Source organism: Spinacia oleracea, chromosome 1 (genome assembly GCF_020520425.1).
Source record: "Spinacia oleracea cultivar Varoflay chromosome 1, BTI_SOV_V1, whole genome shotgun sequence".
NCBI lineage: Eukaryota > Viridiplantae > Streptophyta > Magnoliopsida > Caryophyllales > Amaranthaceae > Spinacia > Spinacia oleracea.
The window spans coordinates 44,222,700-44,294,788 of NC_079487.1; the positions used below are offsets into that span (position 1 = coordinate 44,222,700).

The window sequence follows — 72,089 nt, forward strand, 5'->3', positions numbered from 1 at the left end:
GACTCTAGTACAAGCCTTCCAAAGACTAACCAAACAAGGAAAACTAAGGCCTAGAGGCCCCACACCCGACCCTCCATTCAAAAATAAATACTGGGTCGAGGGCGCCCGCTGCGAGTTCCATCAAGGAAATGGGCATGATACTGAAAACTGCTGGAATCTAAAAAACACGATCCAGGATATGATAAAGGATGAAATAATACCCCTCCCTAACGTTGGCCAACCCAACAACAACAAGAGCCCACTCGGCTCTTGTCACATCTCTCTCGATCAACCAGAAAATATGAACTTTGACCCTACAGTGTATATTACGCCCCAAGGTGCACCACTCGCCATGGTCCCTATGGACCAAATCGAGAGAGAAGTGTGCGGTGTGTGGGATGATGATGCTGAAGATATCTACCTGTCCCAAGTATCGGGCCAGGACCTCTTTATTGAAACTTGGCCCGGGCACTCTCCCATTGACACCACCCCTCGAGAGCCCGAAGTTGACAATCTCACTCGGTCCGGAAGGGTATACCAACAGGATATTCGCCCACCACCTATGGACGATATCCCAGTCATACAGACTCCTGAAAACGTGCGGCACACCACCGTCGCTGAAGTCATCAAAAATCCTCTCTTGAAGAAACTAAAAAGAACAAAAGCCGAGATTACCATCTGGGATCTCATGTGCACTTCAAAGGAACATCGTGAAAAACTTATTCGCTCACTTGACCTCATCTCAGTCCCTACGGACATCACACCTGACTCGTTGGTTAGCCACGTCATTAGAGATGTTGAGGAAAAAGCAATAGTTTTTACTGACAAAGACTTACCTAAAGAAGGAGGCGCCCACAATAAGGCTCTCTATCTAGTGGTTGGATGCAAAGGAAAAAACATCCCCCTAGCCCTCGTAGATAACGGTTCAGCGGTAAATGTTTGCCCATTGCGAACCGCCCATTGCTTGGGGCTAGGAAATGATGACTTCCAAACCTCCACGCAAGGGGTGCGAGACTATGATAACTCTCGAAGGCCTGTGTTGGGAAAAATCAACCTCACAATACAAACCGGGCATGTGGCACGCACCACGGAGTATCAGATAATTGACATCAAGCCCACTTTCAACCTCTTCTTAGGGCGCCCTTGGCTCCATGACTTAGGAGGTGTGGCTTCTACCTTGCACCAGATGGTTAAACTTAACCATAACGCGGTAATTCTAGAAATACGCGCCCCTCCTCTCGACGTCAGTTGTACTATGGTCGGAACGACCGATGCTGCAGAAGACCTTTATGATTTTCAAGTGGATGAAGTCATCCAAGTCATTGAGGACTAAAATTTAACATTTCTAGATTCGCGAGCGTCCCGGGTCATCCCTAAGATGTTGGTAGCTCAAGGCTATTTCCCGGGAACTCCATTGGGCATAAGGAAGAAGAACAACATGTTCCATCCCCTACCCAACAAAACTACTCCCTTTGGTCTAGGCTATACACCAACGGAGGAAGATATTGCTGACCACTTGTCTAGGCTACGCCTTAAGCCAGCCAAGACAAAACAAACCACCCTTCTTTCCCCATACCAAAGAACCCTTAACGGTATGTTTGTCCGAGAAGGAGAAGAACACCCATGCTGCGACTTCCCTGAACCCTTTGTTCAGAATGGCCTGCTAAAACCCGGATTTGAAATTTTCCATGACTGTCATACTATCGATGAGGCACCCCACCTCCCCAAGACTAAAACAGCCGAAATATTAGACAACCAAGCTCTGTGGACATTGTTTAACGAATCGAGGCCTATGGAGGATGAGACTGTAATAACCACCCTAGCCCTACAAGATGAAGGTTTCAATCCAACCCGGTTAATCACCCCCATATCAACACCTGAAGAGACCAAGAACGGATGGGTGAAGACATATCAGTGGGTCAATGCAAAGGGAATAGAGTTCAAGATGAGTACAGGCGAAGGACCAAAGTTCTACGAGACTAAACCAAAGGCTTGAGCCATAGAGAGCACTTTAGAAAAACGCCTAGTAGTTCTTTAGATGATAGAAAAAATAAAACTCTAGAGATGGTCCTAAGACCCCTTAGAATATAAGTTAATTTATTTCAGTGTGTTTTCCTTACTTTCCAAATTATTAAAGGCGTAAGATTTCTCCTAAAAAATTTTTGCTCTAACACAACAGGCACTAATCATATTTGCAAAAACAAAATCAAAAAAATAAGGAAGCGGCCCACTTTAGGCCCAATAGCAAGGCCCACTCGGTCTTGAATCGTGACGTCAAAACCAGATTACACATAATCCATAAAATAAACCGTACCTCCAAGACATAAAGGTCAATCCGCGCAATCATAAAAGTCAACACATGCAACCCAAAGAAATCAAAAAGAAAAGAAATCAAACAATGCAAATGTTGCTCAACAAAAAAAAAATTCATAAAACATGAACCCATCATTCCCACCATTAACAACACGCACCTCAACCCACCCAAAAACCCTACACAAAGATCTTCACATCTTTCACACCCTAACTCCATTTTCAAAACCGTTTTGAGTCACGAATAGATAAAATTAATCCGGACGAAAATGCATCTCACGCTAATAGTCCAAAAAGCTTCCGAAATAGTGTCAAAATTGATTTCTGACGAATAAAAAGTAAGAACAAAAAAGAAATAAAAGCAAGAAAACATGTGAAAGAAAAGAAGCAACACGCCCAAAAATCACCCCAGAAATCATTTTCAGTGCCTAGAGCTGGGCGCCGAAATCATTAGCGCCCCAGTCTGGGCGTTGAAACTCTCTGCTTGCCAAAGTTTACCCTGAAGTTCTCGTCATTTTATCAGCACATACACGGAAAAATAACAAACACTTGGGGGGTACAACACGTGTTCACGTATTCAGATATACATACCAAAAAAAAACATGAAAAAAAAACGATGCGCAAAATACATGCACTCAAAAATATAGCCTATTTATGTATGTACTCAAACAATGCGCAAAACACATGTACTCAAAAAAAATCATAAAGCAAATTTCGACTTACGGCAAAGCAGCAGATCAAAATAAACATCGCCTATTCTACCATTTCAAATAATATGTTTCCATCTCAGAACATACTTATCGAATCCGCCATCCTAAAATTCATTCTACCTAGAACTACGCGCAACCTGATTCTAAGTTAAAGTTATTTAACAAGGATACGTAGGAAATCTCATTTATGGATTCGGTCCAATCAAAAAATATATATAATGTGCATAAGTGTTGGAAATGAGCGAATAAAACAAAGAGAAGCAAAGCGAGAACAAGAAGGCAAAGAAACCAGAAAAATAAAATCACGCCTTTATTAATATTTAAAAATAATAAGAAGGAAAACAAAAGTGCTAAGGAATGAAAAACAAACACAACTGAAATAAATAAAGGGCATCTACACCCTAGCAAGAACTACACTACTCGAGTTCTTCCGGATCATCAAATAGAGTGTTGTAGAGGGCAATGTTCGCAGGGTCCACCCCCACAGGCTTCTACGCTACCCCTATGTTGATCTCCATAAGAACAGGCTCCTTGACACTAACTTCCAAGGATGCCAAGGCCTCGGAAACATTTTCAGTTTGAACAGCTATAGCCCGCTCAGCCTCAAGGGCAGAAATAATGGGAGGGGAAGGATTATCAACATCAGTTGGATTAGCCACTAGTTCTACTGGGGACTGAACTTTCCTAACCCATACATTATTCCGGCGACGATCTCCGCGAGAGCTTGCTTTTCTTTTGGGAATAGCAGGCCCCTTCATGTTAGGTACCTTTTTAGGCCTAGAACTGGATCGGGGAGGAATTTCTTTTCGCTTTCGATCAGGACGAGCTTTCACAGTCTTAATGCCATTTTCACGAGAGTTAGCAGGATTACGGTTTTCATACTTAGCCCTACCTCGAGGCATCAAAAGTTCAGCCGGCTCTCCATTTCAAGCCTTAGTTCTCACAGCCTTATCATCGGAACTCATCCACAACTTATAATTCTCGGAAAGACCCACAAAACCATCTGTAGTCACGGTCCAATGCGGGAGGCCACCATAATACTTAGCCCACGCTTGAACCAGTGCTCGTGAAAAAACCGCTACTTTAGGTGGTACCGTATCAGCAAATGGGATAGTCTGCCTTAAGCCGTATTATCGCATGACTCGGTAAGGAAAGATGTAAACAGGCCGAGATAACCCCAACAAAGAAACATGAACTTCCGTCTCGGAACCCCCCGTCATATTAGTCAAACCCCACCACGGTACCACCCACTTAATAGAGCATATGCCATGAGTAAAATAGGAGGCCCATTCGGCCTCGTCCTGGCCTTGGTGCAAATACCTTCGGTTGCCTAAAGCTATAGGGCGATAATGTTTAGGATCAGCAGGAGCTTCTAGAAGCCTAAGTCGTTCCATAAGCCAAGTCTGCAAAAAACGGGTACGATCAGAAAAATAATAAGGCTTGGGACGCATTTTCAACGCCTGGGACCAGGCGCCAGAAATTCCGACGCCCAGCCCTGGGCGCTGAAAATCAGCTCCAGGCAGAGGCAAACGAAAAGAAAAAATAATTATATGCGCGCAAATAAACGATCAATTACCTGCAGCTATAGGGGGCTCCCCTTAAAATTTTCAGACTTGGCATCCTTCTTTAACTCATCCGCACCCAACAAGGTCTCAGCAACAATCAACGGCATAATAGAATAGCAACTCTCCATCTGACTGATTAGGGGAATCAACCTTATGTCACCAAACTCACCATTGTTATTCGACAGTAAATAGTGGTTCAACAAGCAGAATACAAGTGCCCGGATATTCAATTTTTGTTCAGTCATATTTTTACTAGGCCTAAAGTGATGTTTTACAAGTTTCGCCAAATTAACCTTATCACCCACAATGATCTCAACAAGCGTGTCATCATCTAGTCCTAGGAAAGCCCCTATAGTTGTTTTACCCTCTTCAACAGTGCCAGGGGTAGCAGGAGTAGCATTCGTAGGATAACCCAGGATTGCGGCAAATTCATCTGGCAAAGGGCATACCTCATTGCCCCGAAAAACAAAAACATGGTGATCAGAATCCGAAAAGGTTAGGGCGGCATACAGAAAGTTATAATCAATGTTAATTTGTTGTAAGCCTAAAAGTGCCTCTAAGTGGTATCCTTTCAACAAAACCTTTTATGTGGGATTAAGGGCTCTAAGCCAGCGCCTAACAACTCGTTGGAGGGAGAAGGGAGGAATCGACATGGCAAGAGTAAAAAAATAAGTTGGCAGTGGTGGAAAAGAAAAAACGTACTTAACCCCCTATATATACACGAAATCATCCTGATCCCATTCGGAAACACGTCAAGAAATCTCGAAAAATAAAAAAGGGCTGCTAAGGCAGCAATTTCAGCGCACGTGGCTAGGCACCGAAATATCTAACGCCTGGCCCGGGGCGATGAAAATGCAGCCCAAGGCCCAACTCTTCCAAAACGCGAACCAGGAAAATGCCTAAAACCGTGTTAGTAAACACGGGGCCCTGTTGTAATCAAGATCAAGCCCAAAGCACTTTTAGAGCCCAAATAATAAAAGCAAATGTCGAAACTTAGACTCGTCTCAAAAAATATGTGTAAATTTTTCAAAGCATTAAAAAAAACATATAATAATCAAGGTCATTCTCCGAAACAAAAAATCATTAGGTCGTTGGTTTCTCAAATTAAAAGCGTTTATTTGTCAAAAAGATCAATCCGGGCCGAAGTAAGCTCGATGTACTAATCATTGAAAAATGAAGCAAACTTTGTCGCCCGAAAAATGAAGTCGCACTCCACGATTTCATCAAAGTAGCATACCACGAGCAAGGTCGCTCGCACTTACGAGCACGATCCCAAACACGATCAAGGACGTTATAAAATATGCACTTTTCTTGGCAAAGAGAAACCATCAAGTACGAATGCTTGGGGGCTCGAAAGTAAGAAAATACACGATGCAAGTTTGAAACAACGCTTCCAGGCTGCGTCCCGTGCTTGGACAAATTCAAAAACGGACTCGACCTCAAGGCAAAGGTCTCCGTTAACATTCGCATATGGTCCCACCAGTCATTTCGCAAGGACCCAAGTAATGGCACAACTAAGCCAGTTCTAAACGGTGACATACATCTTATGGGACGCAAAGACTTGTTCGAAACCATGAAAGGCAAACGGCCATTAAACGATGGTCCATTTAGACACGTTGCCAACCCACATTAAGGTTGCAACTAAATCCGAGCATTTCTCGAGAGAACTCGCTCTTACAAGAATGAATAAAAAGTTCTCAAAAGAAATCTCAAGGAAATAGATTCTGGCCCACCTCGATCACGCAGGATCGCGTCAGAACCATGCAAGTCCCAAATAAAAAAAAAAAACAAATTTAGGTTCGCCCACCTTCAGCGGGCGGGGTCTGTGTCACTAAACGCTCAGGTCCTCAGTTTTCGAAAACAAAAATAATAATAAAATAAAATCTTCAAAAAATAGGCTCGCCATCTTCAGCTGGCGGGGTCTACGTCATAAACCGCGTAGGTCCTTATTTTCAAAACATCAAAACAGATTCGTCCACTTCAATCAGACGGGGCGTCCACCCTCAGTAGGACAGGCTCGCCCACCTTCAGCGGGCGGGGTCTGCGCCACTAATCGCGCAAGTCCTTAGTTGTTGCAGCAATAAATTTTCCTTGGTTTATCTTTTTCCAAAAATCAAAAGATGGTTTATCTTTTTCCAAAAATCAAAAGATGGTTTATCTTTTTCCAAAAATCAAAAGATGGTTTCCCTTTTCCAAAAATCAAAGGATTGGTTTTCCGCTTTTCCAAAAAAGAGCGATGTGCTGGATTTTCCTTCGTTTTACGTCCTATAAAAACAAAGCGGGTTTTCTCGTTTAGCTAACCCTGAAAATGAGAATCTTTAAAAACATTTTACCTCGTGATCGGGCTTGGCCAGGCCTGGTTACACTTTATAGCTTTGATTTCGAAAACGTCTGTAGATACTTCCAATGACAAAGTGAGGGAGTTTTCTATACATCTGTAGGTACTTCCAATGACAAAGTGAGGGAGTTTCTATACTTAAAAAATTCCAATGACACGTGAGGAATATGTTAACACTTCAAGTGATGAACCTTAAGTCAAATGTTATCACTCGGGGGCTCGTGAGACCCTCGCAAAACAGGTCACATACACCATGGCTTGTATGACGCACTCCGTCTAATACTTTGACCATCGTCTTACTCCAAGACTAAGTCAAAGTGGGGGCTAACTGTAGACACCTACTTTTATCCCCATTCCCGAAAGGGAAGGTTCGATGATGAGAACATAAATCTCCACTTGGCAATGCATCTTCTATAAAATAACGAATCTCGATCACCCTTTTCATTTCAGCCAAACCTGCTATTTATAGAAACCTGCTAAAAATAGTAAACTGCCATAACGGGTAGTTGTTAAAAGTGGCAAGACATAAAAGATAGAAATCTGTCAGAATTAGGTGTTGCACTCCAACATAAGTCCTAAAAGAGATATAATTGGAAAAGGAATTCTATTCCTGCTATAATTCGGAAATAAGAGTTACGTATTAATTAAAATCCTAACGAGCCTAGAGTTCGTAACGGGCCATGACGCATTCCGTCATAAAGTTAATACGCACTAAGCAACTCGGATAAGTCTCAAAAGCTCCGTGATTAAGAGTCCAAATCTGACAAAAAACTCGGCCCAGACCCTATTTTCAACGCCTGGTTCTGGGCGCCGAAATCTTCGGCGCCCAGCCCTGGGCGCTGAAAATACCTGGGGCCGTGTCGTTTCCGAATTATTTTTGGATCCGGATTCTAAAGACCTATCTTTCCACGAACTCTTTCCCTATAAATACAGCCTCAAAACCGACGTGAACAGAACACACAATTCATAATCGGAGTATTGAATCCAACCCTAAGCCTAAGCCTCACGCTGCAAAATTGATCCCGCGTTCTGTCGCAATCGACCCAAAAGTTAAACAGAACGTATCCTATCCCTTGTAGCTGATGAATTAAGCCTAAATACTGGAACACTGCTCAGAAACCCGAGATTCGTTAAATAAAAGGAGAAATAGCAAAGCCAAGTGGTTAGTTTTCTGAGAACCGTGACGCACCTCTCAATGGTGCGTTGTAATGTGTCTCTTCGCATGATTTAATCGCTTTCATCACCCTTTTATAAAATTGTTAAACTATTAATTTGATTGATCTATCACGCCTAATAATATAATACCTTGGAAAATTGAATTATCATGCTAGGTACCTTAAATCAATCTAAATAAGATAATCACGATCAATTTAGTATTATGTGTTGCATATTGCTAAAATCAATTCAGAATAGTTTAATAGTTTAACTCATATCCCTTCAATTATTTATGCTGACCTAGTAAGGATAACCTGCCTCTGGAGTTATCGATGAGCACTCCTCTCGGTAGTTACAGTCCCCCGAACTCTCAATCTCTTCCCTGCGGGTGTACGTTGAGCGATCCCCACACCAGGGATCACAAGGGAACCTATGGCCGTCGTGGTCGAACATAATTGCACTCCCGTTATGTCACGATAACCGGGTTTTGTCAGTTTTTCTCATTGTCGTTAAAAACTAAATGGCGACTCCTATATTACAAGTCGATTGGGTGTAAACTCACAGGAAATCTAACTACACTTGATCTGACGACGTCACGCCCACGAGGGACGAGGTCATGCATTAGCCTCGTGCTTTTTCGACCCCCTCAAAGCGTCCTAACTTGTTCTTGTTCGGTTCCAGATCATCTAGGGAAGGCACACATCACAAAATATGTATACTAAATTATGCTAATTGATCATGTGCAATTAATTTGGATTCTGGCATTTATGGTTTATTTCGCATGACATTGGATTGTTCATAACCTAACAGCTTTCCTAGAATTTGTTGCTCCTATAATTAAGGATGGCAAAATAGTAGCTATGTTTGATAAAAATGAAGTTGACTCTTTATCTGATGTTTAGGCCTCTGTTGTTATCATGTATGTAATGGGTAAAAGTCCCTCTATCGGGGTTATCTTATGATACATTGCTTCTCGATGGAATACTGTAAGTAAACCAAAGGTGTATCTTCATGATGATGGGTACTTTGTGGTGATATTTGTAACTTTTGAGGATAAGAATGGAGTTTTATATGCTAGACCTCATATTTTTAGCAATAGGCCTATGATTGTGAAAAATTGGACACCCAAGTTTGATTTTCATGAAGAATTTTTAAGGGTGATATCTTTATGGATGAGACTTCCCAATCTCCCTTTAAATTAATTGAGTCTTAATTCTTTAAGTCGAATTGGAAGCCTCATAGGGGTTCATTTATTTGTTGATGACTACACTTCAAATCAACAACGAGTGTCTTTTACTAGAATGTAATTGAAGTAGATGTTACCCAACCAACTAGATGTTATCCTAGGGGAGCAATTTTTGAGCAAAAAATTCTCTACGATTGGAGGCCTCACTTTTGTCATAAATTCCTTAAGGTTGGCCATGATTGTGCTTACCCAAGAGGTCTATGCAACTGTAGGGATTTACAGTTAAATACATAACATGATAGCGGAATAACCTCAAATCTAGGAAGAAAGTATAAAGTACAGATCAAGCATTACTTACGTTTGTAGCGTGTTTTCCCTTAGTTCAACGAATCACCAACACGAACAAGAACTCCAAATGTCGTTCCTCTACTTGGTTCACCGACATGTTTAGATCCGTCTTGAGATTGATGGCTTAGACCTCACTCAAGATTGTTTAGCTTTTGGGATGAACACTCTAATGGAGGCACAGAGAGAACTAGGGTTCCTCTTGCCTTAGGTTGGAATATAATATTTGTTACGTTATGATACATATGAATAAACATAAATCATGCGGAAAAACCATCAAGCCAGGAAACATATTATTTACACATAATCATTTAGCATAATTCAGATGCATACACTTTGTAGCGTGCCCTCCCTAGCTGCGCCCGAACCGAACAAGAACAAGTCTTTAGGACTCCAAGTGTCGTCCCTCCATAGATAGTCCACAGCACGTCCGAATCCGCCTTAAGCTTGACCAACTAGAATCGCCCTTAAGGTTACTTAGGATTTTCGGCTATTATGGGTTGCAAGTGTTTGGCTGATTTTTGCTTAAAAATCTTACCTTTGAATACTTCAAAATCATCTATCAAATATGTGACCCTAGGCCCTTATTTATAGAGTTTATGGAAAGGAATTATAATCCTACTAGGATATGGATTTATTAATTAGAATCCTAATAGAACTCTAAATAATAAATTTAATCTTTTAGGATTAGGATTTAATCAATGCACGAATTCCGATAGGATTAGGATTCGTTACGAACACGAGCACACGCACACGCATGCACGCCCGTACGCAGGCCTTGCGGCCCACGCCGAGCGCACAACGCATGCGGCCTCGCAGCCCATGAGCTTCGTGCGCGCCTGCTAGTGCTTGGCTGGGCCTGGCCTTGCGCTGGGCCTGGTCGAGCACTTGGCGTGTGGCTTGCTGGGCGTTGGCCTAGCCTCGTGCTGGGCCTTCGTCTAGCAAGCCTCGTCCGATGCTAATTCGTACGATACGCTTTCCGATTAAATTCCCGATTCCGGAATTCATTTTCGATACGAACAATATTTAATATTTCCGATTCCGGAATTAATTTCCGTTTCGAACAAATATTTAATATTTCCGTTTTCGGATTTATTTTCCGATTCCGATAATATTTCCGATTCTGACAATATTTCCGTTTCCGGCAATATTTCCGATACGATCCATATTTCTGTTTCCGGCAATATCATCATTTCTGGAGTATTCATTTGCTTGCCTTTGACGATCTTAGCTCCCACTGAAACCAAGATTCGACGATTCCGAATATCCATAGATGGAGTATTTAATGCCATTAAATACTTGATCCGTTTACGTACTATTTGTGTGACCCTACGGGTTCAGTCAAGAGTAAGTTGTGGATTAATATTATTAATTCCACTTGAACTGAAGCGGCCTCTAGCTAGGCATTCAGCTCACTTGATCTCACTGAATTATTAACTTGTTAATTAATACTGAACCGCATTTATTAGACTTAACATTATATGCATACTTAGACCAAGAGCATTATTTCCTTCAGTCTCCCACTTGTCCTTAGGGACAAGTGTGCATTTCCTAATTCCCTTGTCACTCGATGCTTGCTCTTGAACATAAGGTAAGAGTTAACATCCTTATTATGTCCAGAGGTGTTTCTCGGTTTCAGAGTTCAACTGATCAAATAAACAGATAATCATATCCTATGATTCATCCGAACACGGCCATGCATTTTACAGTTTCTACCTCTCCGAGTGGCCTTGTACAACTTTTAAGCATCTCATCCCGATTTATGGGAGGACAATCCCAATCTTGAGATTAGACTTCGTTTGATAGGTGATTACCTGAGCGTTTGCCTTTATAGCCTCCTTTTACGGTGCGACGGTTGGTCAACGTCAAAGTAAGCAGTTCTCAAACAAGTAATCCCAAATCACTCAGGTATTGAGGATTTAGTGTCTAATAATTTTAATGAAATTTACTTATGACAGATTTTCATCTCTTACAGTAAAGTTTCATAGGTCTGTCCGATACTAGTCTTCCCAAAGTGAGTATCTATGCAAATGATTACGACATTGCCATGTCCACATAGTTCAAGAAACAGAACTACTAGTCATCTTGCATTCTAGTCGTCTAACGTTTTCTATGCGTCCACCTTTATAGAAAACTCCGACCAGGGACCATTTTCAACTTTTGACATTCAAGTTCACTTGATAGACATTTCTTAGTCACAGGACTGGTCCTGACAGTCTATCTTGAATATATCGTCAAATTGAAGGGACTCATCATTTAATACTAAACCAAGATTAAATGGAATATGAAAATACATTTCATATATGATAAATGTTCAACCCCAATGTTTTACAACCATGGGCCTCGAACCCATCTTTAAAACAACTAGTGGAATTCAAAACTATGCTTTGATTTCCAGTGCCACAATGTGAGTGTTGTTTCTCACTTGTTGCATAGGTTTAGTTATCATGCTTTGCCAATCTTAATATCCTTTTCATCGAATGTTCTTCGAGATAGATGATAAGATCTTTTTGAGTTTGTTTATTTTGTGATCTAGTTTTTCTTGCTACAATAGTGGTTCTACGCATTTTGCAATTAAGAACCATTAAGTCAACAGACATGTGATCTACCCAAGTTCAGTGAAGAACTCTTTAACATAAACAACCCTGTTTTATTGCTTCTTAGGCAATAAGTAATTTTACTTCAACTGTTTAGGTTGCTAGTGATGCTTTGTTTGGATTTACTTATCCAAGCAGTTCACAGATATGTGGAAGACTTTCCAGCTGTATCTTTGGAACATAGAAATTAATATTTTAATTTCCCACACAACAACTCATGGTCTCCAACCCATGTTGCCATTTTCAAAACACGATGCTCTATAGCTCGTCCTTGCCAATGGTTAACTCCAAGGGAATCTTGCTTGATCCTTTGCCAGTGTTTATGCGTGTAGCATAAATATTTAACATATCTTTATTTCCTTGAATCAAGAACTATTCCTATGTACCTTTTCAAGTACCATAAAGTTTTCTTGATCCCACTCTAGTTGATCTTCACTTAGATCAATAGAGACTGGTATATGTTCGTCATGCCTAAAGCCATACGATACGTTTTTGGCGATCCTCATATTATATCATACATTATAAATTCTTTTGCAGAATAATTCCCAATTGAATTCTATTCATGTAACTTTAGCTCATTCAATTTCAGTAGATACTGAATCCGGCTAAATTCTTTGACATATAATATAAGTTAAGAATCTCACTTAGATCCTTTGATGTTTAACTTAGTAAATGCTTATACATAGTTCAAACATTCATTACTTAGATTTATTCACATGGGTCGAATATCTCCAATGGAGTCTTCCGTGTTTGATTTAGTAAATGCCATTACTTAATCTAAAACAATATTATAAGATCTTAAATAGATCTTAATACCCAATATGTACTAAGTTTCTCCATGGTGAATAATTTCAAATCTAAGTCATTAGCATTTGAATGTTATTTAACAATAGAGAGATATGTGTGTGATACACATAGGACCAATTAAGTTTTACGTACTCCCACTAAACTTCTTATATATCTATAAGAATTATGTATATTTTATGAAACTAAAATACTTATTAGCTTCACTAAGATACATTTCCAATTCCCAATTGCGTGCTTAAATCTTTACTTAGATTTTATAAGCTAGCTTTCTATTCAAGCATTTCTTTGGATCCACAAATCCTATGACATACCATGTACATAGTTTCTTCCAACATTTGACTGAGGAAGATGTTTTGTCATCCAATTTCCATCTGTACCAATATGCAATCACTGCTTGAATTATAGACTTGAGCATTACGATTATGCATGAGGTTTCAACGCAATCCATGCCATGAATTTGCTTGTAACCTTTAGCAACTAATCTAGCTTTGTGTGTGAACACAATTTCATGTTTGATGGTTTTTATCCTTAAAACCAATTTGCAACCAATAGATGTTTAATCTATTCTTGCAAATCAACAAAATTTCAATTTTGTCATCAAAACATTGGTTATGTTTTATGGCCTTTAACCATCTAAAACATTTGAGTCTATATATGGCCTTTAACCATTTTAGGGAATCTAGGTTTCGTCATAGCTTTCTTACAAGTCACAAACTCATTGATCTACATGATAATAGTTTGACTGCATGTTGTAGGTTTCTTCACTATCTAATAGAAGAATCGCATAGCTTCAGTGACCTGAACTCCATGATTCTTCACTATCTAATACAAGAATCTCATAGTTTCAGTGACTTGAACTCTATGCCTACTTGGGTATAGAACATCAAACAATAGAATATCAATAGCCACTTGAAAGTCCTTTGAATATTTTGTTCTCCTTGAAGCACTTGTAAAGTCTTCTAAGAGATGTCTATTCTTTAAAGCCACTTCTAAAGTCCTTAAAGAATACATGTTCGGATTTTCTAAAGAACTTCGAAAAGCCTCTAGAATGTCCGTTATGTTTGTTGTTCGCCTCGAAGACTTTCGAGGTCTATTTTCTCCCACTTGTCATTTTGGAAACGAATCTCCAAAAGGACATCATTTCGAGCAAACAAACATTATGTTCTCAAAAATTCGTGGTAGAAACAATACCCTTGTGTCTCATTTGAAGAAATCACAATGAAACATATATCTAGACATGGGCCTTAGTTTGTTGAATAACAAACACTAAGCTCCCACTGAGTTTAGCAACTCTTTAGATATATATTTATGAAAAGATATTCTGCAATTACTTTTCAATAGCTTTGACGAATTTGGTTTAGTTTGGTGGTAGTTGAGCATTTTATTTTAGAAATTATAGGAAAAGTCTTTATGATTCATCATTGATCGAATCAAGTAATAATTGACTTCGATCATTCCAACGTAGATATTTCATATCTTATGGAGCTCGATCGTGAAATTACAACGCACAATCATTGATGATCATATTTGGTCTTAAAGTAATCATCGTCATGATCTAACCTAGATCTTTATGATTTCTTGCCAAGTGGATTTTATACTTCTGAATCTTTGAACTAGCCAAACAGATTCAAATTTATATCACTTTGAGTAAATAATAAAGTCATAAAATCTTTCTTTAGCTTTGAACTCTATTCTCTAGGCGTTCTAACAATAGTTCATGTCTTTTGTTACTTTCAACAAGTAAGACTAGCTTGTCTTGAATGATCTAGAAATCAATCAACTTTCAAAAGTCCATCAAAATAGAGCTTTTGAATGTTAACTTGTTGATATGGTCTAAGAAACAATGCCAAAGATTAGTGCAACTCAAATCAAGGGGTTGATTTGAACCTAGTAAAGTTCTTATTGTTAAAGAGTTGTTTGTTTTAATCAAGCATATTGACTCAACCCGTAATTGACCATTTCATTCAAATAAACAAACAAACAAACATTGTTTTTATTTTTGTTGAATGTGAGTCTTTCTGTGTTTGAAAACAGAAATTTAGGTATGCTGATTATGGAACAAAATAGCCATTAAGTTCCAGCCTTTGAAAGGACTTAAAACAAATTAACTAGATGACCCTACAACTAATGTAGCATTGCCATGCTTTATTTCCCACTTGTAGGTCAATAGTGTAGCCTAGCTTCCATTGTTTGAGTTATTACCGAAGTAAAAACCTCAAGCGGTATATGATACCAAGGAAGTTTGATTGCTAGGTCACTTTTCTTTAAACATAAACTTATAGGTAGAAACGGAATCGTAAATTCCTTTCATTTGTTCCTTGTTTTCCTATTTCTCGTACCCTTACTTATAGTCTTAAGAATTGAATTCTTTAGTGTTGACTTTTATACTTTGTTAGACATGTCCAATGTCACTCCAACAAGGTTCTTACCATTTAATTTATGTTGAATAATTTGTTTCAACTAGATGATCTTACCATAAGCTTCTAAAGTTCTCTAGGCATCGATCTATTCGAATGTCTAGGGACTAGACTTATTCGAGAATTAAATGGACAAAGATATTAGGTTGTTAACCATTGGTAAGGCTGAGCGTTTAAACTCAATGCTTTATGATCTCAAAACTACATTGTATTTTGAATTCACAAGCACCAATCGGTTTTCCATTCGAATTTGATACTCAAAAACCACCATAAAAGTCACTAAAAGAAACGTACATTTTAAATTGCTCACATCTCTCATTTCCGTGAATCGTTCTTGGATTCACTACCAATCGAGGAAATTTACTGTTACCTTTCTAAAAGGATTTATCGCAGTGCAAGATATTTAATTATAAACAATAATTAAAACATACATTGAAGCATGCAAAGTCTAAACATTTATCATGAGTAATAACTTGAAAATTAAAGCAATCATGCAATTTAAACAAGTTATTAGCATTTTATTCGATTTTATTGTTCCGGCAGGTGTGAATAAAATGATTCCAAGACCCTAAAACCATTGAATAATTAAGCACATTATGTATTTAGACTCAATTCTAAAATCTTTTAGGTAAGCAAAAGCCTTTTGCTAATAGTCTAGAAACTACTCTTGGTTGATAGGTACGTCTAAGAACTTATTAGGTAAACCTATCGATTTTGCCACGACATAAAAGGACTCCTTACTTATATCGTTGAGTTTCACCAAAACTAACATGTACTCACAATTATTTGTGTACCTTACCCCTTTAGTATCGATAAGTAACACCTCGCTATGGCGGAAAACTATGACTAAGATCGATGTAAAGGATATCCAAGTAAGTGTTATTTTGGCATGGCACCTTTTAACTCAATTTTTTTTAAGTTTGGAACTTAAGGCTCTTACTATGTTGGTTAGATTTTAAGTGAACTAAAATCCTTAATCATGCAACATAATCAAGCTTCGATCTCATGCATATTTAAGACATATTTAAAAGCAATAAATAACTTAAAGCATGCATAAGATAAATGTGATCTAGTATGGCCCGACTTCATCTTGAAGCTTCAACTTCAAAGTCCGTCTTGAAAATGGATTGGAAACTCCGTCTTGAATTACACCGTGGGAGGCGCCATTTTCTTCAAATAGGATAAGCTATAATTAAACTAATTACAAGTATTTGATGGTACGCAGACCATATTTGAATTGAAAAATAAATTTGGTGCTTTAGACCAATTACATTCAAATTAATGGTACGCAGACCATATTTTCTATCCTATTTGGGCCATACTAGTCACTTCATAACCTGCAAAACATTACATATACAATATATACCATTCATCCATTATCATGAATGGCCCACATAATTGGTTAGTTAAAACACATTGTATGCATCACATAAATATTTGCAGCAATTAATTAAGGGCACCAATAATCTACCAATTATTCAGTCCTTATTAATTCTAATCAAGTTGTTTAACCTTAAAGGATTTGTAGACCTAATCAAGAGTTTATGACTAAAGGCTCCCACTTAAACCAATAACTTTATATGCTTTACTAATTTTAAACATAAAAATGTATTTCTAGTCTAACCGGAAACATACAAGTTTAATTAAAATTTAAAGCTCATATAAAATTATAACTGAATCCATTTATTTAATTTATTTTTCAGTTGAATTAAATGAATTTAAATTAATTCAAGATTTAATTTTAGTAAAATAATTAGTATAAAGTAAAATTTATAATAATTATAATATTCAAAATTAAAATCCGAGAAAACAATTTAAATAATTAATTTTAAAATTAATTAAAATTATTTCCGAACTGAAAATTCCAAATTAAAATTAAGACGAACCAATCGGGTCAAGACAAGGCCATGAGCTTGCTGTAGACACCTACTTTTGTCCCCATTCCCGCAAGGGAAAGGTTCGATGATGAAAGCATAAAAACTCCACTTGACAACGCATCTCCTATAAAATAAACGAATCTCGATTCCCCATTTCATTTTACCCGAAACCTGCTATTTATGGAAACCTGCTAAAAATAGTAACTGCCGTAAAAGGTAGCTTCTAAAAGTGGCAAATCATAAAAGATAGAAACCTGTCAGAATTAGGTGTTGCACTCCAACATAAATCCTAAATGAGATAGAAAACTGCGAGAATCCTATTCCTAAAAGGATTCGGAAATAAAAGTTACGTATTAATTAAAATCCTAACGAGCCTAGAGTTCGTAACGGGCCCAGACGCATTCCGTCATAAAATTGATATGCGCTAAAAGACTCGAATTAATCTCAAACTCTACGGATTTCAGGAATCCGAATCTGACCAAAGAATTCTGCCAGACCTTATTTTCAACGCCCAGCCCTGGGCGCCGAAAATTCCAGCGCCCAGAGCTGGGCGCCGAAAATACCTGGGACGGATTCTTTTCCTAATCCGTTTCGTATTCAAATTCCTGAAAAATTATCTTTTTACGCCACTTTTTCCTATAAATAGACCCCTAAGTTCGACGTGAAAGGACACAACAACACATAATTATATTCTGAGTATTGACTCCAACCCTTAGCCTAAGCCTCTCGCTGCGAAACTGTTCACGCGTCCTGTCGCAATCGATCCATAAATCGAACAGAACGTATCCTGTCCCATAATTGAGATCCGTTAAATAAAAAGGAGAAATAGCAAAGTCAAAGTGGTTAGTTTTCTGAGAACCGTGACGCACCTCTCAAGGGTGCGTCGTAATGTGTCCCCTTTTGATGATTTAACTGCTTTCCTCGCCCTTTTTATGAATTGTTAAACTAACCTAATCTGATTGTTCTATCACGCCTAACAAATATAATATTTTTGGGAAATCGGATTATCATGCTAGGTCCCTTAATGCTATTTAAATCAGATAATCACGATCGAATTAGTATTATATGTTGCATATTACTAAAATCAATTCAGATTAGTTTAATAGTTAACGCATGTCCCTTCAATTATTTATGCTGAGCTAGTAAGGATATCCTGCCTCTGGAGTAATCGACGAGCGAATCACTCCTCTCGGTAGTTACAGTCCCCCGAACCCTCAATCTCTACCTTGCGGGTGTATATTGAGAGATCCCCACACCAGGGATCACAAGGGAACCTACGGCCGTCGTGGTCAAACATAATTGCACTCCCTTTATGTCACGATAACCGGGTTTTGTCAGTTTTTCTCATTGTCGTTAAAAACTGAATGGCGACTCCTATATTACTAGTCAATTGGGTGTATACTCATAGGAAATTCAATTACACTTGATTGAATAAAAAGAATCGTCACACCCACGAGGGACAAGGTCACGCATTAGCCTCGCGCTTTTTCGACCCCCTCACAGTGGCAACTCCACTGGGGATAGTGAAGGAAATACTCGTGCTTGTAGGTAATCAAAATAGCCGAAGGGTGAAACGATCCTACCCCACGTTTATTTCCCCATCAAGTTGGGACGACCTGAAAATCACCATATTAATGTGAACGGGCAGAACATCATAACGAATCTCGGCCCCCTCGGGAGTTGGGACTAAGGATACCTTTTTTCGCCAACAGGGGGGTGCATACGCCGCGCATGTTTCCCACTCGGTACTTGCGCAGGTAGTACACCTATCCCGAACCCAATCGCTCGCTCATTAGGTCCCTCTCGCCTGCATGCCCCCTTGGCTTGCCCTTGCGGGTTGGCCTCTTGAGCGAAATTCGTCTGTTGAAGACACTACCTCGACCGGGGCATGTGTTGGATCTACGATAGAAGCGGTACCAAGCCAGGCGCAAATAAACTACCCATAGAAGCCTATCATAAACTACGTGGCATATTTAATTTTCAAATCCATGTTTGGAATGTAGTTATGTGTAGCGAAATATGTGATTGTGTGTGACAAACAATGTTAGAAAACCAACGACCTTAAAAATTACCCAAACACTCATAAACCAATTGGCCAAAGAGTTATACCAAAATACGTGTTCCACAAACCCGAACGATCGCCACAAAAATAAGCGACGCTCGAGATGGCCTGTAACGAATCCCACAAACGCTGCACAACGCGTAAGGACGTTATTAGGCAAGCACGTAAAATCGAAGTCGCATAAACAAAAGTAGACGCAAACAGAAAACGAGAACCAGCCAGGGACGCACTTTCAACGCCCCTGGCTGGGCGCCAAAATTTCTCACGCCCACTTCTGGGCGCCGAAGTTGCTGCATGGCCTTTTGGTCAGGCACAGCAGCCTCGGTGCCCGCGCATGAGAAAATATACGTAGCAAAAAAAGACTTTTCGTAAAAATTGCTACGAGGGCGTAAGAAAAGCACTCGATCTCAAAAGCGACTCGTAAAAAAAAATTAATAACTCTTTGCGTCGTTGATAGGCCTCCTACGACGACAACGCTCGGCATTAAAAACCGAACATGCTAATAATTATGAATGTCACATGGGCGAAGTATTCAAAAAAATAAATGTTCGAATAAAGTCTTCAAAAAAAAATGTTCAAATAAATCCGAGTCTAGACTAGGCTATGCCAAAATACAATCCAAATCCTAAGTCTTAGTTGTCTTATCCATAGAATCGGTCCTAATGTTTGGTGTCGTTCTGCAAGTTAAAAGGTTAAACCATATTGAGTCTCCCTTCCTAACATTTAAATCAATAAGCACCCATATGTAATTGTCATCCCTCGTTAGGAATCCACGGCCTCAATACTCTCTCACCAATAAAAAGAATATATTATAGTATTTGCAAAATGGAAACAGTCACATTCTGAAAATCATTCCCCCATAGTCGCACAACTCCCAAAGTGAACCTAAGGTATCAATACCATTGGCAAGAAAAATTAATGGCCTCAAGGCTTATAATCACATTGGGTCACGACTATCATAGTCCTCTCGAGTCACTCACTCCTTGAAATACTACTAAGTACGGACTAAAAGATTTTCCACGAATGCAACATGACCAACTATTAAAATACCCAAATCGGCATACCATGAGGCTACCATTGGGGTAAAGCAATACACACTAAGAGAGAAGCCGCACTAATGATTCTAGTCTTACAAAATTAAAAATTCGATCTCCCCAATTAACTACCTTGCCAACATTAAGGAAAATGGCGCATGACAAATGAACACCCAAGGGTTAAAATCTAAAGTGTCAACCAAACGAAAGTTATGGTCCAATTAGCCTAAGTCTGAGAGTCGCTTGGTCAAGTATTATAGGCTTACGCCACGTCATTATTTTGAGTCTAGGCCACCTCCTTGTATTCATACACGTGTTATAATCAGAAAGATTAATGAAAGTTTGAGTCTAAATCACAACTTCCAATTAAATCCCAGAAACTGGAATCTGAAAAGAAACAAAAAAATTACTTTCGATGTAATTCTTTCGTTAAAATTCAATAAGGTAAAAACAACATTTAGAATCTACGCTATTTGCATATTTTAAGAAACGACTAAATACGCTTGCAAAGTAAGAAAATTTAAAGGTCCACCCTAGGCCTACTAAAATTAAAGGTCCACTATAGGCCTACCAAATGAGGCTCACTCAGTCTCGCCTCGTGACTCAAAGATCACAACCCTCAACCTTTTAGCCCAAATTAAAAATTGAAGGATTTATGTTGGGGAGAAATCCCAAGCAAAAAGAAAAAGAAAAAGAGAAAAGGGAGAGCGAAAAAGAGCCATGAAATACTTAGCCCGTACCTCCCAAAGTGCGAAACCTACCCAAGTAAACGAAGGAAAAGAATTGAGTCAACCAATCCAAATCATAAAATTCTTCGATGCCTACCCTTTCCAATCCTTATGCCCTCACAACGCCTTCGCTCTGGGGTCCTTGTTCAGCCCATTTAACCCATCCATGCTCTCATTGCCATAACCCAAGAAACCACTACCTCGACTCTTGTTTTTGAACTTGTTATCAACCGCAAACCACGCACGGCCATTGACACGTGCGTCATGCCCATCATTTCCAAAGTCCAAACCTGCTCTTACACCACCATTAGCATAATGACCATATAACTTGTTTGGATACGTCCTGTTGATATACCCTTGAGCCGTCCCCGTGCTACTCATTGGCCTTGGTTGATGAAATCCTCATGCTCGACTAATACCTATACAACTTATCCTATCTCATTCAACCCATCTTTCAAGCCGTCTTGAGTCACAAATAAAAAAGAGACAAATGAAGAGTACATTCTACGCTCAACGTAAAAATAAAAAAAATGTGAATAATAAAAAAGAAACTTTGCAAAGCGCCTCTAAAGTTAGTCTAAAAAGAAAAGAAGCATTTAGAGCACCAAAAAGATCCGCCCAGAAATAATTTTCAGCGCCCACAGCTTGGCGCCAAAATCTTTAACGCCCCAGCCTGGGCGCTGATTCTCTCTGCTCGCCAAATTTTGTCCAGAAGTGCTCGTCATTTTATCCGCACATGCACGGAAAAATAACGAACACTTAGAGGGGTACGACACGTATTCAGACATACGTACCACCAAAAAAATACATGTACTCAAAAAATATATAAAATTAATTTTTGGCTTACGGCAAAGCAGTAGATTAAAATAATAATAAACTTCACTCATTCTACCGTTTCAAATAATATGTTTCCACCTTAGAACATACTTGTTTAAAATCGGCATTCTAAGAAACCATTTTCTAGGCTAAGAACTACGCAAGACCTGATTCCAAATTAAATCTATTTAAGGCGGATACGTAGGCAATCCATGATTCGGTCCAACCAATTTGCAAAAATATTAAAGCCTGTAGAATAACAAGAATAAAAAATAGAAGTCCCTTATTGAAATTTAATTACTTGCAACCCAAGTCGAAAGAAAGATTTAAGTCAAAAGAAGAATCCAAGTCATAAAGATGCCAAAATTAATGAGCACACATCGAAAAATAATAAGGGCACGTACCCTTGCCAGAAGAAGCACTCACACTCCTAGGCACTTAGCCAAGACTCAAAAGATCGCTTTACCTCAATTGAATGGGGGCTAGCGCAAGCGTCCATGATCTCTAAAGTACTCGACTTGACCCTCCCTAAAGCGAACTAACTCACTTAAAGACTTTCTTTCACCACTAGACATAGTAGTTCTCTTAAAGACCTTCTTTCACCACTAGACACAGTCATGATCGCCAACAAGTAGTAAAGGCAGTAAAGCTTGCAATGAAGAGGATTATTCTACGGCATCGCCCCATCATTCCTTCGAACTTAGGGCACCCGTTCACGGTAATTCAAATGCTTGCGAATCCCCTTTGAAAAAAATAAACAGACATTGTCAATAGGACTTGGCACTTAACCAAGGCTCACCCTACTCAGACATATGACACGGGCATCTAAAATCGAAATCTGAAAACATTATTAATGGGAAGACATAACAGTAACTGGGGGCTAAAAATTGAAATGAAAGAGATAGGGAAGAAACTAAGTATACCTCGACCTTTTATACAGACATACACCAAGTAAATCTAAGTCGATTTGAAAACGGTTTATATTCCCGCAATTTTGGAAAAGATGGCCCTAAAGCCTAAAGCATATGCCAAACGGGCACAAGTATGTCTAGACGCCTGCACCCTGGCTTCCAGCAAATCCTTAGACAGCATTCCAAAAATTGTAACAGTTTTTTGGTTCACTCATGTGATCCAGTACGAACCCTTCTATAAGTCAACCTACTTAGGACACCTCGCATTGTACATAATAGGACTCGGATTTTAAATAATTTCCAAATAATTTTTAAAGACTTCTTCGAACATAATAAAGAGTCGTTGGTTTAAGCTAAGTATGTGTTTATCTCGATGTTACAAAGTGAGTCAAAAGATTTCTAAATATGATTATAGGTAAAGAAAGGCACCTAACTTTTGGTCAAGGCACACTTCCACATGTTGGAGAATACATAGAACTTCCAAGTGAAATAAACGAATGAACAAGAGGCCAACTGTGTCATCAAAAGACCAGCCCAAACAACGTTTTCAACGCCCCACCTGGGCGTGAATTATTTCAACGCCCAGGCCTGGGCGCCGAAAATGAATCCAGGCTCAAAAGGCCCTAACTTCTATTGGGCCCTGCCATATTCATTCGGCTTGAAAATTGCCGACTTCTTCATTGAAAGTCGCACCTCACGGCTTTGTTAAAAATAGCACACTACTATAGGAGGTCGCTTGCACATACGAGCGTGACCCCAAACATGATTACAAGATGCAAAAACAACCGACGAGCCCCAACGCTAGGGGGCTCGCAAAAAAGGGGACTCCAACAAGGAGTGCGCAATCAAAATCACATTCTCATACTGCACCACACACCATATCATGTTTGGATATCTCAAAAAAAATATACAAAATATACACAGTGTGGACCCACTTATAGGACACATCTAATTAGGAAAAACTACGACCCACCAACAGGTTGTAATCACAAAAGCCCTTCTACATAGGCAAAATAAGAAATGGGCTCGCCCACCCTCAGCGGGCGGGGTCTGCGTCACTAGCCGCGCAGGTCCTCAGTTTTCAAAAAATAAAATCTTCAAATTTAAAATAGGCTCGCCACCTTCAGTGGGCGGGGTCTACGGGGCAAACCACGTAGGTCCTTATTTTCAAAAAAAACAAAACAAAATAAAATTTCAAAACAGATTCGTCCACTTCAGCGGACGGGGTGTCCACCCTCAGCGGACAAGGTTCGCCACCTTCAGCGGGGGGGGTCTACGTCACAAACCGCGTAGGTCCTTATTTTCAAAAAAATTCAAACAGATTCGTCCACTTCAGCGGACGGGGTGTCCACCCTCAGCGGACAAGGTTCGCCACCTTCAGTGGGCGGGGTCTACGTCACAAACCGCGTAGGTCCTTATTTTCAAAAGATTTTAAACAGATTCGTCCACTTCAGCGGACGGGGTGTCCACCCTCAGCGGACAAGGTTCGCCACCTTCAGTGGACGGGGTCTACGTCACAAACCGCGTAGGTCCTTATTTTCAAAAACATCAAACAGATTCGTCCACTTCTATCGGACGGAGGGTCCCCCTCAGAGGACAGGCTCGCCCACCTTCAGCGGGCGGGGTCTGCGTCACTAACAGCGCAGGTCTTTAGTCGCTGCAGCGATAACTTTTACTGGATTTTCCTTCGTTTTACTTCCTATAAAAACAAGAGGGTTTTCTCGTTTAGCTAACCCTGAAAATGAGAATCTTTAAAAACGTTTTACCTCGTGATTGGGCTTGGCCAGGCCCAGTTACACTTTACAGCTTTAATTCGAAAACATCTGTAGTTACTCCGAATGACAAAGTGAGGGAGTTTCTACGCACCTTTAGATCCTTCCAATGACAAAGTGAGGAAGTTTCTATACTATCAGTTGACAAATCCCAATGACACGTGAGGGATATGTCGACACTTCAAGTGATAACCCTTAAGTCAAATGTTATCGCTCGGGGGCTCGTGAGACCCTCGCAAAACAGGTCACATACACCATGGCTTGTGTGACGCACTCCGTCTAATACTTTGACCATCGTCTTACTCCAAGACTCAGTCAAAGTGGGGGCTAACTGTAGACACCTACTTTTGTCCCCATTCCCGCAAGGGAAAGGTTCAATGATGAAAGCATAAAAACTCCACTTGACAACGCATCTCCTATAAAATAAACGAATCTCGATTCCCCATTTCATTTTACCCGAAACCTGCTATTTATGGAAACCTGCTAAAAATAGTAACTGCCGTAAAAGGTAGCTTCTAAAAGTGGCAAATCATAAAAGATAGAAACCTGTCAGAATTAGGTATTTCTCTCCAACATAAATCCTAAATGAGATAGAAAACTGCGAGAATCCTATTCCTAAAAGGATTCGGAAATAAGAGTTACGTATTAATTAAAATCCTAACGAGCCTAGAGTTCGTAACGGGCCCAGACGCATTCTGTCATAAAATTGATATGCGCTAAAAGACTCGAATTAATCTCAAACTCTACGGATTTCAGGAATCCGAATCTGACCAAAGAATTCTGCCAGACCTTATTTTCAACGCCCAGCCCTGGGCGCCGAAAATTCTAGCGCCCAGAGCTGGGCGCCGAAAATACCTGGGACGGATTCTTTTCCTAATTCGTTTCGTATTCAAATTCCTGAAAAATTATCTTTTTACGCCACTTTTTCCTATAAATAGACCCCAAAGTTCGACGTGAAAGGACACAACAACACATAATTATATTCTGAGTATTGACTCCAACCCTTAGCCTAAGCCTCTCGCTGCGAAACTGTTCACGCGTTGTGTCGCAATCGATCCATAAATCGAACAGAACGTATCCTGTCCCATAATTGAGATCCGTTAAATAAAAAGGAGAAATAGCAAAGTCAAAGTGGTTAGTTTTCTGAGAACCGTGACGCACCTCTCAAGGGTGCGTCGTAATGTGTCCCCTTTTGATGATTTAACTGCTTTCCTCGCCCTTTTTATGAACTGTTAAACTAACCTAATCTGATTGTTCTATCACGCCTAACAAATAAAATATTTTTGGGAAATCGGATTATCATGCTAGGTCCCTTAATGCTATTTAAATCAGATAATCACGATCGAATTAGTATTATATGTTGCGTATTACTAAAATCAATTCAGATTAGTTTAATAGTTAACGCATGTCCCTTCAATTATTTATGCTGCGCTAGTAAGGATATCCTGCCTCTGGAGTTATCGACGAGCGAATCACTCCTCTCGGTAGTTATAGTCCCCCGAACCCTCAATCTCTACCTTGCGGGTGTATATTGAGAGATCCCCACACCAGGGATCACAAGGGAACCTACGGCCGTCGTGGTCAAACATAATTGCACTCCCTTTATGTCACGATAACCGGGTTTTGTTAGTTTTTCTCATTGTCGTTAAAAACTGAATGGCGATTCCTATATTACTAGTCAATTGGGTGTATACTCACAGGAAATCCAATTACACTTGATTGAATAAAAAGAATCGTCACACCCGCGAGGGACAAGGTCACGCATTAGCCTCGCGCTTTTTCGACCCCCTCACACTTGCGCCCATACCTCGTCAAGTCCAACAAGAAACAAACCCCTTGTCACTCGATTGATCGTACCGCAAAGCCCAAGCAACAACGCACCAATGCGTTAGGCCCAGCGAGCCACGCTTGCGCGCAGCCCACTCGCCCATCGCCTTGGCGCGCTGCTGGGCATGGCTTGCTGGACAGCTCGTCGCTGCCTTGGCCCATGCCTTGGCGTGTTGCTGGGCGAGGCAACGCATGTGTGGTGCAGCATCCATCGCTGCCCACGCGTGCTTGCCTTGCTCGCTGCACTTGCTCGCCCGTTGCCCCATCGCCCACACGCGTAGCACACACCCCTTAGGCACATTGCCTTGTGCATGCCACGCTCGTTGCTCGCTGCATTCCTACCGCACGGGCGACGAGCTCCCTTGCTCGTCGTCACGTGCCCGCACTATACAACACCCCTTAAGGGTAACACGTAGCGTCCATTGCTTTGTGCGTGCAAGATTTATGGGCGTGTTATATAAAAATTTAAAATTTTTAATTCAAAATTAATGACAAATTAATAAATCATATTAATTTCATAATTTTATGGCGAAAGATCGAAAATTTATTAATCAATTAATTTCCGATTAACATGGATTCAAATATAGGTCATAAAAATTAAAAATTTAACATACATTAACAATTTTTATGGTGGATTTTAATCATGGATACCTAATTAAATTATTAATTAATTATGAAAAACAAATCAATTCTAAATTATTCGAATTTCAACAAATTAATCATAATTACAAATTAGGTTGTATAATTAACAAGTCTAGGCATTCAAAGTTGTTAAACATATACTTTAGGTCAATAAAAAACTCAAGATTTATCAACAAGAATCGCAAATATTCAATTTAGCATCTTAAATTTACAAACTTTTGCGTTCGAAAAACTAAAACCTCCGAAAAGTCATAGTTAGGCTTCGAATTTGGAAATTCTGGGTTCGGCCGAAAAATACTAATTGTGTCAAAATTTTAGAATGCCTTTTACATGCGAAATTGACACAAAAATCACTTGATTTGGATGAGTAACGAAGAAATTGCCGAAAAGCTGCATACATATAATTAAATAAACGCAATTTGCAATTAATTAACAATTACAAAAATTAATCACCCCTTTTAATTCTTTGCAAATTTGTAAAATTTAACCATGTTCATGCAATTTAGATTATGAAAATAATAACAGGCTCGTGATACCACTGTTAGGTTATGATACATAACATAAATCATGCGGAAAAACCATAAAGCCAGGAAACATATTATTTACACATAATCATTTAGCATAATTCAGATGCATACACTTTCTAGCGTGCCCTCCCTAGCTGCGCCCGAACCGAACAAGAACAAGTCTTTAGGACTCCAAGTGTCGTCCCTCCGTAGATAGTCCACAGCACGTCCGGATCCGCCTTAAGGTTGACCAACTAGAATCTCCCTTAAGGTTACTTAGGATTTTCGGCTATTTTGGGTTGCAAGTGCTTGGCTGATTTTTGCTTAAAAATCTTACCTTTGAATACTTCAAAATCATCTATCAAATATGTGACCCTAGGCCCTTATTTATAGAGTTTATGGAAAGGAATTATAATCCTACTAGGATATGGATTTATTAATTAGAATCTTAATAGAACTCTAAATAATAAATTTAATCTTTTAGGATTAGGATTTAATCAATGCACGAATTTCGATAGGATTCGGATTCGTTACAAACACGAGCACACGCACACGCATGCACGCCCGTACGCAGGCCTTGCGGCCCACGCCGAGCGCACAACGCATGCGGCCTCGCAGCCCATGAGCTTCGTGCGCGCCTGCTAGTGCTTGGCTGGGCCTGGCCTTGCGCTGGGCCTGGTCGAGCACTTGGCGTCTGGCTTGCTGGGCGTTGGCCTAGCCTTGTGTTGGGCCTTCGTCTAGCAAGCCTCGTCCGATGCTAATTCGTACGATACGCTTTCCGATTAAATTCCCGATTCCGGAATTCATTTCCGTTACGAACAATATTTATTATTTCCGATTCCGGAATTAATTTCCGTTTCGAACAAATATTTAATATTTCCGTTTCTGGATTTATTTTCCGATTTCGATAATATTTCTGATTCTAACAATATTTCCGTTTGCGGCAATATTTCCGATACGATCCATATTTCCGTTTCCGGCAATATCATCGTTTCCGGAGTATTCATTTGCTTGCCTTTGACGATCTTAGCTCCCACTGAAACCAAGATCCGTCGATTCCGAATATCCATAGATGGAGTATTTAATGCCATTAAATACTTGATCCGTTTACGTACTATTTGTGTGACCCTATGGGTTCAGTCAAGAGTAAGTTGTGGATTAATATTATTAATTCCACTTGAACTGAAGCGGCCTCTAGCTAGGCATTCAGCTCACTTGATCTCACTGAATCATTAACTTGTTAATTAATACTGAACCGCATTTATTAGACTTAACATTATATGCATACTTGGACCAAGGCATTATTTCCTTCAATATTTGCATTAAATTAGGAAAAACATGTAGACTAGGTTATTATAATAACCTATCTAATGAGCCAAGCTAACCGGCCAAGCAAGGAGCTCGACCGGCTAGCAAGTCCCACGTCCACGCTGTACTCATACGCGCAAAGCACAGCACGCAGTGGGCCTTGGGTCGATGATGCTGCTGCTGTTGTGGCTTCCTCGTGCGCGCCCACCCAAGGCAGCAAGGCCATGGGCTTGGCGCCTTTGTGTGCCCTTCTCGTGGGCTTGCCCTCGTGTTTGCTTTATTAAATTATCACTTGACAATTTATTTATCGTTTCGTACTTTAAGATCCATTGTCGTACGATACAATTATTCGTTTCGCCTAGCTTACGAATATCCGCAACACGATATACGATTTCACGATCCAATGTTAAATCGTATAATTATGTTTTCCGAACTAATTTCCCAAAAATATATTAAATGAATTTCTGATTCAATTAATCCCATGATCTGTTACATGCCAATTGTGTGACCTTATAGGTTAAGTCAAGAGTAAGTTGTGAGCCTAATTAGGATTAGAAATCACTGGTCGTAAGCATTGCTCCAGCCACCTGTTCCAATCACTTGATCTCACTGAATTAATTGTTCTTAATTAATTTGAACCTTTGGTATTAGACTAATGCACATTGGGTGAAGGACATATTTCCTTCAGTCTCCCACTTGTCATTCAGACAAGTGTGCATTCACATTCCTTTGTCGCTTAGTGTTACTTGCTGAACATAAGGTAAGATCCAAGCCATCCTTATTAGGTCCAGAAGTATTTCTCGGATTACTGAGTTCAACTGTTAAACTTTTACAGAAGGTTAAGCCTTAACCATTATTAGCACGCCCATGCATTTTCACAGTATCTAACTCTCCGAGAGGCCTTGTTACACAACAACACCATATCCCATCAAAGATAGGAGGACAATCCATTCTTATAATCTATGAATACTCACTTTGATTCATAGTACGCCCAATAACTGCTTTTATAGTTTCCTTTTACGGTGCGATGTTTAGCGAGCATCAAAGCGAACTAATCTTTAAACGAGCAATCATAATTACTCATGTTTTGAAGAATGGTTTAAATCACCATTGAAGAGAACTACTTATGACATGACTTTAATCTCTTAAAGTGTTCTCATGGTCAATCCAATACAAGATCCAATAAGCAGCTATGCAAAACATTTCTGACATAACATGTCCATCTAGTTCAAGAAACTGAACTAAAATCTACTTGCAATCTAATCTTCATTAGTCATTGATAGTCCAACCTTTCAATGACCTGGATTAGGGATCTTTTGTGACTTCAATATTCAAGTTCACTTATCGGTGTTTCTTTGTCAAAGAATCCATCTGGACATCCCATTTGAATGTTTCGAATCACTTGGACTTTCTCATTTAATACTAAACCACAATTAAATGAATATGAAATAAATAATTTCATAAATATGAAATGGTTAAACCAATTTTTTTAAACACAGATCCAACAAATTTTCTAAAACAAAACTTAGAAAATCAAAGCCATTCTCCAACATGCTTGATTCCCATGGTTGCTACATGTGCGTTGTGCTTCACTTGTGGCAACGGTTTAGTCAATGGATCCGTGACATTGTTGTCAGTTCCAACCTTTCGAATCTAGATTTCTTTCCGTTCAACGATTTCTTGAAGTTTGTGAAATCGCCGCAGTACGTGCTTGGACTTCTGGTGGCTCCTAGGCTCCTTTGCCTAGGCAATGAGTCCACTATTGTCGCAATACAAAGCCACTGGTCCTTTTATTGAGGGGACAACCCCAAGTTCTTCAATGAACTTTCGGATCCAAATAGCTTCCTTTGATGCTTCTGAGGCAGCAATATACTCGGCTTCAGTTGTAGAATCCGCAATAGTGCTTTGATTAGCACTTTTCCATCTTACTGCTCCGTCATTAAGGCATAACACAAAACTAGACTGTGATCTGAAATCATCTCTGTCAGTTTGAAAGCTTGTGTCCGTATAGCCTTTAATAATCAACTCATATGTACCACCATGGAACAGAAATTGATCCTTTGGCCTTTTTAGGTACTTTAGGATATTCTTGGCAACAGTCCAATGCGCCTCTCTTGGGTCTGACCGGTACCTGCTCGTTGCACTGAGTGCAAACGAAACATCCGGCCTTGTACAAATCATAGCATACATGCTAGATCTAATAGCCGAAGCATATGGAATTCCACTCATCTTCCTACACTCATCAGGTGTCTTGGGACACTGAGTCTTTCTTAGATATACACTATGTGACATGGGTAGGTGGCCTCTCTTGGATTCCATCATACTGAACCTAGCTAGCACTTTGTCAATGTAAGTTCTTTGGCTTAGTCCAATAATTCTATTAGATCTATCCCTATAGAACTTGATGCCCAATATGTACTGTGACTCTCCTAAGTCTTTCATTGAGAAACACTTTCCAAGACAAGTCTTTACAGACTCTAGCATAGGAATGTCGTTTCCGATAAGCAATATGTCGTCTACATACAATACTAGGAATGCAATTTTACTCCCACTAACTTTCTTGTATACACAAGATTCGACCTGATTGATGAAGCCAAATTCATTGACTGCTTCATCAAAACGTATACTCCAGCTCCTTGATGCTTGCTTCAATCCATAAATGGATTTCTTACGCTTGCATACCTTTCCTTGATTCTCTGGATCGACAAAACCCACTAGCTGTGTCATAAACACAGTCTCTTCAAGAACACCATTCAAGAAGGCATTTTTGACATCCATTTTCCATATTTCATAGTCATGAAACACGGCAATCGCAAGGATTATCCGAATATACTTAAGCATAGCCAATTTTTAACCTTTTGCTACCATTCTAGCTTTGTATATGTATACAATTCCATCTTTTTCTTTCTTCAATTTGAAGCCCCATTTGCTTCTGATGGGTGTAAACCCATCCGGAAAATCAACAAGATCCCAAACATGATTTTCAGACATGGAGTCTATTTCAGATTTCATGGCCTCTAACCATTTTCTGGAGCTTGGGCTCTAGAAGTAATACCCCTTAGTTTCTTTTGGATACCCAAGAAAGAAACATTTGTCAGATTTTGGTGCAAGCTTGTCAGTTTGACATATGCTTCGTAACCCCAAATCTTTAGAAAAGACAACTTTGGAAGTTCCCAGTCCATAATTCATAGGGAGTGTTTTCAACAGCTTTTGACGGAGCACGATTCAGTGTGGGTACTGTTGTTTCCAACGCATTTCCCCAAAATTGTAAAGGAAGTTCGGCTTGACCCATCATTGACCTGACCATATCTCGCAAGGTCTCGTTTCTCCGTTCCGACACTCCATTCCATTGAGGTGTCCCCAGAGCAGTCAATTCAGAAAGAATACCGCATTCTTTTAGATGGTCATTAAACTCGTGGCTAAGATATTCAACTCCTCGATCTGATCTTAGAGCTTTGATTTTCTTGCCATGTTGATTCTCTACTTCATTTTGAAATTCTCAGCATTTCTCAAACGATCCAGACTTGTGTTTCATTAAGTAAATATAGCCATATCTACTGAAATCGTCCGTTAACGTTAATAAATAGCTGAAATCACCTCTAGATTTCGTACTCATAGGCCCACATACGTCTGTATGTATTAGCCCTAGTAGTTCGCTTGCTATTTCTCCTACTTTTGAGAAAGGTTGCTTTGTCATTTTGCCAAGTAAACAAGATTCGCATTGATCATTCTTCTCTAAATTGAATAAGTCTAGAATGCCCTTCTTTTGAAGTCTTTCCACGCGTTTTGTGTTTATATGGCCTAATCGACAATGCCACAGATATGTGAGATCTGAATCACCAGCTTTAGCCTTTTTGGTATTTATGTTATATATTTGTTTGCTTGTATCTAGCACATACAGACCATTTTCTTGTTGTGCTAAACCATAAAACATTCCATTTAAAGAAAAAGAACAACTATTGTCTTTAAATTGAAACGTAAAACCTTTAGAATCCAAACTTGAAATGGAAATGATGTTTCTGGTGATATTAGGAACATAGTAACAGTTTTCTAGTTTCAAAACAAAACCACTATGCAAAGATATAAAATAAGATCCTACGGCTAATGCAGCAATCTGTGCTCCATTTCCCACGCATAGATCCATCTCACCTTTATCAAGCTTTCTACTTCTCCTTAGTCCCTGTGAATTGAAACATAAGTGTGAGCCACAACCGGTATTTAATACCCAAGAAGTAGAATTTTCAAGATTACAATGTATGACATACAAACCTGAAGGAGAAGCAACGTTTCCGTCCTTCTCATCTTCCTTTATCTTAGGGCAATTTCTTTTGTAATGAGCAATTTCACTACAACAGAAGCATTGCGCCGTAGAAGGATAAGTGTTTTCCTTCATCTTTCTCTTAGAAGGCGCCTCTTGCCCTCCTAGAGTGGATGAAGATGCAGCCTTGCTTTTCTTCCCCTTGCTTATTTTCTTGAACTTTGTGCACTTCACATTCAATGGGTCTTGTTTGAACTTTAGGAATTTCTCGAATTTCTCAAGCATTTCCATAAGTTCACTAAATGTGTTCTCTTTCTGATTAAAGAGATAGTGCATCTTAAATCTCTCATAATCCCTATGAAGAGAGTTTAGCACAAGGGCTATATCTATTAGCTCTTTGACGAAACCACCAAGTCTCTCACTTGTGAAGAACAATCCAATCATCATATTCATATGAGACCGAATTGGTGTATTAAATGCGCTTTTGTGCCTCTAGAAGCTCAACTTCCAGACACGATTCATGTGGGGTAATGAGTTTGAGATTGCTCATTGAATTAGTCAATTCATCAACCCCGTTGCCAACAATTTGGCCTTTGGGTTGATACCTCACACGACATCTATCCCTTAGATGGCTTAGGAGTGCATGAGGCTCATAGGTAATGAACCTCCCTCTCTAATTTTCAGGGATAGATTTTAGGATAAGTTCCAAGACAAGGTACTTGTGAAGTGCCCAACTTCTGTACCTTTCTGGAGTCATACCCCTCGCATAATAGCCAGGGAAAGGTTGCTTGACAACATAGTAGCATTTAAAACCTCGATAAGTTTCCTTTCCCATTCAAGAAAGTTAGTCAAGTTCAACTCGACATCCAGAATTTCTAATGCTTTGATTATTGTTTTAGACATTCTACAATTGAAAAGAATTTGAAATAAATAACCATTCATAATCCTTTAATAACTTTGAAATAAAAGCAATCATGCAATCATTAAAGCTGTTAAACATTTCATTCATGCAAAATAAAACATGGTCCATAATGAATGAAACGATTCTAAGAGCCTAAAAGTCCTAAATTCTTAAGCATGTTTTGGCTTGTCTTCAGTCTTTTAAGATTCTAGGTAAGCAAAAACCAATTTCTAGTAATTTCCAAACTACTCTTGGTTAATAAATTAATACCATAATTTATTCTCATTGCCACAACATATGCCAATATTGTTTGAGTTAAAACCAAAATCAACGTGTTCCTTTGGAATACCTTACCATCTAAGTATACTAAAATAGCACCTCGCTTTGGCGGAAACCTACTATCTTAGGTCCTTAGATTTTTGTAAGTGCTTGATTTGGAAGGCAATTATAAACTCAATATTACTTTGGACCTAGTTGTTTCTATGTTGGTTTGATTATTTAGTCAACTAAAACTTAATCAGACATACAAACAACGTCGCATTCATGCATAATATACATTCAACAATATAAAAGCATAAATAATTTGGTGAACTAGTATGGCCCAAAAACTTGGTCTTAAAGCATCCAATCTTCTCTTCACCTTGTTATCTTGGCATCGTCTTGAACTTCATTCAAAAGCTAACTTAAAATTTTAAATAATCTAGAAGAACTTGAAACTAAATAATCGTCAATGGTACGCAGACCATATTTAAAACTTTACATTCAAAGATAAAACGGTACGCAAACCGTATTTAATTATCCTATATTGGCCATACTAGTCACCTTCAATACCTGCAATACATAAAGTAATATCTATGCATTCATCCACTCGTGTCCTAAAATGAATGGCCCAAGTAAAATATGCAAGTATTTACATGATTTATTAAAATCATGTTCATGTAAACGCGTCCTAAAAGATTAATCAATTCCAAATTATTAATCCTTAGAATTATTCTAATCAAAATTTAATTTAATTAAAATAAAGGTGCCCTATGAAACATAATTAAAAATAATTATTTTAAATAATTTAATTTAAACGGCTCCCACTTAAACCAATATTTAATATGTACCTTATAATTTTAAATATTTAAACTTGCGGCCCAGCCCAAGTCAAATAAAATAAAATAATCAAAAATTCCACCGTTAGCCCCTTCGTGCAAAATTAAGCCCAAAGCCCAAAAATTGGGCCTTGAAATAAAACAAAGCAAAATTTGCACAATCGGATGCATCGTGGGCTAGGCAAGCACCCAACCCATCGACGCGCAGTGCAATGTACCAACGCACCCACGCAAAGTCACGAAGGCCCAACGCGCAGGCACGAAGGCCTCGCGGCGCATAAGCACCCGCGCCCATGTTGCTGCTGCTGCTCTCGTTGCTGCTCGCTCGGCCAACGCGCACTCCCTTGCGAGATCCATCATTGGAGCAGTGTTGGTCGCTGCTTGTGGCGTGCCACGAGCTCGCCCGAAGGCTTCGCCCAGCTCTATGCACATGCCACGCCCCTGCTCACACCAAGCAGGCACCACACACAAGACCAACGCCCATTGCTGCCTTCGTGTGCGTGCCTTCCCTTTTCGTCTCGCACGGACATCAGCCCTTACCTCGTGCAAACGGCTTGCTCGTCCGATTATTATTAAAAAAAAAATCAATTTTTAATATTCGAAACGAAATTGCACGAAATATATTTTTCATAATATTAACAAAACCAATAGTTTTAATTACGAATTAAAGTGGGTGATTTAATAAAATTTCAACCAATCCAATTTATGAAATTTATAAATCTTGGCTAACTCATATTCAAATTTAACGAACGATGAAAATCAACAAAAACTTGAATAAGTTTGATAATCAAATCCAAAACTTTAAATCGTTCTAAACATTTAAAAATCAGATTTATATCAAATTTAGTTTAGGTGATCGATTAAAATTAACAAATCCAATTAAAATTTTAATCCATGAATTTTTAAATATGTCATTTAAACATGAAATCATATATTACCTTTCTCACCTAAATAAATTTTCAGATCTAACTAATTAATAAAATTAATTTTCGATCTAAAATCCATTAATTTAGGTAAAATTAAGATTAGGGTTTTTAGTCAATATTCATGAACCAAAAAATTACCATATGTTCATAATATACCCAAAAAAAGTAGGACAAAATTTCAATTAATTCCGAGTTCATTAAGTCGAGCAATTAATTGAATTTTTTTCCAAAATTAATGTTTTAATTCATTAATTAACAAAAACGCCCAAAAAATCATACTTTGGGGGCCTGTTTTTGAGATTATGTTCTCATGAGTTGATCATAAAACGCCATTTTCAATCAGATTAGGGTCAGAAAAGTCGAATTTCTGACACTTTATGAATTCAGAGTCACTTTCTACGACTTATCCAATAATCCAGAAACAATTCGAAAATTCACTAGAAATTCAGAAAAATTCAACAATAATCACAAACATATAAAAATGCTAATAAGTACTTTGAATACATGTAGCTCATGATACCACTATAGGGGTTTACAGTTAAATACATAACATGATAGCGGAATAACCCTAAAGCCAGGAAGCGTGTATAAAGTGCAGATCAAGCATTACTTACGTTTGTAGCGTGTTTTCCCTTAGTTCAACAAATCACGAAAACGGATAAGATTCCAAATGTCGTTCCTCTACTTGGTTCACCAACACGTTCAAATCCGTCTTGAGATTGATGGCTTAGACCTCACTCAAGATTGTTTAGCTTTTGGGATGAACACTCTAATGGAGGCACATAGAGAATTTGGGTTTCTCTTGCCTTAATTAGGTTAGAATATAATATTTTCACTAGATTAGAAAACCATGTAGACTAGGTTATTATAATAACCTATTTAATGAGCCAAGCTAACCGGCCAAGCAAGGAGCCCGACTGCCCAGCAAGGCCCACGTCCACGTTGCACTCATACGTGCATAGCACAGCACGCAGTGGGCCTTGGGCCGACGTTGTTGCTGCTGCTGTGGCTTCTCGCGCGTGCGGACCCAAGGCAGCAAGGCCATGGGATTGACGCCTTTGTGTGCCTTTCTCGTGGGCTTGGTCTCGTGTTTGCTTTATTAAATTATCACTTGATAATTTATTTATCGTTTCGTACTTGACGATCCATTGTCATACAATACGATTATTCGTTTCACCTAGCTTACGAATATCCGCAACACGATATACGATTTCACGATCCAATGTTAAATCGTATAATTATGTTTTCTGAACTAATTTCCCGTAAAGCTATTAAATGAATTTCCAATTCATTTAATCCGATGATCTGTTAAATGCCAATGGTGTGACCTTATAGGTTTAGTCAAGAGTAATGAGCCTAATTAGGATTAGAACTCACTGATCGGAAGCATTGCTCCAGCCAGCTGTTCCGATTACTTGATCTCACTAAATTAATTATCCGTGATTAATCTGAACCTTTGGTATTAGACTAATGCACATTGGGTGAAGGACATATTTCCTTCAGCAACAACCTGTCAAGCATCTTGCAAAAGCGAGACAAAAATTGATTCCAAAGACTACGCAACCACCCACAAAACTAACTAAGGAAATTGTTGAACCTGTTGTTTCTGTTATGATTGATCACCCTGTAAATCAAATTTCAGTTTCAGGTTCAGGGGGTAACATCGATCACGATATTGCTGAATCTGAGGAAGGATGGAATCTCTACATATGAAAGAAGGGTGGAAATGCTACTAAGTCTTCTCGGCTTGGTACGCCTAATTTACCTCCTATTTTGGAAAATTAGGGAGCTGCTGAGGGGATGGGGTTGATGGTACAAGTCCTGTTACTTGATGATAATAAGTTCTTGTAACATAAAAGGGCTTAATGAGCCTCAAAAGGTGGGGGTATGTCAAGAAATTTATAGCTTATTATAAAATTAATGTCATGTTTTTACTTGAAACTAGAGTCATGCATCATAGTAAAAATAAGATAGTAAGGAAATTTGGAACTACATGGATTTGGGTTCACAATTATGAGTTTTCTCCTAAAGGGATAATTTTGTTTGTATGGAAGCACCAAGAATTTTGTGTTAGCTCTGATATGCATGTTTTATATAGTATTTTTACCCCCATCCCTTAGTACTTTTATGTGTCAAACGTGCTCTTAGGAGCCATTTCTAGTACTAATGTGTGTTGTTGAGTGTGCCTTGAGTTTCAGGTTTGATTATGAGAAATTGGTCTTTTTAGACCATTTCATGTTGATCTAGGCCACTATATGAGCCCGGGGAAGTTTGGGACCTCCATCGTCGACTATCGGGAGCCTTGGATGCTTATGGTTGAGCCCCGAGAGTTAGACTCAGTGATATGGGCGAGCTACATTGAAGATTGCAAATCGCCCTGGAAGCTGAGGGCGAAATGCAACCATCGGGCGGAATTGAGGCAATTTGGATTGATCAACGCGCGCCCGATTGGGCGCAGCTCGCCCGATACGGATCGGGCGGTCATCCTGGAGCCTATGTGGAGAGTTCACAAACCGCCCGATCGGGCGGATTTTGGCCCGATCGGGCCGACTATCGAGTGGATCGACCGATCGGGCGAAGCGACGCCCGATCGGGCGACGCCAACCTCCTGCACTTATGCGCGAGTTTTCTTTTCGGTTTTTGGCTTGTATTTTGGGCAAACTATAAATACTAGCCCTTTATATTTATGAGACATCTTATTTTCTAGTATGGAACCTTAGTATTATTTTCCGTAGCCTAGTTTTCTCTCTGGTTTATGCAAAAACATTTAGTTTAATTCTCAATAAAAATTCAAGCTTTCATTTCCCTTTGTTCTTCAAATAGGTATTATTTCTTATTTCAATTCATTGTCTTGCTTTAATAATGATTTCAATTATGATTATTTCTTTGTTTATTACCAACATGCTTGAGTAGTTTAATTTCTAGGGTTGGGGATCCATGAATAATATGAAGGGATGATTGAATGATTATGATTGTTGGCATTGTAATTGATTCCTATTGATTGGTTTATTTCACTATACAATTAGATTTGCGCAGGTTTAATTGTGGTAGTTATGCAATATCAAATTAAGATTCGAGAGATGCAATTTGATGTTTAGGCTTGTGTCAATAGGTGGAATTAGAGTTAATACGTAGCGAGAGCCCGTTAATTCTAAGTCTATGATTAGTATCGACTTGAGAGAGCATGCTAGTCTAATTAATTATTTTGTTGATTATCGTGATTGTTCAATGTCCTGGATTATTATTCATTGGCGAACCTATACCCTAGATTCCTTAATATATTGATTCATTCGTGTTTAATTATCGTTCGTAGTCTTAGTATACAAACCACCAACCAACTCTTGTTCACAATAGTCTAGATTAATTAATTGATAGTAGAAAGAACGTCTGTTTCCCTGTGGATTCGATCCTGACTTCCCTTGCTACCTAGCTAGTGGACCTTAGGTTATTTTTGATTAGGTGATACGACTTTAGCCTGTCAAAATTTGGCGCCGTTGCCGGGGAAACGTTTTATTTTCTGTTATTAATTGTTTTTCTAGATTATTGTTTGTTACTTCTCAAGGGACTCCCGTTCCTTGAGACCGGATCTCACGACTGTTTTCTTGTTTTTTGCTTGTTTATGCCCAGGACTGTCCATACCAGCGATCTGACTTCGTTCGATCCTGAACCTGAACGGACCTTTCGTAGACGGCGTAGATTCGTTGAACAGTTGAGAGACTATTCTGACTCTGAATCCGACTATCTGATTAGCAATCTATTCCATACAGATTCAAAGATGGGTGACCAAGCACCACCACCGCCACCCCCAGTTGTGCCAAGGCTTACAGACTATTCTAAACCAAGTTTGTCTATGCTTCCCAAAGCAATCATGCCTTCCATTGCGGTCGAGAATTTCAAGGTTGAACCTCAGCTGATAAACATGATCGAAAGAAGGGGAAAGGGTGAAGATCCCAATCTCCATATTCAGTCTTTCATCCAGTATTGTGCCACCATTAAGCAGAAGAATTTAACACCGGAGCAGATCATGGAGATACTCTTTCCATTTTCATTGAGTGGGAAGGCAAAGCTATGGATTAACAGTCTCAACCGCGCAGCTATGAAAATCACCGATTGGAATTCCTTGGCCCTTGCGTTCTATGTTAAATGTTTCCCACATGAGAAGACAGCGCGTCTAAGGGGACAGATATTAGGTATCTCTCAACAAGCAGATGAGAGTTTGTTCGAGGTTTGGGAAAGATTCAAGGACTTGCAAAGAGAGTGCCCACACCATGGTTTGGAGGATTGGTTCCTGGTTCAGCAGTTCTATAATGGTCTGGGTAATGAGTCTAGGTGTCTTTTGGATTCAGCTGCCAGTGGGAGATTTATGTAACTGGAGGTGCCCAGAGCTTTAGAGGTGATTGAGGAGATAGCCATCCATAGTGCCCAATATGGGAATTCTAGAGGTTTTGCCGATTGTGGTGTTAAGCATGAGATGAACTCTATTGAACAACTTACTGCTCAGCTAACTGCCCTACATCACAAGCTGGATAACATGCAAAACACATCTTCCCAAGTCACCCAACAAGCTAGTGTCGCTGCAATGAGTGCTCAGTTGGCCAATGTCTGTAATAGTTGTGGGATGCAAGGTCACTATGCACCGGAATGTAGGAGCTCTATTGAACAATGCAATGCATTCCAGGCCTACAAGCTGAACAATCCGTACTCCAACTCATACAATGAGGGGTATAAAAAGAACCCCCTATTATCATATAGGAGTACTAATGTTCATAACCCCCACCAGATTCAACACCCTCCACCACCACAACAACCTTACCAACCACCACCACAGCAGCCCTACCAACCGCGAAGTAACTACAACCCGCAGCCTAGTGGACCACCTGGCTTTCCTCCACAGCCTCAACCCACACAGCCTGATCCCATGCTTGTTGAGATGCGGAATATGATGTTAGAATTGCAAAAGTCTCTGAGCGAAAAGGATGCCAAAATCGATGCCCTCACTTCTCATAACAAGATCATGGATAAACAGTTGGCACAAATGGCTACTACTCTTGCAGAGAGACCCAAGGGTCAACTCCCTTCACAGCTTGTGACCAGAGAGTCTGTAAATGTTGTCACTTTGCGGAGTGGATATGAGAATGATGGGCCGCCTATGACTATAGAGGAAGAGGTTGAAATTTCGGTCAGTGGTGTTGTGCCAAGAGAAAGTGAGAAGGTGGTCAAGGAGAAGGAAGCTAACACAAGGGTTCAGAAGAAAGTTGAGATACAAGTTCCACCTATCAAACTTCCCTTCCCTCATCGTCAGCTAAAGAACAAGCTAGAAAAGCAATTTGGTAAGTTCTTAGAAGTGGTGAAGAATCTGCAGGTAACAGTCCCTTTCACTGAATTAATTACTCAAGTACCTGCATATGCTAAATACATGAAAGACATCTTGACTAGGAAGAGATCATTTAGTGAGGTGGAGACTGTTGCATTTACTGAAGAGTGCAGTGCCTTACTACAAAATAAGTCTCCACCCAAATTGAAGGACCCCGGGAGTTTCTCTATCCCGTGTAATATTGGCAACCTTTTTATTGACAAAGCCTTATGTGATTTAGGTGCCAGTGTTAGTGTCATGCCCCTGTCTGTATGTACTAAGTTGAACATGGGTGATTTAAAAGTTACCAACATAACTCTGCAAATGGCTGATAGATCTGTAAAATACCCCCTAGGTGTTTTAGAAGATGTGCCAGTTAGAGTAGGTAAATTTTTATTCCTGTTGATTTTGTTGTGTTGGACATGGAAGAGGACAGGCAGATTCCTATTATTTTAGGTCGGCCTTTCCTACAAACTGCGGGGGCAATCATAGATGTCAAGAATGGCAAGCTGACCTTAAATGTGGGGGATGATAAGGTTACTTTCAATTTAACCCATGTTGCTAAGAGCCCTATGGTAGAGGAGTCATGTTTTGGAGTCAATGTTTCTAATGATAATTTTAATACTGAATTGACTCATACTAACTCTAATAACTCCTCGGAAAAAGCACATGTTTCAAATTGTTTTGCAGGTGGAGGTGATCGGAGTATGAACTCTTCGGCATGGGTTCGAAAGAAGGCACGGGTTGATGATGCCGCGACCCAAAAGGCCGAAAGTTCTGTAAACGGTGGACACCGTATTCATGATCGGGGTCGTGGTCTGTCACTTCCCGCACCACATAGCTCATCCAAGGCAATCGATGTGACACCAGATGGCACCATCTTTGGTGCCCCCATTCGATGAGCTGTCGTGGCTCTCATCCCTTTCCTGTCGATTGTCTGCGCATAAACGGAGATTGTGTAATGGGGACATTGCATCAATCTAATAGGGGATGAGTATTTCATTATCCATTTATTGCTTTAGTAGTATAAGTTTGATTTTTGATTCTATTTTTTTTTGTGTTTAGTTAGTATTTCCCATACCTACGTGTGTTTAAGTATTGTTTTTGGTGTTAGTGAGGCAAGAAGAGGGCATTACGCTGTTTGGGTGTTTAATAATGTGCAGGCCTAAAGCTCCAAGTTCAAGAAAGTGAAATTACGTACAAGGCCAAGCACGCTGCGAACCGCCCGATCCGAATCGGGCGAGGAGCGCCCGATCGGGCGCGCATAGATGAAATTATTGCAGCTTATTTTTGCCCGATCGGGCGCAGCATGCCCGATCGGGCGGTCTGACGAGTGGAATGCCCGAGTCGGGCAATTGTCTGCCCGATCGGGCGCAGAAGGCGAGTGGTATGCCCGATCGGGCGAAATTATTTTGCCCGATCGGGCGGTTGAGGAAAAGTTCGTGGAAAAGTCAAGGAGGAATTCTGAGCAGAAAAAGTCAAGAAAAATAGCATTCGCAAATCGCCCGATCCGGATCGGGCGAGGTGCGCCCGATCGGGCGCGCACGTATGAGAAGAAAAGGATCGCAAACCGCCCGATCGGGCGGAATGTCGCCTGATCGGGCGAGACGCGCTTTCAGCGACAAATACACGGATTCTCTTTTCTTTCTTCACTTCCTCTTCATCTTCAACCTAACTTTCTCTCACTTCCTCCATTAAACCCCAACCTCCAAAAACTTCCAACCACCATATCTCCCTCAAATCTCCACCAAATTCACCAATCTTTTCACCAAAATCATCCTCACACCATCCTCTACAACCTACACCTAACCGATTTGAGTTTTCTCCAATCTCCACAAAATCCCCAATTTCACCCAAAAAGCTCAAAAACCTCAAAAAATCAGATTTTCATCAATGGCAAATCGACCACAAAGGAAATGCACAAGGGTACCAAGAAATCAACATGAAGCTTCCACGAGCCGAGCTCGGGAACCGACACCACCACCTCCGCCGCCGCAATTCGAGCCCGACACGGATTTTTCGGATGTCATCTTTGTTACGGAGGAGCAACGAGCACGATTCATCCACCTCAAATTGAGGGAGGTAATCCCTACTCGCTTTATATGCCAAAAATCTTTACATGAAATGGGTATTGAGCGTGATGTCAAGCGTGTCTTTGTTGGTGTTGGTATGAGTAACATGTATAGTATGCTCCGTCTCACATTTAGACGGTTAACTCTGGAATTCTTGAGTAGTTTCAATGTGCGTAGAGATGGTTATCGAACCGTGTCGTCAGTTCAATTTCGTGTGATGAACCGAACTTACACCATGAGTTTAGCTGATTTTGGTAGGATTTTTGGATTGTCTACCACCTATAGTAGGAAACCTAAGGAAACCCATAATAACTCCACCATGTGGGGAAAGCTTACGGGTAATGCTAATCCCGGGAGTATGCAACATTTGCATGCTTCCAAGATACAACACCCGGTACCCATTGTCTTTTACAGGTTTCTAGGATTTACGATCTTTGGTAGGGATGAGACCAAAAATATTAGGAGTACGGAGCTAGAAATTCTAGGTGGCTACGTTTTAGAAGGGGAGGATGGTTACAAAATGAACCTTGCACATCATATGGCCTCTCAATTCTATTCTATAGCCACTTCCAAACATACTACCAAAATTACCATTGGTGGGTTGATCACCCACATAGCCATGGCCACGGCCAACTTTACTGAGGCTAACCAGACTCCAGTTCTGGGTAGCAACTTGCTTGATTTGGCTTACTTTGCTGGACTCCGTCGGCTACAGGGGGAGCATGGGTTGTTTAGGCCGGGAGCCATGTATTGGATGTTAGAGGGAAACAGGCTTTTCACCTTGCCTGACCCTCAGGGCCGCACTAGTTTCAGACCCGGTCAGGCTCATTACTTATTTGTTGGATTTGGGCAAGAGCCTCAGCCTGACCCCCAGCCTCAGCCTGACCCACAGCCAGAGCCCCACCAGTACCAGCCAGAGCCTCACACCTACTTTAGGAGGGGGCGTCGAGACGCGGGGAGGCCCCAGGGTGGCCCGGTAGTAGATGAGGAGCAGGGGTCCATTCATGAGCGGTTGAGCAGACTTGAGCTCGGTTTCCAGGAGTTCGCAGCTGATCACCAGAGGACCATGTTCCCATTCTATGATCAGTATGCCAGGCAGGGCTACATTGCCCCAGATTATGAGCACCCTACCTGGTATACCTATCCCGCGGAGGGATATGGAGCTCCGGGTTTTATGGGTACCTTCACACCTACCAAGTACGGAGGGTGGGGAGCGGGTCCTAGCGGGCATGGTGGCAGAGATGATGGTGATGATGATGATGATGGCAATGGAGATGAGGATCAAGTTGGTTCGATACCCTTGAGCCAATGAGGACATTGTCTGATTTGGTTTGGGGGGGTTTCACATTACTTGTACATTGTAGGTATGTTTTTGTTTTCTTTTCGCATTTCTTTATTTTGGTGTGTTTCTTTGGTGTGTTTAATGCTTTCTAGATTAGTTCATTGCTTTGAAAAAATATACAAAAAATACGTTCCGATGAATACAATATCATTGGGCAATGTAGATGTGTCAGCCATGATTTGATATTCGATTGCTTTGATGCCTAAACATGAGTCAACTCCGACTAACTACTTGTGGACTTGGTGCTTGACTAGTTGACTTGGTTAGGATGTGTGATAGCTTCCTGGTGTGTCATTGATTTTGAGTATTGGTTTGCAACTATTAGTAGTGTTTTATGACTCATATACAAGCACATTGTGGAGGACGAAGGCATTTTTCTATTTAGGTAGCCTTCAGATGAAATTAGATACATTTGTTCCCTCTTTTTCTACCCATGTTGTGCTTGTTCCCTTTATTCGGTGACTAACCACATTACAAGCCCGTAAATTCCCCATTGGTTACTAGTCCCAAGCCTAGCTTGGGGGAGCTAATAGTAGTGAGGTGAGGGAGTTGTAGTGTGGTACATTTTGAGCATATTGAGTATTGAAAAGGGAAGTTCTTCTTATCATGATTGTTGTTGAAAAAATGAGCTGAAAAATGAATGAGATGAGGAGAATATAAAAAATGTGAAGGTTCCAAAAGAAAAAAAAAGAGATTGAGCAAGAAAAAAAAAATAGAGGAAAAAATCGTTATTCTCAAAATAGTTCAAGCTTTTGTCACTCCGGTATTACGATTTCTTATATTCATGAGTGATTGGTTATAATTGTGAAATCAAGGCAAGGAAGTATAGTGTGGTTTGTTTGTTGTTTTGTCATGTGTTGAGTGGGAGATTATGGTCATTATGTTGATTGGTCACGATTGTTTGCTAGGATTTATGCTCCCCAAAGCCAAGGCTTTAAGCTCACATTTTACCCAAATTTACCACACCCTTACCTAAGCCTAACATTACAAGCTTGAAAGACCTTCCGACCTTTGTGCATAGAGTTGTATTTATGTGAAAGTAGTTGTTTATCAATGCAAGTTATGACATGACGCATTCCGAGTCGACTACTAGGTTGAGTGCATGTTTTTCTAGACACACGAGTGTTGTGAGTTTGGGAGGGCATTGTACACATATATGTTGGGAGGGGAGCGAACGGGTACATTTTTTATCCGCCACATAAATGAGTGACGAGTGTGTGAGCACTAGTCTTGAATTCCATTGTACACTTGTGGTTCGCTTTGCGTGACGATTGTTAAGGTGGATTGGCAATTGAATGAATTTGATTGGTTGACATTGATGCATGCTTGTTGGATTTTGCCTCGAATTATGTCTTTCATTTTGAATTTTGTTGGGGGTAAAGTTGGTTTTGTGTTCAACGATGATTTCCTTGCTTAGGGACAAGCAAGGATCTAGTTTGGGGAGGTTTGATATGCATGTTTTATATAGTATTTTTACCCCCGTCCCTTAGTACTTTTATGTGTCAAACGTGCTCTTAGGAGCCGTTTCTAGTACTAATGTGTGTTACTGAGTGTGCCTTGAGTTTCAGGTTTGATTATGAGAAATTGGTCTTTTTAGACCCGTTTCATGTTGATCTAGGCCACTATATGAGCCCGGGGAAGTTCGGGACCTCCATCGTCGACTATCGGGAGCCTTGGATGCTTATGGTTGAGCCCCGAGAGTTAGACTCAGTGATATGGGCGAGCTACATTGAAGATTGCAAATCGCCCTGGAAGCTGAGGGCGAAATGCAACCATCGGGCGGAATTGAGGCAATTTGGATTGATCAACGCGCGCCCGATTGGGCGCAGCTCGCCCGATACGGATCGGGCGGTCATCCTAGAGCCTATGTGGAGAGTTCACAAACCGCCCGATCGGGCGGATTTTGGCCCGATCGGGCCGACTATCGAGTGGATCGACCGATCGGGCGAAGCGACGCCCGATCGGGCGACGCCAACCTCCTGCACTTATGCGCGAGTTTTCTTTTCGGTTTTTGGCTTGTATTTTGGGCAAACTATAAATACTAGCCCTTTATATTTATGAGACATCTTATTTTCTAGTATGGAACCTTAGTATTATTTTCCGTAGCCTAGTTTTCTCTCTGGTTTATGCAAAAACATTTAGTTTAATTCTCAATAAAAATTCAAGCTTTCATTTCCCTTTGTTCTTCAAATAGGTATTATTCCTTATTTCAATTCATTGTCTTGCTTTAATAATGATTTCAATTATGATTATTGCTTTGTTTATTGTCAACATGCTTGAGTAGTTTAATTTCTAGGGTTGGGGATCCATGAATAATATGAAGGGATGATTGAATGATTATGATTGTTGGCATTGTAATTGATTCCTATTGATTGGTTTATTTCACTATACAATTAGATTTGTGCAGGTTTAATTGTGGTAGTTATGCAATATCAAATTAAGATTCGAGAGATGCAATTTGATGTTTAGGCTTGTGTCAATAGGTGGAATTAGAGTTAATACGTAGCGAGAGCCCGTTAATTCTAAGTCTATGATTAGTATCGACTTGAGAGAGAATGCTAGTCTAACTAATTATTTTGTTGATTATCGTGATTGTTCAATGTCCTGGATTATTATTTGTTGGCGAACCTATACCCTAGATTCCTTAATATATTGATTCATTCATGTTTAATTATCGTTCGTAGTCTTAGTATACAAACCACCAACCAACTCTTGTTCACAATAGTCTAGATTAATTAATTGATAGTAGAAAGAACGCCTGTTTCCCTGTGGATTCGATCCTGACTTCCCTTGCTACCTAGCTAGTGGACCTTAGGTTATTTTTTATTAGCTGATACGACTTTAGCCTGTCAAGCTCTTTGTTAATTTAGTGAGCAACTCATTCATTGTTTAGTCACTGATAAGGCTGGAAAGTTGTAGACACCTACTTTTGTCCCCATTCCCAAAAGGGAAAGGTTCGATGATGAAAGCATAAATCTCCACTTGACAACGCATCTCCTATAAAATAACGAATCTCAATTCCCCTTTTCATTTCACCCGAAACCTGCTATTTATAGAAACCTGCTATTTATGGAAACCTGCTAAAAATAGTAACTGCCGTAATGGGCAGCTGTTAAAAGTGGCCAGTCATAAAAGATAGAAACCTGTCAGAATTAGGTGTTGCACTCCAACATAAATCCTAAATGAGATAGAAAACTGCGAGAATCCTATGATTCGGAAATAAGAGTTACGTATTAATTAAAATCCTAACGAGCCTAGAGTTCGTAACGGGCCCAGACGCATTCCGTCATGAAATTGATACGCACTAAAAGACTCGATTAAGTCTCAAACACTACGGATTTCAGGAATCCGAATCTGACCAAGAAAACAGCCCAGACCCTATTTTCAACGCCTGGCTCTGGGCGCCGAAATCTTCGGCGCCCAGGCCTGGGCGCTGGAATTACCTGGGTACGTGTTTTTTCCTAATTCTTTGTGGATTAGAACTCTACAATTCTATCTTTCCACGAACTCTTCCCTATAAATACAACCCCAAATTCGACGTGAAAAGAACACACACAATTCATATTCTGAGTATTGACTCCAACCCTTAGCCTAAGCCTCTCGCTGCGAAATTGTTCACGCATTCTGTCGCAATCGATCCATAAATCGAACAGAACGTATCCTGTCCCATAATTTGAGATTCGTTAAATAAAAAGGAGAAATAGCAAAGTCAAAGTGGTTAGTTTTCTGAGAACCGTGACGCACCTCTCAAGGGTGCGTCGTAATGTGTCCCTTTTCGATGATTTAATTGCTTTCCTCGCCCTTTTTGTGAACTGTTAAACTAACTAAATCTGATTGTTCTACCACGCCTAACAAATATAATATTTTTGGGAAATTGGATTATCATGCTAGGTCCCTTAATGCTATTTAAATCAGATAATCGCGATCGATCTAGTATTATATGTTGCATATTGCTAAAATCAACTCAGATTAGTTTAATAGTTAACGCATGTCCCTTCAATTATTTATGTTGAGCTAGTAAGGATATCCTGCCTCTGGAGTTATCGACGAGCGAGTACTCCTCTCGGTAGTTACAGTCCCCCTAACCCTCAATCTCTACCTTGCGGGTGTATGTTGAGAGATCCCCACACCAGGGATCACAAGGGAACCTACGGCCGTCGTGGTCAAACATAATTGCACTCCCTTTATGTCACGATAACCGGGTTTTGTCAGTTTTTCTCATTGTCGTTAAAAACTGAATGGCGACTCCTATATTACTAGTCAATTGGGTGTATACTCAGAGGAAATCCAATTACACTTGATTGAATAAAAATAATCGCCACACCCACGAGGGACAAGGTCACGCATTAGCCTCGCGCTTTTTCGACCCCCTCACAGTGGCGACTCCACTGGGGATAGTGAAGGAAATACTCGTGCTTGTAGGTAATCAAAATAGCCGAAGGGTGAAACGATCCTACCCCGCGTTTATTTCCCCATCAAGTTGGGACGACCTGAAAATCAGCATATTAATGTGAACGGGCAGAACCGCATAACGAATCTCGGCTCCCTCGGGAGTTGGGACTAAGGATACCTTTTTTCGCCAATAGGGGGGTGCATACGCCACGCATGTTGCCCACTAGGTACTTGTGCAGGTAGTACACCTATCCCAAACCCAATCGCTCGCTCATTAGGTCCCTCTCGCCTGCATGCCCCCTTGGCTTGCACTTGCGGGTTGGCCTCTTGAGCGAAATTCGTCTGTTGAAGACACTACATCGACTGGGGCATGTGTTGGATCTACTATAGAAGCGGTACCAAGCCAGGCGCAAATAACTACCCATAGAAGCCTATCATAAACTACATGACATGTTATTATCGCCTCATGATGAATGTTAGTTATGTGTAGCGAAATATGTGATTGTGTGTGACAAACTATCCTAGAAAACCAACGACCTTAAAAATTGCCCAAACATTCATAGACTAATTTGCCAAAGAGTTATACCGAAATACGTGTTCCGCAAACCCGAATGATCGCCACAAAAATAAGCGACGCTCGGGATGGCCTGTAACGAATCCCACAAACGCTGCAACGCGTAAAGGACGTTATTAGGCAAGCACGCAAATCGAAGTCGCATAAACAGAAGTAGACGCAAACAGAAAACGAGAACCGGCCAGGGACGCATTTTCAACGCCCCTGGCTGGGCGCCAGAATTTCTCACGCCCCTCGCTGGGCGCTGAAGTTGCTGCTTGGCCTTCTAGTCAGGCGCAGCAGCCTCGGCGCCCGCGCAAAAGGAAAATACGTAGCACAAAAAAATGTTCGTAAAAAGAATTGCTACGAGGGCGTAAGAAAAGCACTCGATTTCAAAAGCGACTCGTAAAAAATTAATAACTCTTTGCGTCATTGTTAGGCCTCCTACGACGACAATGCTCGGCACTAAAAAACCGAACATGCTAACAATTATGAATGTTACACGGGCAAGTGTTTCGAAAATTCAAAGAATGACCAAAAGAAACCAAAAAGTGTACCAATAAAAGAAAGAGCAAAAAAAACCAATAGAGAGAGTCGAAGTCTAGACTAAGTAATGTTTTAAACTTTGGGAACCTAAACTTTAGCTTATCTTATGCCTAGGACTGGCCCTGCCACTTGGTGCCGATCAGGGAATCAACGGTTAGTGCGTCTCGAAGATTCATCGCCAACATCAGGTTTAGTGACTCCAAGCTCCGTCCGTCGTCCCTCATTTCAAGGATCTCCGCTTCCCCAACCTCGATGCGCACCTTCAAACATGTCCATCGAAGATTTGCGAGACCAGATGGTCCAAATGACCCAACTTATGGGCCAATTGAAAATGGAAAATGAAGCTTTAGCGGCTGCGCAAGCCAAAAATGACCTCGATAACGAGAAGAGGATTGAAAAAATGGTCCTACAGCAAACCATGGGGAGCAAATACTTCTCCCTCGATCCTGAACCTTTTCCTGACAAACTACCAGAAAAGTTCAGTTCATCTGACTTACCAAAGTTCAAGGCCACGAACAATCCCCGTGATCATCTACTGAGCTTTGTGAATGCCATGAACTTGAAAGGCGTGGACAAGTCCATGTATTTACCTGCCTTTCCTTTGTCCTTGGAACCTGTGCCGCTCAAATGGTACTATCACCAGGACCCTAAGCTCTTCCCAACTTGGGAAGACTTTGTCAATGTCTTCATCAAGCAATACTCATCGAACATGGATTTCCAAGTCACCATGCGCGAGCTGGAAGTTCTCTTCCAAAAGAAAAATGAGGGTTTCACAACCTACTTTGCTAGATGGAGGGACCAGGCGGCCCAGCTAATCAATAGGCCTCCCGAAACAGAATTGGTCCAAAAATTCATTGACAACCTGGACCCGGCTTACAGACAACACCTTAGGTACCTGGGACTTGACACTTTCAAAAGAGTTTATGATGTGGGAATAAAGATCGAGGACGACCTCGCCAAAATCATACAAAGCAAACCCACATATAAAAACAACACCTATAATCGGGGTAACACATCCCAAGCCCAAGAAGTCCATGATGTAGAAGAGACTCCCGCCCGAAGAAGCCCTGGAAGATGGGTCCGAGACCGAAAGTTTGCCCCACTCGGGTCAACTTTGGTACAAGCCTTTGAAAGATTAACCAATCAACGAAAGCTGAGACCTATAGGCCCCACCCGTGACCCTCCTGTCAAAAGCAAATATTGGGTCGAAGGTACTTACTGCAAATTCCATCAAGGAAATGGGCATGACACTGAAAACTGCTGGAACCTAAAGAATACCATCCAGGACATGATAGAGGATGAAGTGATACCTCTCCCTAATGTTGGCAAACCCAAAAACAACAAGAGCCCACTCGGCTCTTGTCACATCTCTCTCGACCAACCAGAAAATGAGAACTTCGACCCTACGGTGTAAATTACACCTCAAGGTGCACCACTCATTGTGGCCCTATGGACCGAATCGAGAGAGAAGTGTGTGGTGTGTGGGATGATGATGCTGAAGATATTTACCTATCTCAAGTGTCGGGCCAGGACCTCTTTACTGAAACTTGGCCCGGGTATGCTCTCATCAACACCACCACTCAAGAACCCGAAGTCGACAACCTCACCAGATCAGGAAGAATATACCAGCCTGACATTCGCCCACCTCCTATGGACGATATCCCAGTCAGGCAAGCTCCTGAGAATGGACGGCACACCACCGTCGTAGAAGTCATTGAAAATCCTCTTTTGAAACAATTGAAAAGAACCAAGGCCGAAATTACCATCTGGGATCTCATGTGTACCTCAAAAGAACATCGCGAAAAGCTTATTCGCTCACTCGACCTCATCTCAGTGCCTACAGATATCACACCTGACTCATTGGTTAACCACGTCACGAGAGATGCCGGAGAAAAGGCCACAGTTTTCACTGACAAAGACTTGCCCAAAGAGGGGGGTGCTCACAACAAAGCCCTTTATCTAGTGGTTGGATGCAAAGGACAAAACATCCCCCTAGCGCTCGTAGATAACGGTTCGGCGGTCAATGTTTGCCCATTGCGAACCGCCCATTGCTTGGGGCTAGGAAATGATGACTTCCAAACCTCCACGCAAGGGGTACGAGCTTATGATAACTCCCGAAGGCCTGTGTTGGGAAAAATCAACCTCACCATTGTAGACACCTACTTTTGTCCCCATTCCCGCAAGGGAAAGGTTCGATGATGAAAGCATAAAAACTCCACTTGACAACGCATCTCCTATAAAATAAACGAATCTCGATTCCCTATTTCATTTCACCCGAAACCTGCTATTTATGGAAACCTGCTAAAAATAGTAACTGCCGTAAAAGGTAGCATCTGAAAGTGGCAAATCATAAAAGATAGAAACCTGTCAGAATTAGGTGTTGTACTCCAACATAAATCCTAAATGAGATAGAAAACCGCGAGAATCCTATTCCTAATAGGATTCGGAAATAAGAGTTACGTATTAATCAAAATCCTAACGAGCCTAGAGTTCGTAACGGGCCCAGACGCATTCCGTCATGAAATTGATACGCGCTAAAAGCTGCCCAGACCCTATTTTCAACGCCTGGCTCTGGGCGCCGAAATCTTCGGCGCCCAGGCCTGGGCGCTGAAAGTACCTGGGTACGTCTCTTTTCCTAATTCTTTGCGGATTAGAACTCTGCAATTCTATCTTTCCACGAACTCTTCCCTATAAATAGGCCCCTAGTTTCGACGTGAAACAACACACAACAACACATAATATATTCTGAGTATTGACTCTAAACCCCTTAGCCTAAGCCTCTCGCTGCGAAACTGTTCACGCGTTCTGTCGCAACCGATCCATAAATCGAACAGAACGTATCCTGTCCCATAATCGAGATTCGTTAAATAAAAAGGAGAAATAGCAAAGTCAAAGTGGTTAGTTTTCTGAGAACCGTGACGTACCTCTCAAGGGTGCGTCGTAATGTGTCCCTTTTTTATGATTTAACTGCTTTCCTCGCCCTTTTTATGAACTGTTAAACTAACCTAATATGATTGTTCTATCACGCCTAACAAATATAATATTTTTGGGAAATCGGATTATCATGCTAGGTCCCTTAATGTTATTTAAATCAGATAATCACGATCGAATTAGTATTATATGTTGCATATTGCTAAAATCAACTCAGATTAGTTTAATAGTTAACGCATGTCCCTTCAATTATTTATGCTGAGCTAGTAAGGATATCCTGCCTCTGGAGTTATCGACGAGCGAATTACTCCTCTCGGTAGTTACAGTCCCCCGAACCCTCAATCTCTATCTTGCGGGTGTATATTGAGAGATCCCCACACCAGGGATCACAAGGGAACCTACGGCCGTCGTGGTCAAACATAATTGCACTCCCTTTATGTCACGATAACCGGGTTTTGTCAGTTTTTCTCATTGTCGTTAAAAACTGAATGGCGACTCCTATATTACTAGTCAATTGGGTGTATACTCACAGGAAATCCAATTACACTTGATTGAATAAAAATAATCGTCACACCCACGAGGGACAAGGTCACGCATTAGCCTCGCGCTTTTTCGACCCCCTCACAGTGGCGTCTCCACTGGGGATAGTGAAGGAAATACTCGTGCTTGTAGGTAATCAAAATAGCCGAAGGGTGAAACGATCCTACCCCGCGTTTATTTCCCCATCAAGTTGGGACGACCTGAAAATCAGCATATTAATGTGAACGGGCAGAACCGCATAACGAATCTCGGCTCCCTCGGGAGTTGGGACTAAGGATACCTTTTTTCGCCAATAGGGGGGTGCATACGCCGCGCATGTTGCCCACTAGGTACTTGTGCAGGTAGTACACCTATCCCAAACCCAATCGCTCGCTCATTAGGTCCCTCTCGTCTTCATGCCCCCTTGGCTTGCACTTGCGGGTTGGCCTCTTGAGCGAAATTCGTCTGTTGAAGACACTACCTCGACCGGGGCATGTGTTGGATCTACTATAGAAGCGGTACCAAGCCAGGCGCAAATAACTACCCATAAAAGCCTATCATAAACTACATGACATGTTATTATCGCCTCATGATGAATGTTAGTTATGTGTAGCGAAATATGTGATTGTGTGTGATAAACTATCCTAGAAAACCAACGACCTTAAAAATTGCCCAAACATTCATAGACTAATTTGCCAAAGAGTTATACCGAAATACGTGTTCCGCAAACCCGAATGATCGCCACAAAAATAAGCGACGCTCGGGATGGCCTGTAACGAATCCCACAAATGCTGCAACGCGTAAAGGACGTTATTAGGCAAGCACGCAAATCGAAGTCGCATAAACAGAAGTAGACGCAAACAGAAAACGAGAACCGGCCAGGGACGCATTTTCAACGCCCCTGGCTGGGCGCCAGAATTTCTCACGCCCCTCGCTGGGCGCTGAAGTTACTGCTTGGCCTTCTAGTCAGGCGCAGCAGCCTCGGCGCCCGCGCAAAAGGAAAATACGTAGCACAAAAAATGTTCGTAAAAAGAATTGCTACGAGGGCGTAATAAAAGCACTCGATTTCAAAAGCGACTCGTAAAAAATTAATCACTCTTTGCGTCGTTGTTAGGCCTCCTACGACGACAATGCTCGGCACTAAAAAACCGAACATGCTAACAATTATGAATGTCACACGGGCAAGTTAGTTACGTGTAGCGAAATATGTGATTGTGTGTGACAAACTATCCTAGAAAACCAACGACCTTAAAAACTGCCCAAACATTCATAGACTAATTTGCCAAAGAATCATACTGAAACACGTGTTCCGCAAACGCGAATGATCGCCACAAAATAAGCGACGCTCGGGATGGCCTGTAACGAATCCCACAAACGTTGTTACGCGTAAAGGACGTTATTAGGCAAGCACGCAAATCGAAGTCGCATAAACAGAAAACAGAAAACGAGAACCAGCCAGGGACGCATTTTCAACGCCCCTGGCTGGGCGCCAGAATTTCTCACGCCCCTAGCTGGGCGCTGAAGTTGCTGCTTGGCCTTCTGGTCAGGCACAACAGCTTCGGTACCCGCACGAAAGGAAAATACGTAGCAAAAAATGTTCATGAAAAGAATTTCCACGAGGGCGTAAGGAAAGCATTCGATTTCAAAAGCGACTCTCGAAAAATAAATAACTCTTTGCGTCGTTGTTAGGCCTCCTACGACGGCAATGCTCGACACTAAAAGTCGACCATGCAAATAATCATGAATGTCACACGGGCAGAGATTTTCAAAAAATATAAAGAGTTCAAAAGTGCACACATAACAGTCCAAATATACTAGTCCGACTTGGGGGTTGTCATGGAATGCCTAAAAAACCGACTCACGAAATAAACTAATGTGTCTCCTACTCCACAACAATAATGCAGGGCCCCTGAGTACTTGCCCGTGATAGCCATCAAGAAACGTGATGGAAGAAGCATATCCCGAACATCTGTACCTAGAGGTCGCGCAAACCCAAGAGATGCATACTCTGGGACACGACCCTTTATGTTCTCAAAGGCCACTCGCCCCAAAGAACCATGCTATGCCAAAAACGCTCTCCAACTCACATGCTTTCGGGCTATTGTTTGGGTTAGAAAAGAAAAGAGCGAAGAAAGAAACAGAAATTATGGCATTAGCTCTCCAAGATGAAGTGTTCGATCCTACTAAATTGATCGCTCCATCACCCTCAAAAGATGACCAAGTCCAACGAGGGTGGCGCAAGACTTTCAAATGGACTAATGCTCGTGGGATGAAGTTCAAGATATCTGCGGGAGAGGGTCCGATGTACGAAGAATTAGAGTCTGAATCCGAGTCTGACTCCGAGTCCGAACCTAGCAAAATTGTAACCCCTCCCAAAAATAGTTTAGACCCGGAAATCTCTACTCCGGGAGATCTTTTTGATGTAATGCTTCATGACTTTAATAAGATAAACAAAACTTTTGAGTATGTGCCGCTTAAAAATCAGAGTAATAATGCAGAATGTCTCGCCACTAATGAGCACGAAAAAGAGCCAGAAGAGGAATATACCGAACTAATAAAAGCTGTAAATGAACAAGAACTCAAAACTCCTATAATTGAGGACACAGAATCGGTAAATATTGGAACAAAAGAAAATCCTAAAATTATTAAAATTGGCCTCACCTTAACTCCCACTGAAAAGGCAGATCTAATCTCCACTTTGCGGGAATTCGAGGGTGTCTTTGCTTGGTCCTACAAAGACATGCCAGGAATAGATCGAGAAATCGCTGAGCATAAAATTCCGCTAGATCCCAAAATGACGCCAGTAAAACAAAAGCTACGGCGGCTCAAACCAGAGATAGCCTTGAAAATAAAAGAAGAAGTCACTAAACAATTAGACGCCGGCTTTATAAAAGTCTCTAACTACCCAGAATGGGTGGCCAATATTGTCCCCGTAGCTAAAAAAGATGGACGAGTGCGAATGTGCGTAGACTTTCGAGACCTCAACAAAGCCAGTCCTAAAGACGACTTCCCCCTACCTCACATTGACATACTAGTAGACAACACCGCAGAACACGCGCTCCTCTCCTTTATGGACGGGTACGCCGGATATAACCAAATACTAATGGCAGAAGAAGACATGGAAAAAACAACTTTCATTACCCCTTGGGGAACATATTGTTACATTGTAATGCCTTTTGGTTTGAAAAACGCGGGGGCCACCTATCAAAGAACAGCCACCACGTTACTCCATGACATTATACATAAAGAAATTGAAGCCTACGTGGACGACATGATCGTCAAATCTAAAGACCGGCGCAGTCACCTCCCGGCACTTAAAAAATTCTTCACTCGAATCTTGAAATATAACATGAGACTAAATCCACAAAAATGTGTGTTCGGGGTAACCTCGGGAAAATTGCTAGGATATGTTGTTAGTACGCGAGGAATCGAGATTGACCCATCTAAGATCAAAGCCATTACCGAAATGCCCCCACCAAAAACTGAAAAACAGATAAGGGGCTTCCTAGGAAAGCTGCAATACATTAGTAGGTTCATTTCCAAGCTTACTATGACTTGTGAGCCAATATTCAAAAAATTAAGAAAAGAGGAAAAGGCCGAACGGGATGAACAATGCCAAACTGCCTTCGATAAAATCAAAGAATACCTATGCAAGCCACCCGTCCTTTCCCCACCTTTGCCTGGAATCCCTTTACGCCTATACCTAACTGTCACGGATACTGCAGCAGGAGCTATGCTCTCACAGTGTGTACATGGATCCGAGCGAGCCATTTACTACCTGAGCAAGAAGTTCATACAGTACGAGACGAGATACACAGAGCTTGAGAAAACCTGTCTCGCCCTCGTCTGGGCATCCAAAAAACTCAGACATTACCTATTGGCCCACACTGTTCATATAGTGTCACAACTAGATCCCTTAAAATACGTGTTCAAAAAGCCCGCCCTGAGTGGTCGTCTGTCCAGGTGGCTAGTCATGCTCTCAGAATTCGACCTAAATTCATGCCGGAAAAACAATCAAAGGAAGAGCGGTAGCCGAATTCCTGGCCGAGCATGCCACGAATGAGGAAACCCCGGAAGCTTACCTCCTCCCTGACGAGGAACTTCTGATGATACAAGACGACTATTGGACACTATACTTCGATGGCGCGTCCAACCAAAAAGGATGCGGCGTCGGAGTTCTCCTAGTCAGTCCCGAAGGAGCCCATATACCAATTTCCGTCAAACTTGACTTCGAGGCCACAAACAATGCCGCCGAATACGAGGCCTGCATAGTCGGGCTAGAGGCCGCAGTTAGCCTCGGAGTCAAATACCTACAAGTCTTCGGGGATTCTTCCCTAATAATCAACCATATATCCAAAAGATGGAAGGTCCGAAGCACTAGTCTCTCAAAATATCAAGCTCACTTGGACCAAATAGTCGAGCAATTTGAAAAAATCGAGTATGCGTACTTACCAAGAGACGACAACCAATTCGCGGATGCACTAGCGAAGCTAGCTTCCATGCTCAACATCCCGAATGAATGGGACGGAATGACCCTTCGGGTCGAGCGAAGGAAAGAGCCGGCTTATTGTTGTGCCATAGACTCCGAACCTGAAAACACCGAGGAAGAACCATGGTACACGGACATCCTTCGTTACAAAACAAGTGGGGAATTCCCCGCGAGCACAAAAGGCCCTGCGCCTCCTCGCTTCACAATATAGCATAATTCTGGGAGAACTGTACAAATACACGCCGAATAAAATCAAGTTACTTTGTGTCCATCAAAACCAAGCCCAAAGACTAATGGAAGAATACCATAACGGCGTGTGCGGACCCCATATGAACGGAAAAATGCTATCCCGAAAAATATCCCGCTCAGGGTACTATTGGACCACTATGGAAACCGATTGCCATCACTTTGTAAAAACTTGCCCAAAATGCCAAATCTTCAGTAACCTTAACCATTTACCTCCCTCAGAACTATACACCTTCACTTCCCCATGGCCCTTTTCCACCTGGGGTATAGATATAATCGGCAAGGTAACACCAACAGGCGTAGGTGGACACGAGTACGTTTTAGTTGTAATTGATTACTTCACTAAATGGGTAGAGGCAGTCTCCTATGCAAAGTTAACAGCCAAACATGTCGCCCGATTCCTAGAAAAGAACATATTCTGTCGATATAGGGTTCCACATGAAATCATAAGCGACCAAGGTTCCCACTTCAGGGCCGAAGTCCAAGACCTGCTCAAAAAATATCATGTCAAACACCATTAATCCTCTCCCTACAGGCCGCAAATGAACGGCGCGGTAGAGGCGGCCAACAAAAATATTAAAGCCATAATCAAAAAAATGGCCGAAAATTATAAGGATTGGCCCAATAAATTACACTTCGCACTATGGGGCTATCGAACCTCAATCCGCACCTCCATTGGAGTAACACCCTACTCCTTGGTATACGGAATGGAAGCAGTCCAACCGGTCGAGTTGGAGATTCCCTCCCTCCGGATCGTCCTAGAAAGCAAGCTACCCGAAGCTGATTGGGTTCAAGCTAGGTACGACGAACTCGTCCTTTTAGACGAACGGAGGTTGAGAGCTCTACATCACGTGCAAGTGTATCAAAAGCGCATCGCAAGGCAATTCAACAAAAGAGTCAAACCTCGAAACATCAAAGAAGGTGATTTTGTATTAAAATAAGTCCGCGCACCTACTACGGACCCTCGAGGGAAATTCCGGCCTAACTGGACAGGACCATATTTTGTAAAGACCATCCTACCTGGCGGAGCAGTCCAACTAGCCGACATAGATGGAGCGGAATTCGCTAACCTCACGAACTTAGACCAATTGAAAAAGTACTATATTTAATAAAATTCAGTCCGGAGTTAAGGCATCTAATAAAACATATTAAGACTCATAAGCAAACATTCTGCGCATTACTCTAAACAAACGGCATAAAACTCGATAAAGTAGAAAAAATGAAGGACAAAACTTCAACGCCCAGGACTGGGCGCTGTTATTTCTCACGCCCAGGCCTGGGCGCCGATATTTCCTTCGCCCTAAATCGGGCGTCGTTCTCTCTTGCCACCTACCCTCCCGCTTCTACAAAGTGTTCGTACTCCTTTTTCTAACCCTCAAAAGAACCACGAACACTTGGGGGGGAAGCAGATGAGTAATGAACACCCTTTCAAAAAGTTTTTTTTTTCAAAAAAGCTAGAACTACGCGCGACCTGATTCTGACAAGATACGTAGGCAATTCTTCTCAAGGATTCGGTCCAATAAAAAAATTAAAAAAATAATAAAGTCATGCAACGCATCAAGAAGAAAAGATATTGCAAAGGGCACTCTACCCTAACCCATGCACGGGCAAGACCAAATAAAATGAAAAAGCCACAAGAGTTTCCGGGAACAAGCCCAACAAAAGAGTATGACACGAGTCGGCAAAAAAAACAAAAAATAGTGAACATGCATATGTAATACCCCAAGTAGTCGGTTAGTCTAAAAATATATGTGCACTCTTATATGAACTCATTATTTTTACGAAAGTCTTTTCCTTTTCAAAATTCGTCGTTGGTTTAGGAAGCTAGTATTGCTATAATATGTTAAAACAAAGCCCACGGAAGGCTCAAAACATTCTTGCACCAAAAATCGCAAAAAATATATATATACATGCGGAACACAAGAATGAATATGTATAAAACAGGAGGTAAGCCTAAGACTCGTCATTGGCTCCATGTCTCCAAGCCTCGCCGGTCCATCCACTCCACTCCCCGTGGTATGAGGGACCCCAGCCAGAGTCACCCCAAAAATGAGGTTGCGACTGCAACTCGGGGCTAGGCTCTCGGGCCACCGACTCGGAACGCCGCCTACGCTCCGGCTCGGACCTCTCCCCGGAAGAACTCACCCCCGCGTCAGAACGGCGATGCCGTAGGGGCGAGTGTTGTGCTCTCTCTCTCTCGCGACGACCGTGTCCCCCGCCCGAGGGACCCGCGCCGTCGGCCCCAGCACGCCCAGTAGCCGTCTGCAAAAAGGGACAAAAAAGAGAGTGAATAACCGAAAGCCAAACCAAAGGTACAGATCAAAAGAAAAAAAAGAAAGGGCACATTACCCGAGTAGAGTGCGGGCTCCTGCAAGAAAGTGCAGACCGAGCTCGAACCAACGCGGACTTCAACCGGTTGATCACCCCCATCATCGCATTGGCCGTACGGGCCGGAACCTAAAACAAGAATGTCAGTAAAAAAGAAAGAAAAAATATAAAGAAGAGTACACAAATAAAAGGTGCATACCGCCTCTACTCCCTCAGGGAGCGGAGCATGGAAAACCCGGTCTTCTGGGAAAGTCTCCACAATCTCGGATCCACTCTCTCCGGTATACGAGATCCGAGCATCGGGAAGCACCCATCCCCCCAACAAAGGGTCAGGACCCTCCTGCACAAAACACAGTAGGCATAAACACATGGGCACGAACATGAAAACACTAAAATCAATACAAAGAGAGGAGGCAACTTACAGCGCCAGGCTCCGGGAGACGAAGAGAATCCTGGATAAACTGGTAATAGCTAGCTCCCTCTATCACCAACTCTGTCGCCGGCACACCAGTCCTCGAGTGGACCCTCCACGACTCGCCTATCGAGCGAGTACACAGCATGGTCGCAGGCGGAGGCCTGGGCACCGAAAAAACCCCGACCGTCTGCATACGTACCCGCTCTCCCAAGTACCAGACAGGGTCCCGGCGGCCAACGAATAAGACCCGCATCTGGCTCAGGGCATAACTATCCCTGACCGAAGCATGGGTACCCCTAAAAGAGAGCCATGGGGTCCAAACCACCTGTTTTTGTACAAACACAGTCAGAACTCGCACATAAAAAAAAAAAAAAAAAAAAAAAAAAAAAGAATACGAGATAGAGGATAAGATTCTGTACATGCTCAGGGTTCCCGTCCCGGATAAGATCCCACACGGTATCGGGCGGTGGACGCACTGTCAGCTTCTTCTTCCAACCCCAACGACGACCGGCAGGGAACTCCAAAGGCCTCTGCCCCTTTCGGGGAGCTAGCCAAGGTAAGTGCTCAAAGGCCCACAGCTGCAAAAAGAAAAGGGCAATAAAACGTTAAAAAAAAAGAGGCCAGGTAAAAGCGAGAAAAATAAAAGAAAGTCTAGGCACATACCTCGATCAAACGCGGCACTCCCGCTAATGTAATCACAAAGTGACATCTACTCGGGTCCGAGTCGCGCACCGACAAACTCATCTGGCCGACGAGCGTCGCATAGCCCAAATCGCCCCAGCGATAGTCACCCAGTGTAGACACGTCCTCCACTATCCACCTCGGGTCAAAGGTGTCAGTCGGACCCGATAGAAAAGTGGAAGTAATAAAATGGAGGTAGAACAGCCGAGCCTGTCTCGAAGGCGACTCCTCTACCCCGTGCTCCAAAGCCCACATCAGATCAGCGAAAGGTATCCCACGGGGCTGGTACGAAGGTAACCTACTACCCATCCACGAGCCCAGGAGCCTGGTACCCTCAGCAACAGTCGGCGATGGGCCGTCCGACCTCAGACGAACAGGGTTCCCTGTAAAGGTCAAACCCGTCAAAGCTGTGTAGCCCTCAGGAGTGATCGTCATCTCGCCCCAAGGAAAATGGAAGGTGTTGGGGGTATCCCACCACCGCCTCATGAACGACCGCAGAAAGGACAGGGAGATGTTGAGCCGCAGTATCTCCCAGAAGGTCTCAACCACCGGAAACAGTGAGCTCGCCCCCACCAAGGCCTGGGCGTCCGAGCTCAGATAGCTAAAAACGGTCTCACTCGTCGCGGCGCCATAGCCGCGAACCGTAGTCTCTCTCCTCGCGTGAAGGCGGGAAGTCACATGGTGCTCTAGGTCGTAGTGCAGATCACGACCATCGTAAAGCTCAGGGCCCACCCATAGGGGACCCGGGCCAGTCGACTGACGCGTCATGCCACGCACCTCGTGGCCACCAGGAGGGGGTAACGAGTCGTCAGACATGCTGATCAACAATACAACAAGGCATTATACCTTTGACAAAATCGGCACTCATACCGATCCCTAAAAAGAGTGCATTTCACTCATGAAATGGAGTCATACAACTTTTGTTCCCTAAAAACATGATACTAAGTTCATACTTAGCAAAATTCCCTAAGTAAAATTTAACTCCAGCAAAATCAAAATTCCCCCATGATTTGTCACCCATGAATTATGAGGAACGCAAGCAACATACCAAGAATACCTACATTATGAAAAATACTAGGGTCGTAGGTATACTTGGGGGCTAGCATGAAAATGCCCAAATTCAACAAAAATCAACATACTTGCAAAAATTAACATGCACAAACTAATTAACATGTTATGTGGAGCATTTCCAACTATCCAATTGAAGGAAAGGGGCACAAAATCAAAAACCCCCAAATCAATTTCATGCACAAAAATACGTGACAAAATACTGAAATTGACAAAAAAAAAGCTCGAAATTATTGAAAATTACTTACATTGGGAAGATTAGGAAGTGATTTGGAGTAGAATTCGTGAAGGAAAGTGAAGAAAACGAGCAAAAGTCAGTAGAGAGAAGTGAAGAAGTTTGAGCGAAAATGGTGGAAATGGGAAAGGAAGGAGACGGTCCGCGAATTTAAAGACCAGCCCCCCTTCGCATTTTCAACAGCTCTGGGCGTTAGAAATTCTCGCGCCCAATGGTACGTGGGCGCTGAAAATGCTTCCTAGACAGCGAATATTCGCTGTCGGGCACGCGTACTCCCCCATTTTGTGTAAGATATCCGTTATCTTGATATTTCTATCCAAAAGAGAAAAATATAGAAACAAAAATATATTGTTAAACAAAAATATACACAGTGTGTACCCACTTATAGGACACATCTAATCAGGAAATATTACGACCCACCAACAGGTTGTAATCACTAAAAGCTCTTCTACATAGGCAAAATAAGAAATTCAAAATGGGCTCGCCCACCCTCAGCGGGCGGGGTCTGCGTCACTAGCCGCGCAGGTCCTCAGTTTTTCGAAGAATAAAGTTTTCAAATTTAAAATTGGCTCGCCATCTTCAGCCGGGGGGTCTACGGTGCAAACCACGTAGGTCCTTATTTTCAAAAAAAAAAAACAAAAATTTCAAAACAGATTCGTCCACTTCTATCAGACGGGGCGTTCACCCTCAGCGGACAGGTTCGCCATCTTCAGCCGGCGGGGTCTACGTCACAAACCGCGTAGGTCCTCATTTTCAAAAACATCAAACAGATTCGTCCACTTCTATCGGACGGGGGGTCCACCCTCAGCGAACAGGCTCGCCCACCTTCAGCGGGCGGGGTCTGCGTCACTAACAGCGCAGGTCCTTAGTCGCTGCAGCGATAACTTTTATTGGTTTTTCGTTTTTCCAAAAAAGAGCGATGTGTTGGATTTTCCTTCGTTTTACGTCCTATAAAAACAAGGGGGTTTTCTCGTTTAGCTAGCCCTGAAAATGAGAATCTTTAAAAACGTTTTACCTCGTGATTGGGCTTGGCCAGGCCCAATTACACTTTACAGCTTTAATTTCGAAAACATCTGTAGTTACTCCCAATGACAAAGTGAGGGAGTTTCTACGCATCTTTAGATCCTTCCAATGACAAAGTGAGGAAGTTTCTATACTATCAGTTGACAAATCCCAATGACACGTGAGGGATATGTCGACACTTCAAGTGATGACCCTTAAGTCAAATGTTATCACTCGGGGGCTCGTGAGACCCTCGCAAAACAGGTCACATACACCATGGCTTGTGTGACGCACTCCGTCTAATACTTTGATCATCGTCTTACTCCAAGACTCAGTCAAAGTGGGGGCTAACTGTAGACACCTACTTTTGTCCCCATTCCCGCAAGGGAAAGGTTCGATGATGAAAGCATAAAAACTCCACTTGACAACGCATCTCCTATAAAATAAACGAATCTCGATTCCCTATTTCATTTCACCCGAAACCTGCTATTTATGGAAACATGCTAAAAATAGTAACTGTCGTAAAAGGTAGCATCTAAAAGTGGCAAATCATAAAAGATAGAAACCTGTCAGAATTAGGTGTTGCACTCCAACATAAATCCTAAATGAGATAGAAAACCGCGAGAATCCTATTCCTAATAGGATTCGGAAATAAGAGTTACGTATTAATCAAAATCCTAACGAGCCTAGAGTTCGTAACGGGCCCAGACGCATTCCGTCATGAAATTGATACGCGCTAAAAGACTCGAATTAATCTCAAACTCTACGGATTTTAGGAATCCAAATCTGACTAAACAAAGTTGCCCAGACCCTATTTTCAACGCCTGGCTCTGGGCGCCGAAATCTTTGGCGCCCAGGACTGGGCCCTGAAAGTACCTGGGTACGTCTCTTTTCCTAATTCTTTGCGGATTAGAACTCTGCAATTCTATCTTTCCACGAACTCTTCCCTATAAATAGGCCCCTAGTTTCGACGTGAAACAACACACAACAACACATAATATATTCTGAGTATTGACTCTAAACCCCTTAGCCTAAGCCTCTCGCTGCGAAACTGTTCACGCGTTCTGTCGCAATCGATCCATAAATCGAACAGAACGTATCCTGTCCCATAATCGAGATTCGTTAAATAAAAAGGAGAAATAGCAAAGTCAAAGTGGTTAGTTTTCTGAGAACCGTGACGCACCTCTCAAGGGTGCGTCGTAATGTGTCCCTTTTTGATGATTTAACTGCTTTCCTCGCCCTTTTTATGAACTGTTAAACTAACCTAATATGATTGTTCTATCACGCCTAATAAATATAATATTTTTGGGAAATCGGATTATCATGCTAGGTCCCTTAATGTTATTTAAATCAGATAATCACGATCGAATTAGTATTATATGTTGCATATTGCTAAAATAAACTCAGATTAGTTTAATAGTTAACGCATGTCCCTTCAATTATTTATGCTGAGCTAGTAAGGATATCCTGCCTCTGGAGTTATCGACGAGCGAATTACTCCTCTCGGTAGTTACAGTCCCCCGAACCCTCAATCTCTACCTTGCGGGTGTATATTGTGAGATCCCCACACCAGGGATCACAAGGGAACCTACGGTCGTCGTGGTCAAACATAATTGCACTCCCTTTATGTCACGATAACCAGGTTTTGTCAGTTTTTCTCATTGTCGTTAAAAACTGAATGGCGACTCCTATATTACTAGTCAATTGGGTGTATACTCACAGGAAATCCAATTACACTTGATTGAATAAAAATAATCGTCACACCCACGAGGGACAAGGTCACGCATTAGCCTCGCGCTTTTTCGACCCCCTCACAACCATACAAACCGGGCATGTGGCACGCACCACGGAGTTTCAAATAATCGACATCAAGCCCACTTTCAACCTCCTATTGGGGCGACTTGGGCTCCATGACTTAGGAGGTGTGGCTTATACCCTGCACCAAATGGTTAAACTTAACCATAACGGGGTAATACTAGAAATCCGCGCCCCTCCTCTCGACATCAGTTGTACTATGGTTGGAACGGCCGAAACTGCAGACGACCTTTATGGGTTTCAAATGGAAGAAACAATCCGGTTCATTGAAGACTATGATCCAGCATTCCTAGACCCGCATGCATCCCGGGTCATCCCTAGAATGCTGCTAGCTCAAGGTTATTTCCCAGGAACCCCATTGGGCATAAGGAAGAAGGAATACACATTCCATCCTTTACCCAACAAATCTACTCCCTTTGGCTTAGGCTATGAACCAACGGAGGAAGATATTGCTGACCACCTGTCTGGGCTACGCCTTGACAAAGCCAAACAAACCACCCTCCTTCCCCCGTATCAAAGAACCCTTAACGGGATGTTCGTTCGGGAAGGAGAAGAACACCCATGCTGCGATTTCCCTGAACCCTTCGTTCAGGATGGCTTGCTAAAACCCGGATTTGAAATTTTCCATGACTGCCACACCTTGGATGAGGCACCCCACCTCACCAAGACTAAAACAGCTGAAATATTGGACAACCAGGCTCTATGGACATTGTTTAACGAATCGAGGCCTATGGAGAACGAGACTGCGATGACTACCCTAGCTTTACAAGATGAAGGTTTCCATCCAACCCGGTTAATCTCTCCTGCATCAACACTAGAAGAGATCGAGAACGGATGGGTGAAGACATATCAGTGGGTCAATGCAAAAGGAATAGAATTCAAGATGAGTACCGGTGAAGGACCGAAATTTTATGAGACTAAACCCCAGGATTGAGCCACATAGAGCACCATTAGTAAAAAGCGCCTAGTAGTTCTTTAGATTGGTAGAAAAAATAATAGAGACTTTAGATGGTCCTAAGGCCCCTTAGAATATAGGTCAGTTTTATTTCAGTGTGTTTCCTTACTTTCCGAATCAATAAAGGCGTAATATTTCTCCTAAAATTTTTATTCTAACACTAAATAAGCACCAAATGTACTTGCAAAATACAAAAATAAAGAGGCGGCCCACTCTAGGCCCAACAAACAAAGCCCACTCAGTTTTGAAATAGTGCCATGGGAACCAATTCCCGAAACCCACAAAATAAACCGCACCATCCCATTCATATCCCCAAAACATAAAAGTTAACCAGTGTAACCATAAAAATCAACCCATACAACCCAAAGAAGTCAAAGGAAATCAAAATCCAAAACGAAAGCAAATGTTCCTTAAAAGGGGAATTAATAAAATATAACCCCCACCAATCCTTCAAAAACGACACGCATCTCAACCCACCTCAAAAGCCTACACAAAGATCTTCACAACTTCCGCACCTTAACTCCATTTTCAAAACTGTCTCAAGTCACGAATAGAAAAAATTAATCCGGACAAAAATGCATTTCACACTAACAGTCAAAAAAGCCTCCAAAATAGCCTCAAAATTGACTTTAAATACGAGCAAAAAATCTAGGCACAAAAAAAGAAATAAATGCAAGAACATGTGAAGCAAAGCGTCAAAAATTGAGCGCCCAAGTCATTTTCAGCGCCCAGGGCTGGGCGCCGAAATCTTTGACGCCCCAGCCTGGGCGTTGAAACTCTCTGTCTGCCAAAAATTTTCTTTTCTGAAGTGCTCGTCATTTTATCCGCACACAACGGAAAAATAATGAACACTTGGGGGGTACAGTACGTATCCAAATAGGCTTACCAAAAATATATATAGCCATACAAATTAGTCGAATTTCATTTTGTCGCGACTTATGGCAAAAAACGGCAGATGAAAATAATGATAATACTTCACTCATTTCACCGATTAAGTAATATGCTTCCACCTCAGGGCGTATCTACCAAAATCCGGCATACTAGAACTTATGCTAAAGCTAGAACTACGCGCGACCTGATTCTGACAAGATACGTAGGCAATCCTTACCAAGGATTCGGTCCAATAAAAAAAACATATTCTTTGTGCAAAAAGTGTTAGACATATAAAAACATAAAAAAGAGGAGAGACAAAAATAAATGAAAATGAAAAATAAAAATACGCCTTTATTGAAAAAAATAATAAGAAGGAAAAACAAAGTGCTAAGAATAAAAAAAAACACAACCGAAATAAATAAAGGGCACCTACACCCTAGCAAGAACTACACTACTCTAGTTCTTCCGGATCATCAAATAAAGTCTTGTAGAGGACAATGTTCGCAAGATCCACCCCCACAGTCTTCTGCGCTGCCCCAATATCAATCTCCATAAGAACCGGCTCCTGGACACTAACTTCCAAAGATGCCAAGGCTTCAGAAACATTCTCAGTTATAGCCCGCTCACCCTCAAGGGTACAGACAATGGTGGGAGAAGGATCATTATCATCAACTAGACTAGCCACTGTTTCTACAGGCGGCTGAGCCTTCCTAACCCATACATTGTTCCAGCGACGATCTCCGCGAGAGCTTGCATTTCTTTTAGCAACAGCAGGCCCCTTCATGTTAGGCATCTTTTTAGGCTTGAAACTGGAACGGGGAGGAACTTCCTTTCGCTTTCGATCAGGACGAGCTTTCACAGTCTTAATACTATAGGTACGAGGTTTGGCAGAATCAGGACCCTCATACCTAACATGAATACGAGGTATCAAAAGCTTAGCCGGCTCCCCATTTTGAGCCTCGGTCCTCACATCTTTATCATCGGAGCTCATCCACAACTTGTAGTTTTCAGAAAGACCCACAAAGCCATTTGTAGCTACGGCCCAACGCGGGAGACCATCATAATACTTAGCCCACGCTAGAACCCGTGCTTGCGAAAAGGCCGCTACCTTAGGTGGTACCGTATCAGAAAAAGGGATAGTCTGCCTTAAACCATATTGACGCATGACTCGGTAAGGGAAAATATAAATGGGACGAGATAGCCCCAACAAAGAAACATAAACCGATACATCAGAACCCCCTGTCATAGTAGTCAAACCCCACCATGGTACCACCCACTTAATAGAACAAATGCCATAAGGAAAAAAGGAGGTCCATTCGGCCTCGTCCTGGCCTTGGTGCAAGTATTTTCGGTTACCCAAGGCTATAGGGCGATAATGTTTAGGATCGGCAGGAGCTTCCAAAAGTCTAAGCCATTCCACGAGCCAAATCTGCAAAAAGCGGGCACGATCAAAAAAAATAATAAAAGAAAACGGTTCCTGGTGCGTAGTTTCAACGCCCAGGACCAGGCGCCGAAAATTCCAGCGCCCAGCCCTGGGCGCTGAAACTCATTGTATACGCAAAAAAAACGTGTATACGTGCGCAAGGAAAAATCGATTACCTGCAGTAATAGGGGGCTTCCCTTAAAATGTTCAGATTTGGCATCCTTCTTCAGCTCATCCGCACTCAGCAAAGTCTCGGCAACAACCAACGGCATAATAGAATAGCAACTTTCCATCTGGCTAATCAAGGGGATCAACCTTATGTCACCGAACGCGCCATTGTTATTCGATAGCAAATAGTGATTCAACAAGCAAAATACAAGGGCTCGAATATTCAATTTCTGTTCGGTCATATTCTTGCTAGGCCTAAAGTGATGTTTTACAAGTTTTGCCAAGTTAACCTCGTTACCTACAACAATTTCAGCAAACATGTTATCATCTAGTCCTAGGAAAGCCCCTATGGTTGTTTTACCCTCTTCAATAGTGCCAGGGGTAGCAGGAGTAGCATTAGTAGGATAACCAAGGATCGCAGCAAATTCATCTGGCAAAGGACATATTTTGTTGCCCCGAAAGGCAAAAACATGATGATCGGAGTCCCAAAAGCTTAGGGCAGCATGCAGAAAGTTATAATCAATATTAATTTGTTGTAAGCCTAAAAGTGCCTCTAAGTGGTATTCTTTTAACAAAGTCTTTTCTGTGGGAGTAAGGGCCCGTACCCAACGCCTAACAGTACGTTGGAGTGAGAAAGTAGGGATCGACATGGCAAAAGCAATGAGTAATTAAAACACAGCAAAAAGGGAGAAAGAAATTGAGAGTGGTGGAAAATAGGGACATATCTAGCCCCTATATATAGCTGAACTCACCCAGTGACATCCTGATCCCATTCGGAAACGTGTTAGGAAATCCGAAAGTTAAATATCACCAGGAAAAGACTTCCAACGCCCATAGCTGGGCGCCGAAATGTTTAACGCCTGGCCTTGGGCGCTGGAAATGCAGCCCAAGGCCCGGATTTCACAAAACGCGGAACAGGAAAGGACTTAAAACCGTGTTGCTAAACACGAGGCCCTATTGCAAGTAGGATCAAGCCCAAAGCACCTTTAGCTCCCAAATAAGCAAAAAAATAAACATTAAAACTTGATCGAAACTTAGACTTGTCTCAGAAAATGCTTATGTACACTTTTCAAAAACAAGTTAAATATCATGGTCATTCTTCGAAACACCAAAAATGTGTGTCGTTAAGTCGTTGGTTTTCCAAATAAAAAATGTTTGTCTGTCAAAGGATTAATCCGGGCCAAGCTAAAACCGGATGTCGCCTGAAAACTAAAGTCGCACTCCACGGCTTCGCTAAAGTAGCACACTACTATAAAAGGTCGCTCGCACATACGAGCATGACCCCAAATATGATTACAAGATGCGAAAAATGACCGACGAGCCCCAGTGCTTGGGGGCTCGCGAAAAAATATACTCCAACAAGGAGCGCACAATCAAAATCACATTCCCGGACTACGCCATACACTATCTCATGTTTGGATATCTCAAAAAAAAAAAGCGCAGGTTCAACCTCGGAGAGGGGTCGTCATTGACACTTATGCATGGTCCTCTGATCAAAGACCAAGTAGTGGCAAAAATCGAGCAGTAAAGACTAGCTCAAAACCACGAAAGCAGACGGTCGCAAGACAAAGGTCCGTCTAAACCCGTTGTCAACCCACGTTCAGGTTACAACTAAATCCGAGCATCCCTCGAAAGAATTCGCTCTTGCAAGAATAAATAAAAGAAATTCTCAAAAAAAGAAATCACAATGAACAAAAAATAGACACTTGCCCACCTCAATCAGGCAAGATCGCGCCGCAAACCACGCAAGTTCCAAATCAAGGAAAAAACGAATTCAGGGATGTCCACCCTTAGCGGACAGGGCTCGCCCACCTTCAGCGGGCGGGGTCTGCATCACTAGCCGCGTAGGTCCTCAGTTTTCCAAAAAATGAAATTTTCAAAAGTCAAAAATGAAACAGGCTCGTCATCTTCAGCCGGCGGGGTCTACGGCGCAAACCACGTAGGTCCTTATTTTCAAAAAATAAATAAACACAAACAAATTTCAAAACAGATTCGTCCACTTCTATCGGACGGGGTGTCCACCCTTAGCGGACAGGCTCGCCATCTTTAGCCGGCGGGGTCTGCATCACTAACCGCGCAGGTCCTTAGTCGCTGCAGCGATAACTTTCTTTGGTTTTCCGTTTTTCCCAAAAACGATGTGAGTAGCTTTTGGTTTTCCGTTTTTCCCAAAAACGATGTGCGTAGCTTTTGGTTTTCCGTTTTTTCCAAAAAAAGCGATGTGAGTACTTTTCCCTTTTTTCCAAATTTAAAAGATTGGTTTTCCGTTTTTCCAAAAAAAGAACGATGTGCTGGATTTTCCTTCGTTTTGCGTCCCATAAAAACAAGGGGGTTTTTTCGTTTAGCCAACCCTGAAAATGAGAATCTTTAAAAACATTTTTACCTCGTGGTTGGGCTTGGCCAGGCTCAATTACACTTTATAGCTTTGATTTCGAAAACATCTGTAGCTACTCCCAATGACAAAGTGAGGGAGTTTCTACGCCTCTTTAGATACTTCCAATGACAAAGTGAGGGAGTATTCTATACTATCCGTTGACAAATCCCAATGACACGTGAGGGATATGTCGACATTTCAAGTGATGACCCTTAAGTCAAATGTTATCACTCGGGGG

The 72,089-nt window shown here is 41.6% G+C and overlaps 1 protein-coding gene and 1 non-coding gene across 2 annotated transcripts; both read right to left on the reverse strand.

Annotated features, from left to right (window-relative positions):
• Positions 1-9,466: 9,466 nt before the first annotated feature.
• LOC130464058 (uncharacterized) lies at positions 9,467-33,597 on the reverse strand. The gene is made up of 2 exons (XM_056833439.1): positions 33,162-33,597; positions 9,467-9,561 (listed from the first exon to the last, which is right to left on the reverse strand). The coding sequence occupies exons 1-2, from the start codon at positions 33,595-33,597 to the stop codon at positions 9,467-9,469; spliced, it is 531 nt and encodes a 176-aa protein (XP_056689417.1).
• Positions 33,598-40,242: 6,645 nt separating this feature from the next.
• LOC130466543 (small nucleolar RNA R71) lies at positions 40,243-40,349 on the reverse strand. Its single transcript, XR_008926754.1, has one exon. It is a non-coding gene; the product is annotated as a small nucleolar RNA R71 (small nucleolar RNA).
• Positions 40,350-72,089: the final 31,740 nt, after the last annotated feature.

What these genes read in the sequence shown, in the direction of transcription:
- LOC130464058 (XM_056833439.1), bottom strand. Translation starts at nt 33,597, where the DNA reads ATGATGATTGGATTGTTCTTCACAAGTGAGAGACTTGGTGGTTTCGTC. An exon ending in AAACGTTGCTTCTCCTTCAG is followed by an intron (nt 9,562 to 33,161) that starts GTTTGTATGTCA and finishes CTTTCTTCCTAG; the next exon opens with ATTTGAGGTTATTCCGCTAT.